General features: G+C 35.0%; 5 protein-coding genes across 6 annotated transcripts in view; 4 read left to right on the top strand and 1 right to left on the bottom strand.

The window, feature by feature from the left end:
- Nucleotides 1–23,350: 23,350 nt before the first annotated feature.
- On the top strand, nt 23,351–36,059 carry LOC125655907 (uncharacterized). The gene is made up of 3 exons (XM_048886439.2): nt 23,351–23,668; nt 35,112–35,162; nt 35,429–36,059. The coding sequence occupies exons 2-3, from the start codon at nt 35,114–35,116 to the stop codon at nt 35,848–35,850; spliced, it is 471 nt and encodes a 156-aa protein (XP_048742396.1). The 5' UTR covers nt 23,351–23,668; nt 35,112–35,113; the 3' UTR covers nt 35,851–36,059.
- Nucleotides 36,060–36,182: 123 nt separating this feature from the next.
- On the bottom strand, nt 36,183–40,652 carry LOC125656869 (uncharacterized). Its single transcript, XM_048887492.2, has 6 exons — nt 40,433–40,652; nt 38,104–38,171; nt 37,069–37,240; nt 36,824–36,870; nt 36,362–36,432; nt 36,183–36,251 (listed from the first exon to the last, which is right to left on the bottom strand). Exons 2-5 carry the CDS (start codon nt 38,155–38,157, stop codon nt 36,364–36,366), a joined length of 342 nt encoding a protein of 113 aa, XP_048743449.2. The 5' UTR covers nt 38,158–38,171; nt 40,433–40,652; the 3' UTR covers nt 36,183–36,251; nt 36,362–36,363.
- Nucleotides 40,653–42,105: 1,453 nt separating this feature from the next.
- Nucleotides 42,106–50,242, top strand: LOC125655019 (uncharacterized). 2 transcript variants are annotated; one of them, XM_056144178.1, is made up of 8 exons: nt 42,106–42,193; nt 42,665–42,903; nt 43,061–43,107; nt 43,631–43,741; nt 46,007–46,190; nt 46,574–46,620; nt 49,006–49,058; nt 50,186–50,242. In XM_056144178.1, the coding sequence occupies exons 2-8, from the start codon at nt 42,672–42,674 to the stop codon at nt 50,187–50,189; spliced, it is 678 nt and encodes a 225-aa protein (XP_056000153.1). In that variant the 5' UTR covers nt 42,106–42,193; nt 42,665–42,671; the 3' UTR covers nt 50,190–50,242. The 2 variants fall into 2 exon arrangements, with proteins under 2 accessions (XP_056000153.1, XP_056000154.1); XM_056144179.1 differs by lacking the exons at nt 49,006–49,058; nt 50,186–50,242 and adding an exon at nt 48,154–48,198.
- Nucleotides 50,243–60,731: 10,489 nt separating this feature from the next.
- LOC125655200 (trichohyalin-like) lies at nt 60,732–65,084 on the top strand. The gene is made up of 4 exons (XM_048885395.2): nt 60,732–61,081; nt 61,829–61,860; nt 63,336–64,306; nt 64,600–65,084. The coding sequence occupies exons 1-4, from the start codon at nt 60,769–60,771 to the stop codon at nt 64,619–64,621; spliced, it is 1,338 nt and encodes a 445-aa protein (XP_048741352.1). The 5' UTR covers nt 60,732–60,768; the 3' UTR covers nt 64,622–65,084.
- Nucleotides 65,085–69,079: 3,995 nt separating this feature from the next.
- The window catches only part of LOC125654617 (solute carrier family 35 member E3-like), a 14,571-nt gene continuing 11,561 nt past the window's right edge, over nt 69,080–72,089 (top strand). The window contains exon 1 of the mRNA XM_048884610.2: nt 69,080–69,587. Within this exon, the coding sequence (XP_048740567.1) occupies nt 69,198–69,587 (390 nt within the window). The 5' untranslated portion in view covers nt 69,080–69,197. The remainder of the gene's footprint in view (nt 69,588–72,089) is intronic.

The raw sequence follows: 72,089 nt of genomic DNA, 5'->3' as shown, positions 1-72,089 counted from the left end.
AAATTTTATGACAGGCAGACGGACAGACGGATGAAACGTACAAAAACAATGTCTCCCCCTAATAGAGGGGAGACATAATCATTGATATCTTCAATTACTTTCAGATATTTTAACCTATTTGAGTTTATGTTGATTTGGCGCACCATAACTTCTCAGTATGTTTCATATTCATTGGATTTCGTGTTTTCTATATCCCTCTAAAGACTTTTGCAATTGTATAGTGGACATTGATACTCGACATCATTATGTCCATATTACACATGAATATCTAATTTCGTTAGTTGTACGTATAATTAATCCATAGCTTTGTATAAATCAAATTTAGATTTTTATGTCTACAATTGTATATAGAAGACTCTGCCAGGATTCTTAGCAGTTCATTTGAGCCTGGTGACGCCTCGGTTTCAATGGATTTCCAATGTATGGACGTTGTAAACTAAGTCCGTTGATTTGTGTACTCCAATCGGATGGAGACGCGTCTTCAACTACCGCACAATTGATTACTGTGGAATCAATTTAAATTCGTGGAGGCCATTGTTCGTGGGTAAGCAAAATTTGCTGGTTGGTGGGGACGTAATTTTGTGGGTAAGCGATACGATGTCACTAGGAGAGAAAACTCGACTTAGTTTGAAAATGTTCGAGGACACGTAAATTCGTGAGTAAGAGTGGACCACGAAATCCACGAACTTCAATCCCCCACGAACAATGATGTTTCCACAGTACCTTATACTCCAGTAGCAGACCCAACTGTCTGTCGTGTATCTGTGAAACAGATTGATGATGGGGTTTAAAAGTCCCATATTATCGTATTTGTAAGTCTTGGGTATTGTAAGATGGAATTGTGAAGATAACGAACAGTTATCAATGTCATAACTCCTATAAGGGATACAAAATTAAGAGTAGGGCAAACACGGACCTCTGGATATACTAAAGGTAGGATCATGTGCCGAGGTGGAGTAAACATCTCCTGTCGACCGGTCACACCCCCTGTGAGCCCACACCTCGATTAAGCAAACGGAACAATCAGTAGTTAAAATCAATGTGTAAATGACGGCCTAACAATTGTTTTGAATCACGTCAGATAGCGTTTCACTCATTGACAGGTGATACTGGCAAACTGGATCCTTATAATGACTATAATAGAATTTACGAAATGTTGATTTTAAACGAGACTGTTGAAACCTTTGTGACATTAACTTGATCATCATAGCGACCACAGAATTTGCTCAATGTTAACTTTAAATGATGTCTGGTATGCCCAGGGGTCCGTATTTGTCCAACGTTTTATTTTGTATTCCTTATATGAGTTATGAGATTGATCACTGTTCGTTATCATTACCTTTCATGAGACTTTGGAAACCCTTGTAACATCAGCTTCCTTGTCAGTTGTATGTCACGGTCTAAAATTGATCATACACAGATTAAGGTCTCCAATATGAATATTAGTTGAAAGACACACATTACATTGGGGTGATGATGGAATATTACAACAGTACCATATGGAATTCACGATGGAAATGTTTATGCCATCCTGATAGATGGATAAGAATGTGAAGAAAACCAACATTGGTATATTTAAAGGATACAGAATAACAAGAAGGGAAAACACGGACGCCTGGAAACACAGCAGTTGGATAAGATGCCTAGGACGAGTAAGCATCTCTTGATGACCAGTGAAAAAAACCGCTAAGTTGCAGATATCAGAATGTCAATAATTGACAAGTATGATAATGTCTGTGCTAAACTGTGGGTATTTGGATTGGCTAGGCACCTAAATACTGATGGCACTTGCTCTCTAGTTATATTTTATGTACTATGAATAGTGTGTTAGACTATTTAGATTGATCAAACAATGTGCTTAGGTTAGATATAAATGGTTGATGTGTGTCATTTTACTCAGATATATATTTCAGTTTGTCTTCACAGGATTCTTAGAAAGGTATGGAAACTGAATTCCAATCAAGCAAAGAAATTTAACGAGGATTCGAGACAAATACTGCAAACATCACACTGCGCATATTCTTTGTTTTTAATTTCACAAAAATATACACATGTCGTCATCGGATCGTTCCATAAGTCATGCATTTGGTATCTTCTCAAGGTTTTGTCATAGTTTATCTATTTGTTAACATCATGATTTCAGTTTCATTAATAAAAGTGACGTCACCAATTTACACAGTTGTTTCACATTGTAATTATTCCGCAAATATAAAAGCGAACCTTAAACTTTGTTTAATAATAATTTAGCATATCCCTTGTATCAGATAACATGAAACTATCATTGAGGTGATAGACGCATGACTATTCGCATTCAAATAGCTGGTGATATTGACAACAAAACGTATGGCGCTATATACAGTGTCTAAAGATCGTAGTTCAATGAGAATTGAATACCCCTTTCTTTCCTAATGTGATTACGTCACCGGATTGTAGTTATCAAATTTGTCTCGGATTGATATGGGAAGGACATGCAATGGGAATGTGCTAGCAATTTTTACATAATACGACAGATAACCTTGACAATATTCTGAAGAGGAAGCTATCTACTCCAATTTCAGGGAATGTTTACTCCTCCTAGGTATCTGATCCCACCGCCGATGTTTCCAGGAGCATGTGCTTGTCATAATCTTACTTTTGTATTATTATAGGATTATAAAGTTGATCACAATTTGTTATCTTCACTTTATTGTAGAAGCATTGAGGAGATATATTTTGATGGCGGAGGATTAATGCGTAACTATACGATATGCGATACAAATTTAGCTAAATTCTTTGAACTTTCTTCCAGCTAAATCTTTTTCTGACCAAATAGGTTTATAACCATATTCCAAACTACTCCTACAAGAAATTGAAAAAAAAAAAATACGTCTGACTGCAGTGTAAACAATTTAGTCTACCCCCTCTTCCATTACGTTTTCCAGATACAAAGACCTTTCGAATAGGTGTTGATAACCGCTACCGCAAACATTAAGATCCTCGGGATCATTTCAATCTGAAGGTCTCGACGAGAACTCAAAAGCAGCACTTGCTAAAAACAACGATATTGATAAGAAAAACAAAGTAAAATATGGTGTACAAAGGTTGAAGTTACTTTGCGCTAATGGTATCGTTGTATCTAATGGAATTATGAGTATTATTGTGTACTGGACAAGATTTACAATGTTCTTACAATTATGTTTTCTAAGTTTTCGGAGGAGATAATCAACATCATTTTAGCCGATTATAGTGCCCTGTAAATCAGTAGGGTTTACTTTGCTACGATAATGCAATCAAAACTAATGAGCACAGAGAGGTAATACTGACATGCACTACTATATCCAAGCGCAATCCATAGATATGGACCATCATAACCAAATAAGACATATAAACAATTCCCTTTTTAAGCACCACCGCGCCATTGGTATAAATCCCCTTTTAAGCATCACCGCTATGTCAGTATTCGCTGGTATGATTTAAGTTGCTATTACAGTGATTATTTCTAACATTGTGATATGCGAAAAGTTTTATACATCAAGTGGATTTCATCACAATAATTTTGGTTCACAAGAAAACATTATAGAAGCACTTGGTATGTGGAATACAAAGCTATTAACCGATAGACTAAGAATGTCAGTCACGGACGAGAATTGACTGAAATATTCAACACCAGAGATGATATTTACTTTATTCCACGCGGTTCATATCAGAATTTCCGCCATGCCGTTAATATTGCTATTAATCTACGGCTTAAAGTTTCAAGAAGCATGAAAGGTAAAGATAACGAACAGTAATTAATCTCATAACTACTATAAGCAATACAAAATAGATACAAACACGGACCCCTGGACACTCCAGAGGTGGGATCAGGTGCCTAGCAAGAGTAAGCATCCCCTGTTGACCGGTGAAACCCGCCGTGAAACCTATATCCTGATCAGGTAAACAGAGTTAGCCGTGGTCAGTGTGTCAAGAACAGCCAAACAATCGGTATGAAACACGTCAGACAGCATTTGACCTAATGATAGGTTGTATTTGCAAACTAGATCGTTATAACGACCATAGAATTTGCAAAATGCTGGCTTTAATCGGGACTTTTGATAACACACAAGCCCAACATTTGCTTTTAGTGTAGTGATCCACGAAATATTTTTAAAACTAAAACGTGATATTGACGAATTTCGTCTATTGAAGAGGAATTTCTAGTATAAGTTGCTTCCCCAAATGTGAAATTAAATCACATTTCTTCAAAGATAAAGTAAAATACTGTGGATTCCTAGATATACGCCAGGAATTTGTTATCGCGTATTTTTGCGAGAGGAATCACTCTCGAAATGAAATCACTCGCTTTTAATAGCTTGCTGCTAAAATACATGTAAGAACTCTAAATAGACAGACGACACGCGAATTCATGTTCACGCGATTTAACGTATATACGGGTCATTTCGTCATATCAAGTACTTGCGTAAAGTAAGGAATGTACATAAATTATGCGCTTTACAAGCCAAGTTTTATCATTGACAAAAAGTTGTATCATTTGAAACCAGCACACATTTCTCATGTAGCCCATTTATGTCTTTCATCGCTTTTGGTTTACTAAACACAAAAAGATAGATTGTACACATTTTGGTTTAATGTTTTCACGTGTCTAAAATGGATTGTACTTTCAAATGAAAATACAATTTTTTAACACTTGCAGTAAAGGCAGAAAGGTTTGGACAGACGTAGGTTTAATAACGTGATTATCGACAATGTAAAACTTATAAGGTACCAATTTTGATGCACCAGATGCGCATTTCGACAAATAATGTCTCTTTACAATACAATTTAATTTGCATAGATCCAAAAAATAGACAGTTTTTTCTTCGATGAAAATGGAACACGTAAATATTCATATCTTGTGATCAGTCATTAAAAAAAAATACTTTCTTAAACGCCATTTTGATTCTATATGCTATTAATCTAAAGTTGATATTATAATTTAAAAAGAGATGCTGGTGTTCTTCATTGACAATAGCTGCATATTTTATGGTGATCAAGTCTTCCAACATTTTATTGGAATTCATGGGCAAGAATTATGGTCCTTTGCAACTGTGACAAAATTTATTCAAAAGCTACAAGATAAGAAATTATTTTGCTGCGGCCTTCAATTCGTCATTTAGATATAGACGAATTTTAATTCATTTTCATACATATTTCCATATCCATATATCTCAATGAACTCGTAATAAAAAACATCAAAATCTTCCATAGCTGCTTCATATTTGAATGTTTTATGGAACGCATATGTTGAAGACAAAGTCTTCAGCTTCTTTATTGTCACCTTTCCATATTGATGCAACAATATTGCTTTATTACCTGCATATGGTGCTAATGTATCTCAACGGATTCAAAAGCATATTCTCCTTATGATCAGTTTTTCAAATCAAGCTACTGGCAAATCATTTCATGCCTAAGGGGTTTCAAAAGTCTCGTTTAAAGTCAACATGTTTTATTATCCTTCTAATAAATCAATAATAAATGCAACCTGTCATTAACTGGAGTGCTGTCTGACGGATTTCATACCAATTGTAAGGCCACTCTTTCCACATTAATTTTGAATACACATTGATCAAGAGATAGGGACTGACGGTGGGTGTGAACCGTCATTATGGGATGTCTACTCCTCATAGACACTTGCGCACACTCCTGGTGTGTACACACTGCCTAACTCTTAATGTTGTAGTTATGAAATTGATCACCGTTTGATATCTTCCCTTTTTCATGCTAGCCTAAAGGTAAGCCCGATTATTCACTCCCTATACTGAAAATTTATCTTAGACAAATTACAGGATCTTTAAAGCATTCAATTTTCAGAAATCCAAATTAGGTCATATTGTAAGTGAAAGGTGAAGATAACGAACAATTATCAATCTCATAACTCATACAAGCAATACAAAATAGATAGTTGGGCAAACACCGACCCCTGGACACACCAGAGGTGGGATCAGGTGCCTAGGAGGAGTAAGGATCCCCTTTTGCATTATCAAATTTGCATAAAGTAATCGTTTTGATGTAATTTTTCGTTAAAAATTCACAATTTTGAAAGACGCGTGTATACAAAGGTGAAGATAACGAACAGTGATCAATCTTAAAACTCCTATAATGATATACAAAAATAAGTGGGGTAAACACGGACCTCTGAATATACCAGAAATGGGATCAGGTGTCTAGAAGGAGTAAACATTCCCTGTCGACAGGTCACACCCGTCGTGTATGTCAGAGGGTATGCCATATTGTATTATAATTGCTTGTCATAAATTTCCTGCAACATCCTGGAATTATCCTGCTTCCTATATCATATTCGTGTGAGACAATCTTAAACAACCTGTAGTGAAATATAGCATTCCTAAGAATTTTGTGAAACTCTTTAGGGCTTTCTAATTCTCCTATGGCAAAATATAGTTAATTGTCACAATAGCTATTTGTGATGAAATCGTATCGTGTTTAATTGTAACTCTGACATTTTTTTATGATTTGAACATGACGCGAAATATCAAAAATTTACTTGAGATTACAGCCCATTGGAAGAAATTGTAAATCTAGACAGTATCTTTGTGAAATGATTGCAATCAACAATTGATGTGGAGCACCATGAACTGCAGATACAGATAGAATAATAACAATCCATTCCATGTTTCTATGGGAATAGGAAAATACTTTAGTGTTACAAGGGTTTCAATAATCTTATTTAAAGTTAGCTTTTCGAAGATTTTATGACCGTTTGAATTCCTTTATTTGCAATTAAAGCTTATCGTTAAGTCGAATGCTATGTGACGTGTATTTTACTAATTACAATAATTATTTTTCGTTATGAAATTCATCACTGTTCGTTGTCCTTGCGTTTTCCTTTACCACCAATCTGTTATCGATAACCATTTTTCACATGTGCATGTAAGTTCCTTCCTCCTAGGTATCTTACTCCATCGCTAAGATTTCAATAAATCTTTGTTCATTTTAACATAATTTTTTTTATTTACTGTCTGTTTAATGTCTACACATCGCAAATTGTATAGTCGTTGTAGTACTTATTTAACAGTCATTAGATTATTGTTAGACCATTCCTAAGACACTGTCATTTACTGCAGATTGCTCAGATCATGGCGGATGTGACCGGTCAGCACGAGATGCTTATTCTTCCTAGGCACATGCAGCTGATCCTACCTCTGGCATATCCAAGTTTTCCCTACTCCCAATTTTGTATTCTTTATAGAATTTATGAGACTGATCTCTCTTCGGTATCTTCGCTTTTTATTGAAGAATGTTTGTCTTATTTCATTCCAAGTTTTATACCCTCATTTGCCTACTAATTTTGACGAACGATCATTCCATTTACCCGATCACGATATAGGAATCATGATGAACATGAAATTCTCATTCCTCCTAGGCACCTGAACCCACCTCTGACGTCACCAGGGGTCTGTGTTTGCCTTACTCTCAATTTTGAATTTCTTGATATGATTTACTAGCTTAATTATTTTTACTTTCCCCTATTTATAGGATTTATTAAGTTACTCATTGTTTATTATTTTCACCTTTTTTATCAATATAGAAATTTTAATATATCTTTATTTGATAGACCTTTGAAAATTCTAATCAAAGACAAAATGTCAAGGCACACCAAGGAGGTATTAGATTCTTCATAAATGTGTGACATTTTGCACATCAGGAATTCTAAACCACACACATCATAAGTCTTTTGAATCTAAAGACCGTCGCAGCTATTCTACGCCAGCATGAATCAAATCGTGTTTGATGATTTTATGAGATATTGGCGCTTGCCATACGTCACTTGGTATTGTCTGGGGACAATTACAGCAGACTTAGTTTCCGTGCAGGAGGACGATTTTATGTTCATGCTTGTTTTAAATCTAGTATGATTTTCATTAGTGAGAAAACCCAAATTTATGTCCACTGTTACAATTCCAAACAAACAAGAAATGTTCTTTGCAAATTAAAGCAACATATTCTTAGCTACCTGTAGAGAGCCTTTAAGGAATAGCTTTATGGTTTGTGCGGGACAGTTATCTGTTATTCTATCATATATAACAACAAGTACCTAAATTATTTTCTCCCATTATTAGTTGTTGTTTCTGGGGATCAATTTTAACCTTCTCTCCATCTTATATTTTTATAGGATTTGCGTTATCTTCACATTTTCATATGACGCCAGAAAATGCATAATGTAACATGGTTTTCCTTATGTGCGATTAAGGTTTCTTCCAAAACAAATCTAGTAAACATTCAATGAAAAGGTGACGATACCGAATAGCGATCCATTTCACAATCTTATAAAGAATATGAAATTAAATGAAGGGCGAAACGGACCTCCTGAACATAGTGGATTCAAATGCCTAGGAGGAGTAAGCATCTCTTGTTCACCGTTCTCACCCATCATTGGCTCTATATCTTGATCAGGTAAACGGGGTAATCTTTAGTCAAACCATTTTGTAAAGAACGATGATTTGTATAAAACACATCACACAGCACACCATCTAATGACAATTTTATTCGCAAATTAGATTGCTATAGTAAACATAGAATTTTGTAGTGTTGACTTTCAACAAGACTGTTGAAACACCTGTAACATCAACACCATTTCCAGGTGATAATGAAAATGTGCTATATGTAAATATATATATATATATATATATATATATATAGAGAGAGAGAGAGAGAGAGAGAGAGAGAGAGAGAGGGAGAGAGTTGACGATAGAGTAGAACCTTATGTCGTCGTGTTTGTCATTTGTTCAATTGTTAATTTGCTTGGAGTATCTATTTTCAACATGAAAGAGGTATCAAAGTCTATGGTGCATGTTTTTCGATTTCATCACGGTATATCAAATCGCTAAATAAATGAAAATAAGTATTATAAATGCAAAAAAAACAAAAAAAAAACAAAACAAAACACGAGAAATAAATACAAGTCAAGCAAATAAAAGTGGAATATGTAATGAAAAGTATATAACTGTTTTAGACGCGTATGTTTTCTTTGGTATCTAAAAGTATATCAGGTAACATGTAGAGAGCTGTAAAATGCAGAGTTTTCAAACCTAACTGATCTATAAAATCAAAACCGAGCTGGAATGTATTCATCCAAAATATAGATAGACTCTACAGCCCAGTAGCGAAGTACTTCGTTACTAGCTTGAATTTACGGATGTATATTTACAATTGTCGTGATAAAATTTAGGAATTCATTTCAAAATTAAGCTTAGACGAATTTGACTTCACGTTTTGGCATTCTGTTTTCCCTTAAATAGCTCTAGCAAATTCATCGTTATTTCGGATTTCAAACATTTCAGCAATACAAAATAAAGTGTTGGGCAAACACGGACCCGTGGATATACCAGAGGTAGGATCAGGTCCCGAGAAGGAGTAAGCATCACTTGTTGACTGGTCACATCCGCCTTGAGCGTTATATCTTGATCAGGTAAACGGAGTAGCATTTGAACCAATGATAGGTTGTATTGGCAAACTAGATCGTTATAACGACCATAAATGTGTGAAATACTAACTTTAAATGAAACTATTGGAACTCCTGCACCATTAACGTGTTTGTCAGTAGCCTGCTTTGATTTAAAAACTGTAGACCAAGCAGAACAAGCTCTTGTGTATCGAATCAGTTGAGAAGTATAAACACCATATGTATGTGATAATGGAATATTGCCAGATAAATAGTTTAAGTTGAAAGTAAAAAAAAATTGAAAATGAAAATCAACGGGTTTCGATTTCACTTATCGTAACAGGGCTATATATACAGTAAAACTTGATTTCTGGTCAAATCTGTCTTTAGTAGATGTTTGAAGATATGTCTCGACACGAATATTGAGGGAAATTATATTTTAAGTATTTTGAACTCAGAGGGTTTTGGGCGGCTACTAAAACACACATATATATAAGGTCTCTATTGTCCAAGGAAAGTTGTGATGACAATCGGAATTTATTCAAAGGGATAGTCCTGCAGTTCTATAGTTATCAAAATAATCTTAGAATAAATGCAGTTCTGCAGGTATGATAATCAGTACAGTATGAAATCCGATATTTACTGGAAGGTGAGATATCTTTACTGGTGCAATATCAGCTAATACTTTTTCCCAGAAATTAAGTCTAAAGCCCATAAAATCACCTTTGGTATGAAAGATGAAGAGAACGAACAGTAACCAATCTCATAACTCCTACATATCTAGGCTGGGTTATTACTAAAAAAAAAAAACAAGTTGAGACAATTTTAAAATAATCACAAAATGATTCATCATCCAGAAATAACGAGATATAATGACATATCTCACAAGATATATCATTTATATGTAGAGCTGAAGAGTATTATACTCCCAAATTCCCTTTAAAGACACACTTCTTAACAAGCGCGTTTCTATCTTAAACTTATCTAATACTTCAGTATTACCGTTCCTATAGTGGATTTCAAAACTTAACAAAAATCTTTACAAAGAAAGATACATTGTATAATCCAGTACATGTTTTACCCAGCTCTTATATCAATAGCTATGATTCTCCACACGGATACTGTGAATGTGATTCTAAAGAGACATAGTTTCTAATTGACAATATCTACAGTCTTTGGAGATCATTTCTTCCAAATAGGAATTACTTTCCTTTATAATATGCCCTATTTTTGTATTCTTTTGTGGCAGAATTTATTCAGTTCATCGTATATATAAATGATTGGAAGAGGAATATATCTTGATGTGACCTTCAATTCGACATAAAAATACAGCGATGATGCATTATTTATTAATACAATTCACTTTCATTCATATATCTATACAGTGAACTAGATTTCAAGACACAACAGAGTCTTCCAGATCTACCTCTTATTTTGATATTTTATTGCTCATATATGTACCTTTATGACAAACAGGATCCATCATCCACTTCTCATACTACTGTAGCAATATAGTGTTTATAACTCACCTGATTCGATACGCGAAAGCATATTCTGCAGATGATCAAATGTTCAGACAAAACAGGCTACTGACAAGAAAGACTTACGTTTCAGGGATTTCAACAGTATTGTGTAAAGTCAGTATTTTGCAAATTATATGGTAGTTATAATGAGATCTCATTTGCAATAAAACCTACTATCTTTAACCGAATGACGTATTTGATCAGAAATTGTAGGCCTTTCTTTACATACCATTCTTAACTACGTATCACTCCCTTTACCCAAGCAAGATATAGGGTTTACGGCGGGTGTGGCGGGTGAACAAGGAATGAATACTTGTCCTAAGCACCTGATCTCACCTCTGAAATTTCCAGGGGTCTGTGTTTGCCCCACTTTTATTTTGTATTCTTAAAAGGATTCATGAGATTTATAACTATTCGTAATTGTCACTTATCGTAATAGGTGTCTAGTCGTTTTCTCTTCCATCTTTCAATCCATATCTCCATTTTTGCATATATGCATATTTGCATCGGCAACATTACAAGCTATTTCTATTCTAAGTATGGTGTACATGTGCACTATATATTGTTTATTGACAGATGTGACCTAGATAGCATTTGGAACGGTGTATGGGAACGTATATTAAGAAAGCGTTCTAGAAACGAAACATGTGAGAATTATAATTTATCATAGACTATAACGTTTGTAGTCGACAGGATTCGGCAAAATTACATTCGCTATTGCATAACTGGGGGCTGAACTTAACAGCCGATTTCGACAAAACTAGGAACAGGTTTATTTTCGTGAGCGTAATTTCAGTTCAGGGGTGTACAAACAACGTACAATGCTCTATGAGATTTAATTACTGTAAGTTAGAATTTCGTTATTGATAAATTCTGCTGTAAATGAATTGTTAAATCTTCGAAATGTATTGTTTAACAAAATTACAATCCGCAAGGTAACATGAAACTGTAAAATACATGAATCATAACGATTGCAATTTTACAAGGATGGGCATACACTTGCATACGACATCTGCCCGAACAAGAATTAAGTTATAATTGCTTTGGAAGAGAAAAATACCCATTTGTTATTACTTTAAAATCAGCTGTTTTCAGCATTTTTATTTCAGAGTTATATATTTTTCAACCACGGAGTGTTCAGTTTCCTGATGCTTGATTGAGTTTGGGTAAAAATTCTGGAGCTTGTAGAAATTAATACATGTAACTGCAGGCTCGACATTATTTAATCGGGTTTCTTCTACTTCCAAATCAAGAATATCTTCAATAAATCATTCTAAAAAGGAATGACGATGATTCCGGATAACATGACATTGAAATCAAACTCGTGTACCAATTACAGTTGGTCGAGATTGATTATGGTGGTATCGTATAGGAAGCATCCTACTAAATGACATTGATAAAAATTGATATAATAAAGAAACAACACCCACTACGTTTGCCACTTAGTCCATGGTCCTCTCTCATGTTCCCGTGTTAGGAAATTAATTATTTAAAAAATAGGCTTGACGAACCTCGTGCTGTGTGTAGAGTCATTCAACATTTACACTTCGATTTACATATCTACAAGTGATATTTAGCACAGTGTCAGTTGTAACAGTCACAAATAGCCATGTATGTTTTCTCCAACGTTCAATTCAATGGGTTATGATCACATTTATTGTATAGTATGATAGTACCATATCATCTTATGTTGCTTTCATATCAAGGTAAAACTTTTACGGTACCAACTTTGATGCACCAGATTTCGACAAATAATGTCTCTTCAGTGATGCTCAAACGAAATGTTTGAAATACATTCCAGTTATTTTAAGTTTTCATATCAAAAGTATTTTTTGAACTTGTTTGCATGTTCTTTACATCATATTCAAGTGGAGATGTCGCCATCTTCAGGTGAAGCGTCACAAATTTTGCTTTCAGTCGCAGTAGTAAAACCTATCGCTACTCGGAATTTAAGATCATATCCGAAAGATTTGTACGATTCACTTGAAATGTTGATACTGATACAATCGGAAACGGAATATTCACTACGTTAAACATCTTACTTGTGACGCGGCGCTGAGATGAACAATTCAGCCCAGACCCCCTGGTTGCCTGGTTAGCTTCCTAACCATTAGACCACCGCGACAGGTACTGGAATGCTAATTTTACTTTTTACAGATAATTATATTAAGATGCTAATTTGCAGAAACAAAACTAATCACAAAATCAGAAGTGTTTTGTAATTTATACACGGTCGTTTATAAAATTCATTTTAACCAGTGGCATTCAAATTGATATTCTGCACCTAGCAGATAATGCACCTACATTGGTTAATTTCCCACTAAAGACCTTTGTCGTGTCTCTGAAACATTTCAACCATATGATGCCACATCGCAGCAATTAGATACCGTATAGTGGTGGGTTTTTTTCTTCCGCGGAGTAATATATTTGGCTTATTTTAGCGGTTAGATAGCTCCCGCCAAAATTTCACTCGCCAAATATGCACCCAAATGTGACTTCAGTGTTTGCAAGCGAGATAAATCTTCCTTGTCAGTCAATATGTATTCCATTGAACTTATTAGCATACCATGAGCTAGCAAATCGCCAAAATTTATACCCGCGGAAAATAACACGCTTTACGGTATAGCAATATTGGTTGAATTTATCGTTCGATAATTTGTTGCTGTTTTTCATTTATAATGAGGTGAAAAAAGAACTTTGATCTCACCAGGACCAACTTTTTCTATGAAATCGACCATATCATTTGCAAAATGCTGACTTTAAACGAGACTGTTGAAATCCCTGCACCATCAACTTGTTTGTCAGTAGCCTACCTTGATTTAAAAACTGACGATACGCAGAACAAACTCTTGCGTATCGAATCAGTTGTAAGACATAAACACTATAATGAATAAGATAAACCTGAAATTAAAAAAAATATGTTGGAGATCCTAATTGACAATATCGTCGTAGTCTTTGGGGGTCAGGTCATCCAACAGTTTGTCGGAATTCCCATGGGCATGAATTGTTCTTCTTTGTTTGCTGACCTGTTTTTATACTCCTAGGAAGCAGAATTTACTAAAAAAAAACACACACAAAAAAAACTTCTACGTGAGAAGAAAAAATCTCTTGTTGTCTTTAATTCGACATTTAGATATATTGACGATGTATCATCTTTTAACAATAATAATTTTCATTCATATGTCGATTCAATATATCCCCGTGAACTCGAAATAAAAGACACCACAGAGTAGTCCACTTCTGTTTCATACTTAGATATTTTATTGAAAGTAGATAATACTAGATATCAACAGCAAACTAAAAACTTTATGACAAACGGAATGATTTCAACTTCTCAGTCGTCAACTTCCCATATTTATGTAGCAATAGTCCATTATCACCTGCATATGGTGTTTATATCTTTCGACTGATTCGATATGCAAGAACTTGCCTGCGTATGAGAAGTTTTTAAATCGCCGAGTGTGACCGGTCGACAGGGGAAGCTTACTCCTCCTAGGCATCAGATCCCATCTCTGCTATATCCGGGGATCCGTGTTTGCCCAACTATCAATTTAAAATTGTTGATAGGAGATTGAAGACTATTCGTTATCTTCGCCTTTCATACACATGTGCGTTATGTAAAAATAAAACCTTCTTCCGGGTCATTTCACCAGTAATCAAATTTCGCAATAATCGAAACTGTAATTAGAATTACACGAAGAACTAAAATGCCTGTAGGTATATATATATTGCTAAATGAGTAAGATATACATAATCGATTGTAAGTAATATATGAATCCATGATACATGACATTACATAGACCTGGGTATCACGCATTTCGTTTTCCAAAATTGACCCATAACCATTTCTTCCAGAGGCTTTAGGAAGTTCGATTTCCATGCCCTGATTAAATCGGAGCATGCAGTCTTGATGTTAGTTTTGATCGACTTTTGTTTCTTTGTTTCATGTTCTTTTCAGATTTGAGACGTGGCCAGAAGCATGTGAAGTCCTACACATTCTAGACTAATGCTTAGCACGCGGCGCCTTGACCGTGAAGTGTTTTGAACGTGCCAACGTCTGCAGAGACACGAGACGTTGATTATGCAAGCTCTTATTTAAAATATCTGCGATTTATGCAGAAAATTGTGAGAATGAGCTATCATTACCTACAATATAAAACGTTTTAGATTTGACCTGACCGTGACACAGATCGGGTTTCAACTCGCGACTTTTCGATCTTCAAGGGAACACTGGAACCCCTGAGCTACAACGATCGGTCTTATTGATGTATGCGAGCCATAATTCATTGCTAACAATGGAAAAGAGTATATAAAGTCATTCAATGCTGTAAAATATCACCCCGCCAGTCTCGCAAAACATCAAACGGTACACCATTTGGTGCTATGTTAAATCTTTATAAAGATATCGATATTACGGTATTTCATAAACAAACTGAAGTAGACAATATATTCAATATATATAAAACCTCCGCTCGAAGAAATATAAGTAAGAGATACAAGACGAAGATTGTCTATTTTGCAATATATCATAACCATAGTAAATCACTGTTCGTTATCTTCGCCTTTCGCCATCTGAGTTTTGCATCCCTTACTTAATGGTTTTTTTTAAAAGAATAAACCAAGGAATATCTATTGTCATAAGACGGTACTGACCAAGGCGGCCATATTGACAAATTCAGGTTGATGGGGTGCATTAAGGTATGACATTGTTTTGAAATAAGTATTCATAATTTTTGGAATGAAAAATCCATTATTGAACCCTAGCAATATTGTACTTATCGTTGCAGTTTTTTACACATTGATTTTGACTTTGTGTTACTCCGTTGACCTGATCATGATATAGGACTCGCGGCGGCTCTGATCGGTCAACAGGAAATGCTTACTCCTCCTAGGCACATGGTCCCATTCTCTGGTTTATCCAGTTGTCCGTGTTTGCCCAACTCTAAATTTTGTATTACTTATGTGAGTTATGAGATTGATCATGGTTCGTTATATTCATATGTTTTAATGTACATGAAGGTTTATTAATTTTAAAAAAAAGCTAAATTTTCCAAATTCATTGAAGTTTGAAAAAAAGTGTCGATTCTTTTCATTATGTATCATTAATAACTTATTGTGTAAGGTAAAAGGAATCACTGGACCACATCGATGTCATGCCAAATTGTAAACGAAAAACAATCATGACCTTACATTGTAGTGGAATTAGATCCAGAATTATTTAACCATTATTACAGAATTAAATAATGAAAACTAGCCGTTATTTCTATTGACCATATTATAAAATTGAATCATGAAAACTTTTCCTTGACTAACTTCAGCATGTGTGCGTGTATAGGTGTTTAACGAAAATGCTGTCAAGTGTTTTACAATCGTGAATTAAGTCGTATCAGGATGAATGTTACACTTTCAACTTTATTACTACAGCAAATCAAATTAGTTAGAATTCTCTTTTCAAGCGCTTGCTGAAATTTATAGATTACCAAAGAACTATACTTATTCATGGTAGAAATGTTTATTTATTAAAGTAATCAAAACTTTTTTATCAGCATTTCGCAAATTCTGTGGTCGTTATACTCATAGTCCAGTTTACCAAAACACCCTATCATTGGATCGAATGCTGTTTGACGTGTTTCATGTCAATTGCTAGGCCGTTCTTTGCACACTGAATTGACTACGAATAATTCTGTTTACCTGATCAAGATATAGGAGTCACGGAAAGTGTGACTGATCGTCATGGGATTCTTACTCCTCCTAGACACCTGATCCCACCTCATATACATCCAGGAGTGTGTGTGTGTCTAAATCTGTATTTTGGATATTTAATATATTTCAACTGATAAAACTTTCGAAGTAAAATTTTATTTTTCGGACTTGGGTGATCTTCAAGTTGTGGTTTTTACTTCTTCAGTAAATAAGATGATTGAAGTAAAACTATATAAATCGTGTATATTTGTTATTCTATGAACAGTGTTCATGAATACTATTACGTCTTTCTGTATTGTTTAAAAGTCCCATCACGTTCACGGACTGAAATACACTGTACTTAAATATTTACTACACTTTAAATATCGTTGTTACACCGGTAATTTGCGTCCAGGATCGGGGCGATCACGTTTAATACAAAACGTTACAATGCATGGAAAAATTCATCACTAATCCGGAGTATCCGGACAACATTTTTTGGAAGGTCAATCTCGAACAATTTTAGCGAGGTGTAAATTGTGAAGAAAACATAAACCACACTGTCTGATTAATTGTGTCCTGTCACCATCTTATGTTTATGTGATTACCTATCTATGTGATGATACGTCTGCTCAACAGCACGAGCTGATCCAAACATTGCCATTTTTGCACTAGTGTTTGCAATGCGTGTATTGTTATATTGTAAAGAGATTTGTGGCATATACTTTAATCTACAGGTTATTAATAGATTGAAGATTGCACCCTATACGTGAATACAATTTTATTGAGTTGCTATAAATATCACTCTTTAATCGCTTTAATCTACAGGTCAGTAATAGATTGAACACCATATACATGAAAATATTTTTATTGAATTGCTATACATATCACACTTACTCGATCGTGAGTTAATATCGGTTTGTTCAAATGAAATAAAAAGTATGTAACTGAGAAGCATTGTAGAGTGTGTAACTGAGAAGCATTGTAGAGTGTGTAACTGAGAAGCATTGTAGAGTGTGTAACTGAGAAGCATTGTAGAGTGTGTAACTGAGAAGCATTGTAGAGTAGTTCCGAAAATGAAAATGTGGATTCTGGTTTATACTATTGATTGAAATTAAGAGTGACGGACCTAATTCGTTTCTACAATAGAAATTTTATTCAAATCTTGATATAAGGTAAACCATGCATTAATGAGTTAAAATCAATGGGGAAAAAACAAATGAAAATCGTATTTGATTTTCAGCAGGGGGCGTTTCAAAAGTTGGCTATGAAGTGGTCGTAATTTCAAAGGAAATATAGGGAAATAAATTTCCACTGTGCAATATAAAAGTAAAAAATTTAAAAAAAAAAATCTACAAAAGAGTTTTAATCCAATTTAAAGAATTATTTTAAAAAGACAATAATCTTACGAATTGTAAGAAAAAAAAGTATGGTCATTGGCAATTTATTTATGGCGAGCATCACAAAGGACGATTTTTGGCCAGTTTTCAAGGAAAATGTCATTAAATAAGAAAATGGATAGGGTTTCTACTTGTAGTTTCATACTTTTCCTTTATACTAAATAATTATATGGTTTAGGAAAAAGTTCACCAATTATACATGTATGTAAATACTGAGTCATTGCATAATATTCCAGGGGTGCTGTCAAAATGTGTAATGTATGAACTGTCCCCAATTCAATAAATCCGATAGAGGCCTAGAGCTCAGTGTGCAGCTTAAGACAACGGATTTATATATATGTAATGTGCACATATAGTTTTCATTTTCATAATCTTTAACCTTTCTAAATAATTTTTTTTTAAAATTAAATGTTTCAATTAAAGCATACATATTTTATATTGATAAGAGCCCAAGTACATGACTTATCGGACAGTTTCAAGATAGGATCTAACATATATTTCAAGTGCCATCATCATTTAAAAGATTTTTCTAATGAACACTCTCAGAAACAAAATGGACCTTTATTTCCTAAAACAGTTTTATGAGTTAAGCTTAAAAGTACCATAAATTTACTTTAATGAAGGAATTCTGACACTTCTTGTACTTGTATTGAATGTAAATGCATATATTCATGTGTATGTAATGCGTGGTAACGGTGGATTGACAATTGCAATCTAAGACAATATAAATAAAGCATTAGCCTACCTCAGTCTATTTTTCTCGATATCAAAAGATGACGATAAGCCAATTATTTTCGCGAAAATACAAGTGCCTCTGCCGTGTGATCGGTTCTATGCAAGGTGAAGATAACGAACAGTGATCTCATAACTCCTACAAGCAATACAAAATAGATAGTTGGGCAAACACGGACGTTAGGATCTGCGCTAGGTTGATAGTCTTCAAACTATTGAAAGGTAGCATCGATTTTCCGCCCAATTCGGTATTGTGACGTCAAATACAAAGCCCAGCAGCGTATTCAACGTCACAACTATAGCAGCTATTCCCAACATTATGACGGAACGATTTGCTTGTTGTGAAAGAGGAATTATTCTGCGTTGGTATAGTAATAAAATATCTATCCAATGGGTAGGGGCGATAGCGTGTTTATTGTCAGCCGAGATAGAAACTATCCCCCGGCCCCGAATCTGTTCTTCGGTTATTGTTGATTGATACGGGTTTTAGTCATTTTTCCGTGTCGTTTTGATGAATGATCGAAAGATTTCAAAATATAATTCTACCCTCTTTTCCTCGGTTGGTTGTAAACAGACATTATTGTCGGTTTTTGAGTAATACGCTTCTGGTGGATGCCGTAAATCGTTAGTTGTTTATAGAGTAATACAGAAATTACTATTAATAAGAATATCCATGATATAAACTATATTCAGAAGTAAAAGATCAATAACAAAATAATCTAGATTGTTTTTTACTTCGTTGTGCATACCTATGACAGTTTGATTCATGGCATATGCTCGGGAAGTTGTCAAACACGGACAATTACGGAATCCCAGAAATTACACAAAAACACAGAAGAATCACGGACATATCTTTTTTTAAGTCACGGATTCATAGATACAAAAGTTACAGAAATTCTATAAATTGACTTCATTGAAGAATTTATATGAAATATGGATTAAATATGACTTGTATAATGAAAGAAATATACAGTCTCAAGTTCAGTCCGTAAATTTCGCATGTTCATAATGTAATGGAACAATTGCAGTGACGTCACAATGTACGGAAACTGTAAATAGCGATGTACGCGGCTTTCTGCGCAGAAGTGCAAAATTTCGAATTGGATCTGTCGTCCTTAGACATATTTAGTAAGTTTTCACATCAGTTATTTTCATGCAAGGTGAAGATAACGAACAGTGATCAATCTCATAATTAATAAGTACGACATATTGTGAATGCAGACACCCGTAATTTGAATGTCGCTTACCGTTCTGTTTAGTCATTAGCAGATCAAAATGATAACGGTGTGTGACCAGATAAAAGCGTTGCTATTTTGTGATAACAAGCTAGGATGGTCTTCTTCCCGGATATTGACTTGGATGATTATAGAATACAAAATATAAACATTTAACTTTTTTTCAAATATATGTAGAGTTTGGCTGCCTGCTGTCATTACGTACGGTGTGTATTTTTTTTAGTGGTCCTGACTTTTTTAATTGAATATTTTTAGATAGCCCTAATTAAATGTATACAAATTGTATATGTAATATTTAAAGAACTGGATATTTCATTTTAGTGCTTTGAGATGCATTCAAATGAAAAAGGTAACGAACCTCGATAAATGTCAGAGAGCAGGAAAAACACGGAACCCTGGACACACCAGAGGTACGATCAGTTGCTTATCAGAAATAAGCATCATCTGTTGATCGCACCCGCCTTGTTCTTAAACCTTGATCAACTAAACTCCGTAGTTAAAATCAGTGTGCAAATAACGATCTAACAATTGGTATGAAACATGCAGACAATATTCGACGCAATGAAAGGTTATATTTGCAAATGAGAACATTGTAACGACCATATAATTTGCGAAATGCTGAATTTCAACGACACTTAAGAGACCCTTGCTACAACAATGTATTTGTTATTGCCCTGTCGGAATTTGTTAACTTCATCATACATAGAGCAAGTTTTTGTGTATAAATCAGCTGAGAGACAATAACACCAAATGCATGTGATAATGGAATATTGCTACATATATATGATAAGTTGACGATCGAAAAGCTGAAATCATTCCGTTTGTCGTAATGTTGAGTTGTAAGTTTAACTTCAGCTTCTTTGTTCTGTAAAATATCCAAATATGAAGGGAATCAGGGGTACACGGTAATCTCTTTTATTTCGAGTTCATTGAGATACAATGAATCGAAATATGAATGAAATGGAATATGGTTAACAAATAAAATGCTGTCAATATATCTAAATATCGAGTTGTAGGTCACAACAAGCGTTCCTTTTAATGTAAAAGCTTTAGAAAAAATCTGCTTTAAAAAAAATTACAAATATAGGTCATGTATTAAAGGAGCACAATTCGTGCCCATGGAAATTCAAAAAGACTGTTGGAAGACCTGATCACCAACGACTAAGAAGATATTGTCAAAGAAGAACTCTAGCATCTTTCAATATCAACTGTAGAGTATTTGTGCGAAGAATCAGATTAGTGTTTACCTAAGTTATATTTTGGATGACGGATCGCAAGATATGAATATTTCCTTTTTATCAAATAAGCAGTTTTCTTTGATGTTAAAACCGCGTAGTCTTTGATTTATCGTTAGATGGTAAATAGTACAAAATGTTAACATTATTATGACTTATCTAATAAAATAAATCGCTATTCTTTATTCCTTATCATGCATGAAAAAGTTAATATGACGAACAGTAATCAATATCATATCTTAGAAGGAATACAAAATTATGAGTTGGGCAAACACAGACCCATGGATATATCAGAGGTAGATCAGGTGCCTAGGAGGAGTTAGCATCCCCTGTCGACCGGTCACACCCACCGTGAGCAATATATATTGATCATGTAAACGAAGTCATCCGTAGTCAAATTCAGTGTGCCATGAACGACCTAACAATGGGTATGAAACACGACAAATAGCATTAAACCCAATGGTAGATTGTATTGGCAAAGTAGATCGTTATAACGACCATAGAATTGGCGAAATGTTAACTTTCGACAAGACTGTTGAAACCCCTGCACCATCAACCTGGTAATAGTCTGCCTCGATTTAAAAACTGATAATACGCAGAACAAAATCTTGTGTATTGAATCAATTGAGATTTATAAATAGCATATGCTGGTAATAATGGAATATTGATACATAAATATAGGAAGTTGACAATAGAAAGAGCTGAAATCATCGCTTTTATCAGATTTGAGTTGTTAGTTTGCCGTTAAAATATATTTTCAATAAAATATCTAAGTATGAAGCGGAAATGGACGACTCTGTTGTGTCTTTTATTTCGAGTTCACAGGGGTATATCAAATCGACATATGAATGAAAATTATAATCAATTATCAGGATAAATAGGGAATGTTCATAGAAAAATCAGGGGAATCTTGTACATTTCTATATATAGTATTACTGCAAAAAATCATGAAAGAGTGAAAAAGTCTTTATCTTCACCTTTCATAGACTACATCATGATCAAAATCCCTTCCCACTTAAAGCTCCCGTCTATACCTATTCGTACATGCACCCTCTCAGGTAGTGTTATACCAAAACATCCTATCCAATTTGGTTAAATGATGCATATCAATGTAATATATGTGCAGATGACTGTGACGATTCATATATTACATTTAACAATGTTGAAAGCATAGCTTCAAAAAAGTCATTAAGATAGTTCTAATGCAAGGTGAAGATAACGAACAGTGATCAATCTCATAACTCCTACAAGCAATACAAAATAGATAGTTGGGCAAACACGGACCCCTGGACACACCAGAGGTGGGATCAGATGCCTAGGAGGAGTAAGCATCCCCTGTTGACCGGTCACACCCGCCGTGAGCCCCATATCCTGATCAGGTAAACGGAGTTATCTGCAGTCAAAATCAGTGTCCCAAGAACGGCTTAACAATCAGTATGAAACACGTCAGACAGCATTTGACCCAATGCGAGGTTGTATTGACGAACTAGATCGTTATAACGACCATAGAATTTGCGAAATGCTGACTTTAATCGAGACTGTTGAAATCCCTGTACCATCAACCTGTTTGTCAGCAGCTTATCCCGATTTAAAAACTGACTATTGAGTCAGTTCTATTGATCCCTTTATAATAATAATAATAAATAATGATACCATATTTATATAGCACCCTTTTCATACACTATGTACGCTCAAAGGTGCTTTACAATGCATATATACCTTACAACAGAATGTTATACACATAATACATAGAAAATAAATAAAACATTAAAAGCTGTACCTGTCCTCATTGTACATATAAAACATGAAAACACAAGATACCATAAATATGCTAGATAAGAATAAACGTCACTTTCAGGGCGTATTAAAATAATAATCATAATGAAATACACACAGCTCACACAGCATATAATGTCTCAGGTATAATCCATTGAAACATAGAATTATGTCAATTAGAAGAATAAAGATAACATTATTTGTTTATATTAAATAGATAATTGGAATAATTACAAGCATTATTGAATGTTTATAATGATGCAAAAAATAAGTTAATATTTCTGTTAGAAACTGGACCTAATGTTCATCAGTCGTTAACAGAATGTCCAGTGTATCATATAAATCATTTACTTGAAAGCATTGACTAATAATGAAAATGACTACAAATTAATTACACTTAGGATTAGATCCCAGTCGCGGTTCGACCCTCGTCAGACTCTCGTACGTGCCGTGTAATATAATGCTATGGAGTGCACCTTAGATGTAAGCCTATCTGCTCCATTAGTTTAGACTTATCAATGCTCTGCTGTTTTCCCTAATGTATACACCCACAGTCTGACTGGAATATGTGTACATGTATAAAAGTCGACAAGAAATCCGTTGCCGATGATTCCCATCAATTCATTCAAAACATTTAACGTGAGAGACGGACGTAAATAAATAAAAGGTGAGTATTGGTGAAAATATAATGATTTGTTTTATTTATTTACAGATGTCTTGCAACGCAAGCATAATGGTTTTGATATCAAAATTACCTGCAATACAACATTTTAATGTTTCAAACTGGTTGGGTAGTATTGCACAGTAATACACTATATTCAATTTATCGATGGATACAGGGATTTGATTACATTCGTCGTTGCTTTCTAATGAATGTTTTAAGAACTTTGTTTCGACCATCAATTGTGTTTACTTGTTTGAGTATTTTTAAAAAAGTTTATTATCATTATTATTTGCATAAACCGGATCGTCATTGAAAAAAGTTTCGAAAAGAGTGAGACATTCCAGATGTTGTGAAATATACTACACCAATATTTATCAATTTACTAAATATTAAAAACCAAATCATGTGCTCACAATACTGATTTTGAAAATAAAAATATTCTTACCAGAGAATTTCTGCATTTAATTTCATCTATTGAAATTTTGCAACGAACAAAGGTGATTTTTTAAATTAAAAAAAATATATAGTAATCTCACTGGTTCCGTTTTATGAAAATATTATACGGAATTAGAAAACCTACAACCATCAGATTATTTGCACTTATTCGATTGTATGTCAGTAAAAGACGAAATCTGAAATAAATGTTACAAAATGATTATAGGGCATTGTTCACCATGGTCTCGGGCTGTAAGTGGACATTGTGTTATCATAAGAACAGGTGCAAACGTAAAACTAGAGGGAGTGCTTCAAATATGTTGTTATACATAAAATGTCCTTGGCAAATGAGTTGATCAAAACCAGAAATTTAGCTCTAAAACTTCATAGTTATTTCGGATTTCAAACATTTTGGTTGAGCATCACTGAAGAGACATTATTTGTCGAAATGCGCATCTGGTGCATCAAAATTGGTACTGTATAAGTTTTACATGGTGAACTCTTACGATTGGAATCTGTTGTACGTCTGATGACATGCCAATTACAGATGTTTACTGCTGCGAAAATGAAATTCCCCAACAAAAAGTATTTCGCGAAATGACACATTTGATGATCAAGTGAAGATAACGAACAGTGATCTCATAACTCCTATAAAGAATACAAAATTAAGAAATGGTCAAACACCGATCCCTGGAGTAGTAAGCATCCTCTCTTGACCGGTCACACCTGCTGCAAGTCCTACATCTTGATCAGATAAACGGAGTAATCCGTAGCCAAAATCAGTATGTAAAGAAAGGTCTAGCAGTTGGTATAAAACAGGTCAGACAGCATTCGATCTTAATTCATATCAAAAGAAGAGAGAAATGTGTCTTCTCTCGTACTCCGTTGCATATAGATATCGGTATAAAATGATAAGTATTCTGTGTGGCATTGGACTCCATTTGCTATTCTTTCCTAGCAAAGCTCAATAAAAAGTACAAGATTATTGGATACGCAAACATATGTTTATATGTTCTGTATAGCGTCTTAACATTTCTAGGTATATCAATGCCTCGGCTGAATGCAAGTCTCGTTTTACAAATTATATCCTTCATGCATGATTTTCTTATTATGCGAGTACTTTGCTCTTATAAATTTCAATGTAATTCCATGATGAATCAACAGAACTTTCATCTGATCAGCCTGATAACTGATGTGTCCGGTCAACTGATTTTGACTACGGATCACTCCGTTTACCTGATCAAGATATAGGGCTCACGGCGAGTGTGACCGGTCAACAGGGAATGCTAATTCCTCCAAGGCACCTGATCTCACGTGGGGTCTTCTGTATCTTGTGTTTCGAGGGACCCGTGCGTGTCATGAAAGACGAAGATAACGAACAGTGATCAATCTCATAACTCCCACAAGCAATACAAAATAGAGAGTTGGGCAAACACGAACGGACACACCAGGTGTGGGATCAAGTGCCTAGGAGGAGTAAGCATCACCTTTTGACCAATCACACCCACCGTGAGCCCTATATCCTGATCAGGTAAACGGAGTTATCCGTAGTCAAAATCATGCCATGTGTGTCCTACTCTTAGTTGTGTATTGATGCGATTAATCGTTGCTCATTACCTTCACGGTTTTCATAGATACTTTAATCATTCAATTTCTACGTAAAATGTACAATAAATTGAATGAAATAGCATCCATAAATGAACAGGCAAAACTACAATCATTTTGGTTGAAAACTGCTACATTTTGGAGAATTATTATATCACTTGCATCACAACTCACGCTTTGTTTTAACACACCTGCTAATTTCAAATATATCAATAACAATATTTTAGAGTATCATATTTTGGATGCTTACTCCTCCTAGGCACTGATCCCACCTCTGGTGTATCATGTGATCCATGTTTGCACTACTCTTTACGGTAATCTTTGAGATTGATCAATGTTCGTTATCCTCACTCTTTCATATATGGATTTTCATTTCATCGTCATACTTAACAGATCAACAAGAGCTGTGCATGACAGAGAAGTTGAATTCATTTTTAACCATCTTGTCAATTTGTGCATATATTCGGGGAGTGAGAGATATGGAATGAGAGAAGGAGAATTATTTTCAATAATTATACCAGTATGTATAGATATCTGCATCGCTGAAAAGAATATGTAACTCTGTTTTTTCCTTATTTTACCCCATCGATCTTTTTTTGTTGTTGTAAATATCATCTTTAAAACTGAACACTTAATCTTGCCATTTATAATTATAAGACTTTTGTTTTGTTTTGCTATGAACATATTCTATTGATCATATCAAAAGGATCGGGAACAAGTTCTAACGATGCACAAGTCCCTCTCATAAAATATTCCAATAGGTCATACAAGAATATAATTAACAGGTAAAATGTGCAATAATTAGACGAATCTACAAGTTCCATCTACGCATTGATGAAAAGCTGAATAAATATTTATTTTGGTTTGAAGAGTCAAATTAACATAACTGCATATTAACAATTTTATATATCAGAGTTTTGTTACCCTTCTAATATGCAAACCAAAAGTGGGTAGAAATATATTTCCAGTTGAGCAAACCTAGACCCTCAATTTAATTTTCCTATGTCATATATAATCATTTAACGCGGTAATATAATTGATTTGAACAGCTAGATATTTTAAAAATGACAACATTCCATTATCACCAGTATATGGTGTTTCTATTCCTCAACTGATGGAATACGCAATATTGAGCTTGTTCTGCGTATTATCAGGGTTTTTTTTAAATCGAGGCAGGATACTCACAAGCAAGTTAATATAACAGGGGTTTCAACAGTCGCATTCAAAGTCAGTATATAGCAAATTCTATTATCGTTATAACGATCTAGTTTGCCAGTACAACCTATCATTGGGTCAAATGCTTTCTGGTGCGTTTCATAATAATTGTTAGGCTGCTTTTGGCAAACTGATTTTGACTCCGGATTACTCCTTTTACCTGATCAAGATATAAGGCTCACAGTGGAATGTGACTGGTCGACAGGGGATGCTTACTCCTCCTAGGCACCTTATCCCACATCTGGTATATTCAGGGTCCGTGTTTGCCCAACTTTTTATTTTGTATTGCTTTTTGGGAGTTTTCAGATTGGTCACTGTTCGTTATCTTCATCTTTCATTTTTGTAACCCAACTTATAATCAGACTTCCCTTTCAAAATACGAATTTCATCGAAATCATACTCTCAATAAATTAGAGTAATCGTACCTATGTTGCATTCCAAAGATTCACAACGATCCTTACACACCAGGACACATTGCATAATCCAGTACAGATTCTACCAAACTTCTGTCTTCACTTCTTGAAAATATTATTGGCTGTGGAGGAGGCATTTCCGATTTTTGTGCTAAGATATGCGGGAAATGGTGCAATCAAATGTGGAATCTCAAAACCTCTAATTTGTTTAATAAATTTGAAAAATTCCCAAAATCAACAGCATGAAAACGTATTACTTTTCAGGACTTTATACCACCATTCCTCGAGGCTAACTAAGCTATGCTTTTTCGACAAAGAAACCGCTACTATTAGCTTCATTTGAGCGGTAGTACAATATAGATTGTGGATTCTTTCTGTGGAATTCTGAGAAACTATTAAAACATTTTGAATTAAAATGAGTCATTATGATAAAAGAAAATATGATGATTCATTTTTGGAAGGAAAAAATAACAAACAGATCAATCTCATAACTCCTATAATAAATACAAAATAAGAGATTTGGGCAAACACGGACCCCTGGATATACGAGAGGTTCGATCAGGTGCCTAGGAGGAATAAGCATCCTCTGTTGACCAGTCAGATCCGCTGTGAGACCTATGTAATGATCAGGTAAACGGAGTCATACGTAGTCAAAAAAGTGTGTCAAGAAGAGCCTAACAATCGGTGTGCAACATATCAGACAGCATTTGACCCAATGCTAGGTTGTATTGGCAGACTAGACCATTATAACCACCACAGAATGTGCAAAATGCTGACTTTAAACTAGATGTTGAAACCTGTAAAAATCTTAAAAGCAATACTGATTTTTCTTTCAAGCTGAATATTTACCTCTCATAATTTCGAAATCTAACCTTTTGTTAAAACGTTGTACTTTGAAATGAAAGTTTCCATTACAACTTCAAATGAAAAGAAAAGATATATTCCCTGATGATTTTAGTTTTATAAAGTATTCATTGCTACTTTGTTTTTCAAAAAGAAACTTTGCGTGAATTCTTCAGAATTTAAAATATTTGACATTTCTAAAATATTCATGGCTTGTTTTTAAATTAATGTTGGGCGTTGATTAGCAATTTTTAATAAGTACTTCCATACACCTAAGCCACCTACTTTGGATGACTTTATTGCGCAATACGTAATTACAAAAATTGAGCTGTTCTGTGATGGAGAAGTGTGATTAGCAAGAAATAGGATATGTACCTGGATATCGTGAGAAACAATTCCATAACGTGTTTGTATCTTCAAACACAAGCGATTCAAAAAAAAATATTGGGAAACGTATGATTTTTTCGCTTCAACCTTCTATCACATTAAGCTAAACGAAATTAAAGAATATATAAATGATCGCGTAACACGAGTTGAGTATATCGTAAAAACGAGAAAGGGATTTAGCTATTCTGTACTAAAATTCCATTTTAGCAACAAAGTGTCTCGTTTCAATGACTTGATTATCTCCTTTTAACGAGTCATTAACACACAATAACGACTTGGTTATCTCGTTATTACGAGTTATCATCACATAAAACACAATAACTGCTCTGTTATCCCGTTATGATATACAAACGATTTAATCTTTCGAGTAACAACTAAATTATCTTTAATCTCAAGACGCTGTGCCGGTCATAAAGGTGTACACTGTATCAACTCATTAAAACAACATCGCAGTATAGCGATTTAGTGTTTTCTTGTATAGATTAGTGTTTCCTTATAGCGATTTAGTGTTTCCTTATAGCGAGTTAGTGTTACCTTATAGCGAGTTGGTTTTTCCTTATAGCCATTTAGTGTTTCCTTATAGCGATTAGTGTTTCCTTATAGCGATTTAGTGTTTCCTTATAGCGAATTAGTGTTTCCTTATAGCGAATTAGTGTTTCCTTATAGCAAGTTGGTGTTTCCTTAGAATGAGCTAGTATTTCCTTATAAAGAATTAGTATTTCGTTATAGCGATTTAGTGTTTTTTTATAATGAGATAGTATTTCCTTATAACGAGTTAGTATTTCGTTATAGCGATTTAGTATTTCCTTATAGCGAGTTAGTGTTTCCGTATAGCGATTTAGTACTTCCTTATAGCGAGTCGGTGTTTCCTTATAATGAGCTAGTATTTCCTTATAGCGAGTTAGTATTTCCTTATAACGGTTAGTGTTTTCTGAGAATTAGTTAGTGTTTTCTGAGAACGACTTAGTGTTTTCTGATTATGAGTTAGCGTTTCTTTATAACGAGTTAGTATTTCTTTATAACGAGTAAGTGTTTTTTTAACGAGTTAGTGTGTCATTATAAAAAGTTAGTATTTTCTGATAAACAAGTTAGTGTTTCTTTATAACAAGTTAGTGTTTCTTTATATCGAGTTAATGTTTCTTTTATAACAAGTTAGTGTTTCTTTTATAGCGAGTTAATGTGTCTTGATATCGAGTTAGTGTTTCCTTAGAACGAGTTAGCGTTTCTTTATAACGAGTTAGTGTTTTCTGAGAACGAGCTAGTGTTTTTTTTATAACGAGTTAGTGTTTCTTTACAACAAATTAGCGTTTCTTTATAACGAGTTAGTGTTTCTTTATAACGAGTTAGTGTTTCTTTATATCGAGTTAGTATTTCCTGAGAATAAGTTAGTGTTTCCTGAGAACAAGTTAGTGTTTCTTTATAACGAGTTAGTGTTTCTTTTTAACGAGTTAATGTGTCTTGATATCGAGTTAGTGTTTCTTTTTATCGAGTTAGTGTGTCCTTATAAAGAATTAGTGTATTCTGATAAACAAGTTAGTTTCTTTATAACGAGTTAGTGTTTTCTTTCAACAAGTTCGTGTTTTCTGATTGTGAGTTAGTGTATTCGGGTACGACAGAGAAGCACTTATAACCTTATCAATCATTCTAGTTTCAACACGATTGCACAAATAAATAATGAACTGATTGTGTTCTGGATATTTGGGATTACTCCGTTTACCTGATCAAGATATTGTGTGACCGCTCGACAGGAGATACTTACTCATCCTTGGCACTTGATCCCACTCCTGGTGTATCGATGGGTCCATGTTTGCCAAACTCTCTATTTTGAATAGCTTACAGGAGTTATGAGATTGATCACTGTTCATTATCTCCACCTTTCATTTATAAATGATTAGGGTTAGCTCGCTGTAACGACATAATTTCTCGTTATAATGATATACTTACAGCGGTATCGAGTTACAACGAAATAACTAGTCGTTATAACAAAATCCTCAGTCATTTTGATGAAAAACCATGAGCCTGGTACTGGAAACGTGAGTATATCTGTGGGTTGTTAATTTCGTGTATTTCCCTAGCAATCTACACGCTTTGGGCTATGTCAGTATCATTAACGTGAGTATATCTGCGGTTTGTTAATTTCGTGTATTTCCCTAGCAATCTACACGCTTCGGGCTATGTCAGTATCATTAACGTGAGTATATCTGCGGTTTGTTAATTTCGTGCATGTCCCTAGCAATCTACACGCTTTAGGCTATGTCAGTATCATTAAGTAGATTACCTAAGTACGGGAACAGTTTGTGTACGTGTATGGGTAAGTTACACGAAAACCTTTTAATTCGCATTTAACGTAAATAACCCCACGCATAAATTTCCATATTTACAGTGTTACAAATTTAAATACGCAATTTTATTTCTTAACTGAAACTATGAATATTAATTCGTGAGTGATGCTTAAATAACGAGAATTTGGGAACCCCGGGGCATTTACCACAGAGAACTAAATGTGGTCAGCTACTGTGTATTTTGTCTGCTGAACGTCTGAGCTAATCTACAATACAATGTAAGGCACTCCTTGTGACCTATAACGCAAACCAACAGGGACTACCATATGGTTCTTAATCCACTTCATTACTCACACTATCATTGCGATGACAATTGGAGGATTTTGCTGCCATTAAGGAATATTTGAAACATTGCGTTCATTTCGCCCTTTCCACTTAAGTTGCTTTTAAAAAATCTCTAAAGTATGTTATGTTTTGATGCTTTTAACAAACATTACTAGAATGAACTGCAGTGTATCAGAGAATTTTATTTTCTAATTACTATAGTAAATATGTTGATACTTTGAATAACGAAACTAGAAAATTATGACGAGGAACCTGAAATATGTTTACTTACTATAAAAGTATCAATCTGACCAATAAGATATATCGATAATTCCATTTACTATGTACTAAATAAACTATTGTAACACTTGAAATAAAAACGTGTACGATTTCATACTTAAGTTATCTATGAGGGAGGGGGGGGGGGGGGCTATGTTTGTCGCTTATAAATTATAATAATTCAATTGATGCCACCATTCAACTAGTTTTTTTTATAATTTTATTTGAACATATTTTATTGTATAAATATATAAAGGGATTGGTTACAAGTTCTAGCAACTTAGAAAACCTCTCCAACTGTATTACCAGAATCGGTATTTATTCACACTAAGTGACAATTATACAACAGAAATGTCACTTTAAACCTGTTTCAATTCATCAAAATATAAAACTAAATAAATGTAAATGTTTCACTAAAAGGTGAAATAATCATCTCGGGAACATCAGACAGAGTCGATGTTTTCTAAGGTAAGAATCATAAATTGGGTCTCATAGCAGAATCACGATTTCAATTTGTGTACAATTTCCTGTGCAAGCATATGGGAAATATAGAGCAATTCTGAAGCTTTATCAATATCTCTTTCCTACCCCTCGAGGTTTGGGACTTGTATCATTGTAATCTTGAGATGAATTATTTGATCAACAAATTCAGCATTAAATTCCAACATTGCAACGTAATTTCCGCTGATGAATCATCACGCAATCGTTCAATTTTCGCCATTTGGCAATCATATATTGCGAAATGTAGTCTTTACGCATATCGGTTGATAATAGTAATTGATTATCGCATTAATACTTGAACGGGGATACAAAAAATAGGCTGCCAATGTGTTCAATTAGTTTCATATCATGATGTTAGACTTATTCTGTAAATGATCGAGTGAAGATAACGAACAGTGATCAATCTCATAAATCCCTTAAAGAATACGACATAAAGAGTTTGGCAAAGATGGACCCCTAGACATACCAGAGGTGGAATCGGGCGCCCCATGTTGACCGGTCACACCCGCCGTGAGCCATACATCTGAGTGCCTGATGTGTGTTTCAACATACCAGTGTACTCTTTATCCTTTTGTGTGGATTATCGGGATGGGCTACAATGTTTGCGATAACTGACAGTGAAGAAATAAATACATTCATCAGATTGCTTGAGATCGTATCATTTTGATGTCAAATCTATCTATCTATCAAGACTTGCGACGCTGTCGAAAACTGTTTTGTAAACCGGGCCCCTTATCCCACCTCTGGTATGTCCAGATATCCGTGTTTGTCCTTCTCTTAATTGTATTTTCTTCATGGGATTGGTGAGATTGATCTTTGTTTGTTATCTTCACTTTTCATAAAGAATACATAATTGATAGCAAGGCAAACACGGACCCCCAGAAATACCACAGGTGATATCAGCAGGCATGATTTCGAAAGTGTCTAAAGAAAATTTGACATAAGAAAACTCTTAGAACGATACTGGGAATGGACAAACCTTAAGGTTGATATAAAGGCTCTCTTGAGGTTACCCTTACTACGATAGACTTGGAAGATTCTTAAGATAGTTTTTTTTTTAAGAATTAAAATAAATCATAGTCTATAATTATATAATCATATAGCAAGTAATCGATATCACAAATTTAATTGTTTCATGAATTTCAATCAATGATGCACCCTTATCTTAAAAAGTATAACAAATAAAATGAAATATTATGCATATTGGAAAAGTTTAGCGTGTATATGACACCCCAAGGTTAGATAGATAAACATCGGGTTCGATACATAGATTTTATATACGTATGTAATATATAGCAAATGCTTATTTCTTTTACCTAGAGAGTATGAAAATCTAGCGCTGTTTACCTTTCTTATTTTCATTTATTCTTTGAATGTAATTGAATTAGGATAATTATAACACTGACATATTCAAGTATAAACAGAATTAATTACCTTCTAAGTTCATCTTAAAGACGGGTCTTGACATGTCTTAACTTTAGGAGAAATCCTAAGATAACAACTAATTAGCAACTTAATGTTATGACAAACGGGATGACTGCAGCTTCTCCATCGTCAACTTTCAACATTTATGTAGCATCATCACCTGTGCGTGGTGTTGATGTCTCTCAACTGATTCGATACGCAAGAGCTTGTTCTATATATGATCACTTTTTATACCGAGGAAGGCTACTGACAAACAGGCTGTGGTTATGGTGGTTTCAACAGTCACGTTCAGAGTCAGAATGTAATTGTATTGTCGTTTTAAGGCTTTAGTTTGCCAATACAACCTGCAATTGGGTCAAATGTTATCTGACGTGTTTGGTATCAATTGTTGGGCCGTTCCTCACACACTGATTTGACTACAGATTACTCCGTGTACCTGATCAAGATGTAGGGCTCGTGGCGGATGTGATCGGTCGACAGGGGCTATTTACTCCTCCGATGCACCTGATCCCACCTCTGATATGTCCAGGGGTCAGTGTTTACCCAACACTCAATTTTGATTTCCTTTGATAAGAGTTATGAGATTGATCACTTTACGTTATCTTCGCCTATTCATCTTAAGTTATGACAGATTCGATGAATTCACTATTAAAGAGGATGAACTCTCTTTAGTTAATGGTAAGATATGTCTTAGTCTTGAATTCGGTTTCGATAGCATGTCTGCTGGTGTCTTTCCTTTTCACTGGTAACGCCCATCGTGATCCTTCTATACTGATACAAACCAAAACGGGCTCTCGTTTTACTTATTAGGCTATCTAATGAATACAAGTGTCATGAATCCAGATCAATGATATGCTATAAGACATAGACTACTCATTAATATGTAATATGCAGACTATTCAGTATAGTAACTAATTGAACGGCAATAAATGTGTTTTTTACTAGATGTAAGTTATAAATTTCAGTGTTACCGTTGAGATGAAGCGATGATTTAAATAGGGTTGGTGGAAATAGAAAAGATCTTACGATGCAAGCTGTCATATAAGAGCCCCCCCCCTTCCCCCGAAGATAGCATTTCTATAAAATCATCTATTTTCGTACGTGGGAGTGTCACAAACTAAGACATGGATTCACATCTCCCTTTAACACCCTCGCCAATAATCCTAGATCCATCCCAGCATTGAGTATCGTGTTGTCAATCATGAGAACTATCGTGAAAATTTCATGAAATACAGTTTTATTTTCCATTATCGTGTTAAATTCGAACAAACGATGATCACATACTACGGATAACTAAAAGATCTTTACAGTAATTTATTTAGTGCTGCTGAATTTTGCAATTCATTCTAATTGATATTCGTAAGTTAGAAATAGGACAAACAACCTTCAGTTTGATTGACTCTTGTCGTGATACAAGAATTGACCTTATGTTTTCAAATCCCCAAGAGAGTGTTTCCACCGGGTGCCTCACCCAACTTAATAAAAAACATTGGATTCAAATGTCACTTGTTAAATTACCATTCTCAGTATAGATTTTTTTCTCCAATTCCGAAAATGCAGATACTACGTTTTAATTTGATTCTTATTATCTAGATATCTATAAATATGATTAATTTTTTCGTTTAAATAATGGCTGTTTGAGATATTGAAATAAAGGTGTGGACTTTTCTTGCATAATTTGATTTTCCGAACATGTACACTTCATCGTTTTGCTATAATCTATTGAAATGATTTCAGGAATGGTCTGGTTTCTGAAGTTAGTATCTGTGATGCTGCTCTCCATCTTCGGTAAGTATTAGAATGAACAGTTGTATGAAAATGAATTTAAAGCAGTGGCGTATATTTATTGTTACACTGTGGGTGTTAACGGAAACTGCTACAAAATATTTATCACAGTTGTACTGCACCTTCATCTAAAATGTAGATGCCTGGTATGTTCTACGACAAACTTTGTCTCAAATAAACACGAAACACGTTTAGCCTTAAAATTCAATTTACAAATTTTTATCATCTGATGCATAGAGAAAATATTAAATTAAATTTTACACTAACAGCGACCTGTTCTCCACTAAAACAAAAAGAAGCCAATAAAGACGAGGAGGGACACAATCATCGAAATTTAGTGTTAACAATACAACACGGGAAGAATGACCCTTCGGGTTCTGCGAATACCCTGGTGCCTTATGAGGAATATGCAAGACAAACACAGAAAGGATTGCCCAGCGATGTAACCAAGACCTTTCGAGACTCCCTACCTAACTTTTTGTTACGCAAGACTCTAAACAGCCCATGGAATGCACACAATAGTGAGGAGGGCAATGAAAAAGAACCACTACTAGCTTTGATCCCAATGCGTGGGAGGAGAACTTGGAGGCGACGAAACTTCCAGATTTACAATACCGTTCCGGATGCAGGGTATAGATTTAACACGGTGGCGATTGATCCGATGTTTTATTTTCTTGGAATTGGGAAGTAAGTGTATTTGTGCGGTCTCGTGAGATAAAGCAGTGGAAATATACAAGTTGAAGTAACGTTTGATATCAAAGACTCCGGCACAAAATTCAGTGACATTTGTTTGGTTGTTACACAACACTAATGCAGTAAAAATGTTCAACTTGACAAACGTTCATATTATATTCTTCTGTATGTTATATACTTTCATAAGAATAAACGAGTAAAAATAAAGCTATGTTAACGTTGCAATCATGGTCGATGAATATCACTTTTAAATTAGCTTTCATTAGAGATAATCGGCATATAGGTGAACTTCATATTTGAAAGTCTCAATCAATTCAGAACAAACCTCTACAATATTGAATTTTTAATTTACATGTTGCATCCATAAACTAAGTATAACAATTTTGATTGCTTGGCGATCTGGAATATAGAAAATAAATGTCATGTTACGGGTGTATCATTGTAAACAGAGAGAGAATGAGAGAAAACATTTGAGAGAGAGAGAGAGAGAGAGAGAGAGAGAGACGTACGTTCATTTTCCGTGTCCTGTAGCGACACCATGATGTGCATTTATTGGACCCTGTGCCTCTAATGTTAATCGCTGAAACCAGTGTAATATAATTAGTATATTCTAGACAAATAACTGTAGAATCTGTGTCGACAAAATGTGAAGGATGAAAGTGTAAGGGATACGACAAATTGTATATTTATTTCTTTTTTCTGGTCAAAAGAAATAGCATAGTGGTATGTACTTGTGTAATCCCACAATCAAAAGAAATATCCCAATGTTTAGTATGTATGTGATCCCATAATCAATATCACAATGTTATGTGTCTAATCCCATAGTCAATATCACAGTGTTATGTGTTTAATCCCATAATTAATATACAATGTTATGTGTGTAATCCCATAATCAATATCACAAAGTTTAGTATGTATGTGATCCCATAATCACAATAATTATCTGAATCAAAGGTGATCTGAGAACTTACCTGTATAATATAATTCTTGAAGATTCTTTCATCGTCAGCACTTAGGGCTGTAAATGTGATTTTGATAAAACGGACATAAAACATGTCTACAACGGATCACGCTTAATACATGTACATCTGGGATCTAAATTAACGAAAAGACTGAGAAATCATTTTCTTTTAAGACATTGATGATGATAACGATAGTTTTCAATGTTATGATATAGAAAGCACCTGCCTGGATACATTGTGAAAACATTACCCACCGATAAAGATTTCTAGTATCCTGGAATACCCGATCGTGTTTGTGAAGTCCGTCAGAGTTCCGGCGTCTGCCTGGGCTACTATGTCAATCAATAAGAGCTGTTGGTCTGTTGTCAAAGTGGTCATGAAGTTGGTGAGATGAAGTTGTTTCAAAGCGTCTAGAGTATCGCGTTCCTAAAAAGAAGCTTGTGTTTGTCCCAATCACGTGGGACATATCACCCCCTGGATAAACTATGACTTTTACAAGCACATGGTATATCACATTCGTAACGTAAACTGAGGGAAACATCTCGATTTAAAGCAATTAATACAAAATAAACATATCTTCCTAAATTGCTTGATTTTACATTTGCTTCATAAAACTTATAAACTATTACGTAGACATAAATATCCTAAGTAACATAAAGCACAGATATACATGTATCTTAAAAAAGAAATGGATGCCCACTTTTGCCCTTACCCGGGGTTGAACTCACGACCTACGGAAACAAATCTCCTGACATACAAGAAATAGATAATAAAACCAGAGACAATCTAACATAAAACTAAAGTACAAAGGCCAGGAAAAACGGGCGTTTTCATACAGAAATCATAACGGTTTTAAAACTTGTATCAATCATTATTCATTCATTAACAGAATTACAAAATATTTCATCGACAAGAAAAAAAGATACATGTATTCCACATCAAGTAAAAATGAATTAGAAAGAAATTAAGTACAGATTGATAAAAGCAACATCATACTTAGTGAAAGGGTAGAAATGATGGAGACGAAGAAGGGGTGATTGTGTTTTCCTTGTTGATAGAGTTTTTACGAGGGGAAATATTCCGTCACGATTATATATGGAAAAAGATTATCAACAAGTTCCTGTGAATTTTTTTCCTCACTAGGTTTTGATAAATAAGAACATAAAGAAATGTTTTATTAAATTTGTTTCTGTCGACATTCTGGGAAAACATAAATAATTTACCAATTTTGCTTAACCTATGTTGAGCCGTCTTGATAATACCACTTTGGAGAAAATAGAAACACTCACCACGAGACCAGCAAAGCAGACACCCACCAGCATTGACAGAATTAGGGTCTTCATCCCGAGAATGTGTTCTACGAAAATCAGGAAGTATTGCAATTTTAGTACTCCTTTGGATATTAGCGATGAAACAATGTCATTAACAGAAATCTTGTCACTGTTGTTTTCATTATGCTTTGTAATCAACATCAAAAGATACTTTTGAAATTCTTACACTTGTTTTGTTAATTTCACGATAAATCGATATCTAATACGTCAAACAAGAAACGAAAACTACTTAATTTTGTAAATATATTGCCATTGTAACACAGAAGTCGGTTAGATGTACTCTAAAGGAAACTCGTGATCTGAAATTCGAATTAATATAATCGAGGCGGTCTACTGACAAATAAGTCCGCTTAAAGTCAACATTTCGCAAATTCTATGGTCATTATAACGATATAATTTTACACATACAGCCTGCCATTAGGTCGAATGCAGTCTGACATGTTTCATACCAATTGTTAGGCCGTTCTTTACATACTAAATTGACAACGTATTCTCCTTTCACCTGATAAAGGTATAGAGCTAACGGCGGGTGTGACCGGTCAACAGGGGATACTTAATCCCCCTAGACACTTTATCCCACCTCTGTCCATGGAGTCCGTGATTGTCCTACTCTTAATTTTGTAAATTCTGAGATTCTCATATATTTCCTTAACTTTGGCAAGAAAATTTTCAATTCAAATTACAATTACATAGCAATCTATCTCGGGGTTTTGAAATATCACCTAGAAGAATTTTGTAAATACATTAAAAATATTAACCTGTACCAAATTTCCAGTAAGATGCAAATTTCCTTAATTAGTCAATTTATTAAGATCATAAGAATATGAAAAACAATCAAAGGTTAAACACAAGTTAAGTGTTACACGATGTATGCACTACACGTACCGCTGGTGTGACCAGGGGTTCGTGTTTGCCCTAATCTCTATTTTGTATTCCTTATAGAAGTTATGCGATTGTCAGTGTACGTTATCTTCGCCTTTCATTGATCAATTTTCACCGTTTCATGTATTTCATTATCATTTCAAAAAAGGTTCATCTTCAATCATAATTCATTCTTACAGACACGTGTTCAGTGTTTGATTCCAGGAGAATAGTATTCAATGTTTCGGTGAAGCTATAGCCGTACAGCGCAAGGCTACATCAGACGCAAAATGCAAAACTAATTCACAATACTATATTACAATACCTCCTCCTTAAAAGAATAGACGCCTTTTCAACCTTTATACATTGTTGTGACTTTAAAAATAATTAGTAGAAAATTTGAATACCAAATAAAAAAAACCACCCATACGAAGCGATTCCGATTTATTATCAAAAGACAAAAATAGAACTTAATCGATGTTTGAATACTTAGAGCGATCGCTTCTCAACTGGAGGGGGTGGGGGTTTATTATCGATCTCAGTGCCGCGTCGAACAATACGTTAAATATTACAAAACAACCACTGTTCTCTCGTTAAGAGCTTGTGTTGCATAGGATATCAAAGAATGGAATATCTTGCCCATCTCAACTGTGCTGGCGCCAAATCCTGATTCCTTCAAGACTCAGTTACTGTGACAAAACCATTAAGTAAATCTCAGACTGTTCTTTCTAACTGTAGATTACTAATTTTAATGTTTTAAATTCCAAATTGTAACGCGCACACCCTAACGCGGCAAAATAGTCAACCTGATGACGGAGGTCACTGACTGGATGAGGTAGAAGAATAGTTATTTTTTAACTCTTCCCTTGGAAAATTGGCTGTATAGTAGTTTCCCCAACTCGAGGGAGCTACTATATCGTAAAATCCCCCATAGGTTTTTTACCCTCGGGACCGCTCTTTTGTATGGATTTTACAAAACTAATACATGTATGTTATGGAAAGCTGATCGGCCATTAAAATAACTCATGTTTTGTACAACGAAAGCCGTAAGTCACATATACATGTACACATCTGTTTTTAATTTCGACATGCACTTTGGTTACTTAGAAATTAACAATTTACGATTCTAAATTGTAAAAAAAATACAATAGATGTTACACTGCGTGATATGATAATACTAAAGCATGCATGCCCGAGCTCTTTGCATTTGATCGACTGATTAGTAAATGACGACTTTCTTTTTGATTATTTATACATTGTATTGATTATTATTAAATCTTGAGGGACTGATATACACTGTTATGCATTTGTACATATAATAATGCAATTCATTCAAATTCATAAATTTATGCAGGTTTGCTCATAACTTTCTCTACCATACCTTTACTTCAATCTTTTAAATATCAGAAATCCAAAGAGTACTTACCCTCGTGTCGATTCTGAGGCTTTAACTGATAGTGACCGGGGACTGTGACCCTCAGAGACCGCTAATCTGATAAAAACAGGACAGTCTTTGAGAAAAGGACCAGTTGATCTGAAGAGGATTGCGCTCAAACCAAAACTCGGTACATGTACATGTACGTCCAGATGAAATTGGTCATAAAGACCTCGGTTACCTACTTATTTACTATATGACGTTGTCTGTTAAGAATTCGCACTGAAGTTGTGAACAGGTTACAGTGTAGTAAATCACGTGATGTTAGGTGTCATCCGGTGAGAAATTGTATAAACAATAGTAGAGGTGGACAGGTATGCGGAATTCGAACTAATGACAACGTATACTCAATAGCCAACACCTAGTAAGACGATTTATAACATGCAATGAAATACATAAAAATATCAGAAGGAAATTAGCATTACCATGCCTAGTCCTGTACTCTTAAAAGTTTATTGTTATTTCGGATTTCAAAACTTTCGGTTGAGCATCACTGAAGAGACATTATTTGTCGAAATGCGCATCTGGTGCATTAAAATTGGTACCGTATACGTTTTACATGTATCTACAGTTTGCTTCCACAAATGATTCAGAATACAATAGCTTATATTGGTTAGTGGGTGGGTTGTGTATTGTTTTAACATCCCTCTCGAAAAAAATTCACTCATACGGAGACGTCTTGATTGTCGGCGAGGGGCTGCAAAATATACGCCCATGCTCGGCGCTCACGGCCTTTGAGCAGGGAGGGATCTTTATCGTGCCACACCTGCTGTGACATGGGGCCTCGGTTTTTGCGGTCCCATCCTAAGCACAGCCCCATTTAGCCGCCTCTTGCGACAAGCAAGGGGGTACTGCGGACCTATTCTAACCCGGATCTCCTCGGGACCAATAGCGTATATTGTAAATCGTTGTACATATTTCATTTGGAAAAGGATTAGCCTAATGGAGGTTTTCATCATGAAGATTATTATCATCATTATCATCATCCGTGATATATTATATTTTAAAGTCAGCAATTTGCAAATTCTATGGTCGTTGTAAAGATCTTATTTGAAAAAGCAGTCTGTCATTAGGTTGAATGCTGTCTGACGTGTTTCATATCAATTGTTCAGCCGTTCTTTACACATTGATTTTGACTACAGATCACTCCGCTTATCTGATCAAGATATAGGGCTAGCAAATGATGTAACCGGTCAACATGAGATATTTACTCTTCCAGTGCACCTGATCTCACTTTTGGTGTGTCCAGAGGTCCTTTGTTGCCCTTCTCTAAAATTGTGTATTCTTTATAGAATGTATAACATAGGTCGCTGTTCGTTATCGTCAATTTCTTTCATGAACATTTAATGAATACAAGATGTTAAGTTGTTGGCAAGATTATTCATCTTCAAAATAATGTTTGTCCTATATGATAGTGTTAAAACAAGTGGGTGAGAAGTCGGGAGAAGAGAAGCTTAACAATAAAAATCTATAGTGGTCCAATGCTCCCTCATTTGACAAATGTAATTTTCTGCAATAACATGATTACCTGAAATAAACAAGCAATTGTGGCTCAATATAAAACGTAAAGAAAAGGAGCAAATAATAAATTTGCTGATATCTAGATTGGCCTACTCTACATGTCTTCATGGTCGTCATGTACCGATACTCACATGATGTCATGATCATGACTTATCACATGATAAGATTGTAGTGCACCTTTACCTTATCTCAGACCGTGCCAGTATTTCAACAGAGCTTGGGCACCAACAGGTATGTGTCCTCTATATATATTTATATACGAGTAGACATAGTATGGAGAAGTTTATTGACATTTCAATATTTACGGCTACCTGGTTTTCGTATATCATCTACGTGACATAGTCATTGTGTTTTCAAACTTTTCTTTTCTGAACAATCACAAATTTGAATTGTAAGTCTAAAACTTAGTGATAACAAAACATGCACTTCCAGGGGTACCATAAAAGCATGTTGATAACAGTTTCAAAGTTGCCGAAACTTCTAAACGACGTTGGAGTTTGCAGTGAATCATGATCCAATCCGACTCCCTTGTTTCACTGCATTCTCCGATCCCATATTTACTATAAATTATATTTCATGAACTTCAAGCTTTACAATCTGGCAACCTGTTTAATCCGATACGATATCACTACTAGTCTCCCACTGCATTTCAGATTGGAAAATGTTCACTTTATAAATACATGTACATTTGCTTTTACGTAGGAACAAAATGAAGACAGTTGGGTATATTTTCATCTTATCGCTGTCTGTGGCATTGTGTGATAACAACAAGCGCGACTTACTGGAAATACTGGGACTTATTCACAAGGACCCAGGTTTTCATACCCTGCCAGCTGATACCCAGCTCACCATTGTGGAGTTGGTGGCAGCAGCTGAAAATGGTGTCCTTGTTCGTTATGTCGACGATAAAGGATTTTTAAAAGTACTTCTGGCTTTAAGTGGTCAGGTTCTTTTTTATATCATTCAATTCTGTCTGAAATTGATTGGCAAAGTTTATTATCCATTTTAAGGCTGGCATTTCATATAAGAAATAAATTTAGTCGCTACACTGATCTTTCGTATTAATGTATTTGACTATTTACTCTTCGTTTAATGCAGTTGGAACATCCATACAACAGAAAAGCCTGGAGTCCTATCTACTCATGGTAAGATGTACATGTATCAACATATTTGGTATTAGATGTAAGCTGTCGTTGGAAAAGGTTGTACATGAAAATACGGTGATTTGATCAGCTTCCGTTGAATACTACTTCTCGTAGTTTCGTGGTGGTCCTATACCAAGTGAGCAGTAGCTTAGTTCGTGCGCTCGCTTTGCAACTGGAAGAATCTCATTCTGGGTGTCTTGCAAACCTAACACGTTTGACATAGGCAGTGACTATTCCTCTGCCAATCATGTGGTATTTGAAGTCAGTTACGGTTCTTTCGGATATGAGATTAAATAAGGTGGTAGGTGTTGGCATGATGAAAACAAATTTTACTGTTACGGCAATAAGCGCCATCAATAGGCCAAGCGTTTTGGCAATTTACCTAAAGATGGTAACGTCTATCCGTGATTGAAATAAACATCTCGAATGGGGTGTTTACAAAACACACAAATAAACAATAACAAGACATTAATTTGCAATTCTACAGTATTTTAATCGATACATAAATTATTTCTGTGATTAGCACATGGAGATGGAATACAGCAAAACAACAACAACCTCAACAACGACGACAACGACGACGACAACAACGACAACCACAACTCCCAAACCACAAGTTGTGGCAGTAGGCACTGTAAGTATTCAATAAACCACCAGTTGTGGCGGTAGGCACTGTAAGTATTCAATTAACCACAGGTTGTGGCAGTAGGTACTGTAAGTATTCAATTAACCACAAGATGTGGCAGTAGACACTGTAATTATTCAATTAACCACAAGTTGTGGCAGTAGGCAATGTAAGTATTCAATAAACCACCAGTTGTGGCGGTAGGCACTGTAAGTATTCAATTAACCACAGGTTGTGGCAGTAGGTACTGTAAGTATTCAATTAACCACAAGATGTGGCAGTAGACACTGTAATTATTCAATTAACCACAAGTTGTGGCAGTAGGCAATGTAAGTATTCAATTAACCACAAGTTGTGGCGGTAGGCACTGTAACTATTCAATTAACCACAAGTTGTGGCTGGAGGCACTGTAAGTATTCAATTAACCACAAGTTGTGGCGGTAGGCACTGTAAGTATTCAATTAACCACAAGTTGTGGCGGTAGACACTGTAAGTATTCAATTAACCACAGGTTGTGGCGGTAGGCACTGTAAGTATTCAATTAACCACAAGTTGTGGCAGTAGGCAATGTAAGTATTCAATAAACCACAAGTTGTGGCTGTAGGCACTGTAAGTATTCAATTAACCACAAGTTGTGGCAGTAGTCACTGTAAGTATTCAATAAACCACAAGTTGTGGCAGTAGGCAATGTAAGTATTCAATAAACCACAAGTTGTGGCTGTAGGCACTGTAAGTATTCAATTAACCACAAGTTGTGGCAGTAGTCACTGTAAGTATTCAATAAACCACAAGTTGTGGCAGTAGTCACTGTAAGTATTCAATAAACCACAAGTTGTGGCGGTAGGCACTGTAAGTATTCAATAAACCACAAGTTGTGGCGGTAGGCACTGTAAGTATTCAATTAACCACAAGTTGTGGCGGTAGGCACTGTAAGTATTCAATAAACCACAAGTTGTAGTGGTAGGCACTGTAAGTATTTGATAAATCACAAGTTGTGGCGGTAGGCACTGTAAGTATTCAATTAACCACCAGTTGTGACGGGAGACACTGTAAGTATTCAATTAACCACAAGTTGTGGCAGTAGGCAATGTAAGTATTCAATAAACCACAAGTTGTGGCGGTAGGCACTGTAAGTATTCAATTAACCACAAGTTGTGGCAGTAGGCAATGTAAGTATTCAATTAACCACAAGTTGTGGCGGTAGGCACTGTAAGTATTCAATTAACCACAAGTTGTGGCGGTAGACACTGTAAGTATTCAATTAACCACAGGTTGTGACGGTAGGCACAGTGACTGTGAGTATTTGATAAACCACAAGTTGTGGCGGTAGGCACAGTGACTGTGAGTATTTGATAAACCACAAGTTGTGGCGGTAGGCACAGTGACTGTGAGTATTTGATAAACCACAAGTTGTGGCGGTAGGCACAGTGACTGTGAGTATTTGATAAACCACAGGTTGTGGCGGTAGGCAGTGAATGTGAGTATTTGATAAACCAGAAGTTGTGGCGGTAGGCACTGTGGGTATCTTGACAACGAGTGGTGGAAATGAACGGTAGGTGGTCGAGATAAACAATTGTCAATACCCAGTCACCGTATTCACACTAGATAAAACCCCTAAATCACAAGTACGTGTCTATTACACATCGCGGGACCTAACACCACAGATTATGATGGTATGAACTCAGAGTGTTGAACAGAAGGGGACAATTCCCCCACCTAACCATCACTCAAGCAATACATACTACTAAGTTTCCCGCACGTTTTTTTTTATGTTTCAAGATCGTGAACAGCTATCTACTTAATGACTTTGGCATGTGCCTATATTTACAAGAGTAAACAATGGGGTATTTACAGAACACACGTCCTTGATTTAGAGCAGTGATAATTTAATCTCTGCTGTACCACACTGTTTGAATGATTGATTGGAATGATCGCCATCCGTAAAACATATTTATGTGCGTGTGTGTCTTCTCCGCAATGTATAAAGCCGTAATCGTACAACACGTTGCATCTTCACTGATTGTTATCTTCATCCTTATCGGATATTTTGTAACAAACACATTGATAACGAACAGTGGTCAATCTCGTAATTCCGACAAAAAATACAAAATCAAGAGTACGACAAACACGAACACACCAGAAGTGGGATCAGGTGTCTTTGCCTTTGTCCATTACGGGATTATGATTTTTAATAAATCGTAAGACTCACGAGATTGATCACTGTTAACTTCAACTTTTAACAGTTATATTTTAAATATTATTGATCCCTTTCAGGGTCCACTCGGTAAAAGGGACAATGACAATTTCCTTCAGCATTCTATATTGAGTAGTCCAGCCTTTCAACAGCTGTCAGAGGACAAGAAAGAGATAATCCGCAGAGTGTTGGGTGCTGTTCAAAGTCACAGCCTCACACACACCATATTCCAGCAACAGGGAATAGGCTTCATTCAAAGTCTAAGTAGGATATAAGCATTATGTAGCCATTCATAGTCTAATCAGGATATATACATTGTAGTCGTTTTTCAAATAAGTAGTTTCTAGTTTTGTACTAATTTCTATTGTATCTAAATACTTATGTTAGAATTGATAACTATTAACTCTAATCCATTGTTGGACTGAAATATTGCTAAAATCTTGATTCTATAGATTTGATATTCTTTTTAAATGTACAGTGAACCCTTCCTATCCCGACACTGGTACAATCCATTTAAACTTTAATTGTGTTTTATTCATGAATGTGTAAAACTATGCAAAACTGGCAACCTATCTAACCTGAAGCAAAACTTGTTTCCTAATGAATGTGGGAATAAAGAGGTTTCACTGTAATCTCATTATTTTCAGGACTCCCCGCTGACCTTGCTCATAAACTCACGTTACTCATTATGCACGTAAGTAAAACAACACCAAAACTCACATTATTTATTATGCGCATAAGGAAAACAAAACTTGAACACAAATTATTCATTATGCACATCAGAAAACATCAAATTTCTCATGATGTGCGTAAGTAAAACTCATAATCTTCATTCTGCACGTAAGTAAAATACCACTTAAACTCAAACTACCCATTCTACGAAGAATTTTGGCATTATTAGTGAGAGTGTTAAGATCGCTAAAATCAAATATGGCTAACAAATAATTCCATATTGGAGGTAGCAGGTCTCTTGAAACTTTAAAGTCGCTAAAAATAGCTCTCGCTAAATATCTATACCCATTTTATGGAAAAATCGCCAAATTTGTGTCTCGCTAAAAATTCCACTTATACCATGTACATGAATAAAGACAGCGCATTAGCTGCAAAATCAACGTACAGTGCCGTGAAACAGCCAAATCAGAGAAATTATGAGGAAAGAAGCAATAATTATTCTACTGATAAACAATACGCCGGTTTCGAGATACGTCCGAGTTATTTCCCTTTGGAGAACTCTCGTACATAGTAAGGCGCGAAAGAATTTGTTTACACGCGGGAGTGGGACTGATATATTCATCACAGCGTAAGTGAATGTACTCAGAAAGTTTCTCATACGTTGTTTGATAACCCGAATTCGACTGATACACAAACTAAGTAAGTGATAAGTATTTAGGGAGTAATAAAATACATAGAATTTTTATCCTATCACATTATTTCGCTGGTCATAAGTACCATATACAAGATATTTCTTGCAAATATGACATTGTTTGTATGTTTCCACTTCGGTAAAACATTTACATATTTAAAGAGAAGCCGCTTTTAATACATTTCATCGTTTTCCTCGTTGGCTGTATATCCACTCTGCCCCACCTAGGCATTCAAAGTTCCACTAAATGCACCTCCTATACAGAAGAGTTCGTATCTCGAAACAGGCGTATTGGATAATACATATTGTAAATAGTTGGTATGATCGTCTTCATTTCGTTGTTTACAGGAATTGATATTTGAGGGACACATTGGAAAATGATTATCATTAATGCTTCATTTCGTTGTTTACAGGAGGGCTTGAGGGACATATTAGATAATGATTATTATTAATGCCTCATTTCGTTGTTTACAGGAATTAATGCTTGAGAGACATATTGGATAATGATTATTATTAATGCTTCATTTCGTCGTTTACATGAATTAATGATTGAGGGACACATTGGATGATGATTATTATTAATGCCTCATTTCGTTGTTTACAGGAATTAATGCTTGAGAGACATATTGGATAATGATTATTATTAATGCTTCATTTCGTTGTTTACAGGAATTGATCCTTGGGGGACATATTGGATAATGATTATTATTAATGCCTCATTTCGTTGTTTACAGGAATTGATGTTTGAGAGGCATATTGGGTGATGATTATTATTAATGCCTCATTTCGTTGTTTACAGGAATTAATGCTTGAGGGACATATTGTATAATGATCATTATTAATGCCTCATTTCGTTGTTTACAGGAATTAATGCTTGAGGGACACATTGGATAATGATTATTATTAATGCTTCATTTCGTTGTTCGTTGTTTACAGGAATTAATGATTGAGGGACACATTGGATAATGATTATTATTAATGCTTCATTTCGTCGTTTACATGAATTAATGATTGAGGGACATATTGGATGATGATTATTATTAATGCTTCATTTCGTTGTTTACAGGAATTGATGCTTGAGGGACACATTGGATGATGATTATTATTAATGCCTCATTTCGTTGTTTACAGGAATTAATGATTGAGGGACATATTGGATAATGATTATTATTAATGCTTCATTTCGTCGTTTACATGAATTAATGCTTGAGGGACACATTGGATGATGATTATTATTAATGCTTCATTTCGTTGTTTACAGGAATTAATGCTTGAGGGACACATTGGATAATGATTATTATTAATGCTTCATTTCGTTGTTTACAGGAATTAATGCTTGAGGGACACATTGGATGATGATTATTATTAATGCCTCATTTCGTTGTTTACAGGAATTAATGCTTGAGGGACACATTGGATAATGATTATTATTAATGCTTCATTTCGTTGTTTACAGGAATTAATGCTTGAGGGACATATTGGATAATGATTATTATTAATGCTTCATTTCGTTCTTTACAGGAATTAATGTTTGAGGGGCATATTGGATGATGATTATTATTAATGCTTCATTTCGTTGTTTACAGGAATTAATGCTTGAGGGACACATTGGATAATGATTATTATTAATGCTTCATTTCGTTGTTTACAGGAATTAATGCTTGAGGGACATTTTGGATAATGATCATTATTAATGCTTCATTTCGTTGTTTACAGGAATTAATGCTTGAGGGACACATCGGGAAATTCGAACAGAAACACGACGATAAGTATGGAAAAGTTATTTTTACTTTGTAGCTGTGATCAAATTGATAATTTTATACATGCATCATATACTAGCAACGTAAACATGTAATATTATATCGGACATCGACTAACCGATAGAGAGTGTAGATATTCTGCTGCTCTGCATGTCCTTTTCACTGGGGGGGGAGGGGGGGGTAAAGAAATTTTGTGTATTTTGAAAAACACACTCTTTCTCATGATAGATAAGCGCTGAAAAACTTTCATTCGGACAACTATTGACGCGAAATTCCTTTTCTAATAACCCATGTTTAATTTACAGTGTGTAATAGCCATTTAGGGCCATGTTGTGAAATAACATGAACTCAGAAAAACAAAAATACATAAGGGTACTTGACGTTTCACACCTGAATACTTCATGAAGCGTATTAGAATTTTATGCAAATTATTCTGGCGTGAAGCGTTACAGCTCATACCCTATTTGATTTTCAAAACATAAAAAACATTCCTTTATTTACATTCTACTTTTATTTCTATTGATATTCCCAGGTATCAAAATAAACGTACTATATTCATCAAGATTCATACGCGCATAGTTCACAATTACTTCACATTCATGAGAAATTAGATATGGTTAAAATTTATAGATATATCAAAGGCAAAAACATTGGAAATGTAAATACGTAAAAGATAAATTTCATATTCGAAAATACATGACGGCATAAACAGCTAGCGACACTATTTGCCAAAATACTTCATGAGGCGCATTAGAGTGAGGCGTCACGGTTCATACACTCATGTATTTTCAAAAAATTCATAATATTTACATTCTATTTTCATTTTTGTTGGAATTCCTAGCCATTGAAAAAGACGTACTACTTGTATGCTTACAATATTCATACGCGCATTGAAATAGACGTACTACTTGTATACTTACAATATTCATACGTGCATTGCTCACAACTGCATAGCATTGATGAGGAAATGGCTATCATTAAAATTGGTAACGATATCGAAGGCAAAAACTTTGGAAAAGTAAAATATTGCATTTTAACATTGAGATAGAAATCGGCGTGTACAGGGCATACCGCTTGTTGTAGTTAACTATGTACCCTTGACTGATAATAATAATATTTTTCTTTCATCTTTTCAGGTAATGAATACGCTGTGTATATCTTCACTTATTCTTATTAAAACTATGGGGAATCAATTCGGAATATTCTGTCTTATATTCTACAACTTAATGGAACCTTACTTTACGTAAGGGTTAATGTACGAGTATCCCTCCATTCCTTAAAAGTAATGGACCGAGGCCCCGAAGGGGCCGAGGTCCATTGATTTTAAGGAATGGAGTGATACGAGTACATTGACCCACTTAAAATCCACTGTAAACATTAATAAAAACTAACTTTTAATTTAATTTTAATCATGTCTTACGTTTTTCATTCTTTTGTTGCATGCATTTATATCTACTTGTATAAAGGTTGACCTACTTTCAGAACTCTCCATTCCTGAAAAATAATGGAGTGTTCGAACAAAAGAATGACGTCATAGGTGGATTTTAATAGACGTTATAGTGTAACGTATTTACATTAAATTCTGGGATTGTACCTGGTCAATACCAGGTTTTGGGGTATTCAACAATAACTAATTTAAACTAATTGGTATGATTTTGGTGGACTGCCAAAATATACAAATATATTCTAACCTTATCTAGGTTAATTATAATCAAACAGAGAATCACTATATCAATCAGAGGCAAGCAACGATAAACTGGTACTACTAACTTAACAAAATGTAGAGCCCAGTCGCCCTTGGATTACCCTATATACTGTAGGGCACCTTATTCAGGACGGACAGTATATGTGGTAGCCTTTCAACCACTACACTCACTATAGTATGCCTTATTCAGGACGGACAATGAGTATAGCGACCTAGACGACGGTCTGTTCAGCCAATGCGGACGACACCAAAAACACCTTTTACTGGAGCCAACCTTTTCGTGTCAGGCCAGACTTCTGATGGCCTTCCACATTCACTCTCTAACTGTAAGAACAGGCGAGGAATTGTTTACCATGAATACTTTATCAGTACACATAATCTCGTCCTCTCTACTTGGCTGAGTCTTCTATCAGAATGACACAGACGACTGCGGAGTCTTGGTATTTATACACAAATGAGATCACGTAATATCAATAGTGACTAATTGAGAACTCCGAATGGTCGTACCCCAAATATCCGGAATCATTACAATAGTGACCGAGGTAACCCGGAGTCATCTCGTCGAATCGTACATGTATAGTATGGATTCATAAACTCAAAGCAATAGAAAATGCTTTTTGTCGCAGTGAAAGTTGAATAAAATGAGTCGAAGATAGGGATTTCAATGCTCTGAATCGTTTAACCGCCACCTGTGCGCTGACTTCGAAATCAATTTCATATGTCTGCGATATCCCGATGCGATTGGGGACAAGTCGGGAGTAATGTCCTACATGTACAGCCATTTCTGTGCACGATTTAGTGTTGACAAAAAAGTGAAATTTTATAACTCCCATAAAGAATACACAGTTAAGAATAGGGCAAACACGGATCCGGGACACACCAGAGGTGTAGGAGGAGTAAGCATCCTCTGTCAGCCGGTCACACCCGCCGTAAACCTTATGTCTTGAGCAGGTAAACAGTGTAATCCATTGTCAAAACGAATGTGTAAATAACGGCCTTAATTGGTATTAAACATGCCAGACAGCATTTTACCCAATGGTGGGTTGCATCGGTAAATCAAATACTTATTTTAAAGTCCATTACGATTTGCGAAATGCTTGCTTTAAACGAGACATCCTTGCAACATTAACTTATTCTACAGTAGCTTGCCTACATTTAAATAAAAATAACATAGGCAGAACAAGCTTTTGCGTATTGAATCAGATGAGAGACAAAAACACCATATGCAGGTGATAATCGAATATTGCTACATAAATATGGGAAGTTGACGATGGAGAGATTGAAGTCATCCCGTTTGTCATAAAGCTGAGCTTTCAATTTGTTGTGAGCATCAATGTTCACTAAAATAGGTAAGTATGAAACATAGGTGGAAGATTATTTGCTGACTTTTATTTCGAGTCCACTGGGATACATCGAATCGACATTTGAATGAAAATGATGATTGTTAATAGATAAAACGTCTTCGATATATCTAAATGTTGAGTTGAAGGCCACGGCAAGAGATTTTTTTCTTCTCAATTCGGATCCATGCATGGGAATTCCAACAGACTGTTGGAAGACTTAATCACCAAAGACTATGAAGATATTGTCAATGAGGAACTCCAGCATATTTCTTATTTCAACTTTAAAATACTTAACGTGAAAAATCAGAATAATGCTTAACAAAGTTATAAGATATATGAGATAAATTAAAAAGTTTATGAAATATCTTATAAAACATATAAGATATCTTATATGTTGTATAAGATATCTTTTAAAGAAAAAAAGTATAAGATATATCATATCTTTTATAAGATATCTTATAAAGGATATAAGATATTTCTTAAACTTTAGAAGATATCTTATAACTTTTATTAGACATCTTATAAAAGGGAGATATCTTTAAAGAGAAATAAATGTGAAAAAGGCGTCCCCTAGACACTCCCCAACTTTCACTAACATAGTTATCTAGAAGACCCAAGGATTCATTTCTGAGACTATAGAGACACAAATCATGGGAGAGACAGTTGAACGCCTTGGAGGGATCCGTAAGGATGGTAGCTACATACTTATTCCCATCCGAAGGCCTCTTCCAGTCTTCCATGATCCAAGCAAAGTGGAATGGTATATATATGCATGTGTATACCCAGTTCTGAAAGCTGTAAGGAATGGATGAAAAATTAATTTAAAGTATTTAGATATATATGTGGATGGCACGTACTCTTGTGCATGCGCAAACTGACCCCACCCCCTCCCCCTCCAAAGCATCCGGTTGGAATTCGCTTATACATTTTCTGTGTGAATTTCACACGCTTATCGCTATTCAATTCCAATTATTTTGATTCAAAACGTTAAATAAACTATGTTCAGCTTGATTTAAAAATGATTACCTATCTAAAGATTTTAAAATGTTTTCCGCTTTTTTCCCCATAAATTACCCTGTACTGTATGTGTAATTGAACTATGTCACTGCTGTGGTCAGGAGCTAAATTTGATTGGGTATATGTAATTACTTCATGAAATATGTTACAGATTTGATATAACATTAAATAGAAAGAAAGCTTAAATTTTTCATGTAAGAATGAGTATCATAGATTATTTAACGTCCGATTCGAAAATGTTCCACAAAGAGTAAGTGAAGTTTGATACATTTGACCTACTCATTGCGCTCAAGCCGGAAGGTTCTTTATTCCGTTTTTAATATCATTTGAAAGACCCGTCATTTTCACTTTTAATGCTGGGCGCTTTTAGAGGGAAAAAAACCCGGTACCTCCAAATTACAGAGGAAACACTCTAACCAGCCAGTCCGCCATTTGAGACCAAAAATAATCTGAATTACGAAAAGAAAAAAAAAACCTCGAACCAGCTTGTCCGCCGTGATAGGTTAATACGGGTACCTGTAAGTAAACATGTCTGAAATATCTGTTAAAATCTAGATATTTCGTTCACACTCTCTTGTGGGGTGGATTCTCAACTCTCGAACACACCGCAGATGCGTTACTTTTGCCCTTGGCGAGCTCCAGGACTTCTACACAGACTCAAGATTACAATACATGCACGTACGTCGTGCAAAAACACTGACCAGATATCTCAGTTTAATGGACACGAGAAAAAAGGGAAACACGCTAGACAACTTAAGGTAGGGTTATTATTTTCATTCTAAACTGTGTGACCTGATTTCCAAGAAAGCTGACGACATTCAGACATTAATGAATAATTGTGTTCTATCAGAGACCTCCTTAAAACTGGATCACATGCATCTCGTGGGACAATATCGAGGACAAAGCCCCTTAAAACTCGCATTTTGATTGTTGTATGATGCAAACATTATCACAGAGTTGTGTAATCCAAGGTCTTTAGAGAAAAGTATGGATAATGGGTAAGGAGTTTCAACGGCCGTGTAAAGATTGGAGATTATAAAAAAAAATATTCAAACACCGAAGTACGTCGTTAATAAAACTTGAATTAGAAAAAGCGACATTAGATGTCTTTCTAAAATTAATTCAAAGCATAGGGAGTTCCAAAACGGTCAATGTGTGTATGTAAACACACACACACACACACACACACACACACACACACACACACACACACACACGATAAATCATGTACACGAAAAATATAAATTTCATGAAAAACTATAGAAAGAATGTTTTGGAACGTTTCCAATTCATGCCATTACCCTCAATTCTATATGCCTGTTTTAAAAATTGTGATAATAGTTATTTAAACATTGAATAACATGCTTTCTTTGTTGTTTCATCGGGTGCTGAAGGTAGCAAGGCTAGCATTGGAGAAAAAATACATAATCTGCGTAATTAAGCGGGTTATGCAATTTTTTTATGCAATGATTGCTACCTTCATCGCCCAATGAAACAACAAAGAAAGACATTTTATTGTTTATATTTTTATGCATCTTTTAAAAATAAAAACTAGAATTAAGCTCTAGAATATATGGTTAACCCATTTGTTACGTTAACAGCCAATACACCCTTTGACCTTGATGATGATCTATATTTGGTAATGATTATGCAGACAGGTGGTACTAGAAAACCGGATCGAACTAGTTTGCAAAAAACATGCATTCAATGTATGATGAAAGCAATGTAATTTCAAAAGAAATGTAAGAGAAAAGATTCAGTGAATGTAACTATTTCCTCATGAACGCGTTGCAGTTGTAAACAGTGCGCGTATGAATACATATGTAGGGCTGCTTGATAAAATACATTCTCTACCCAGAGTTCCGTGCGCTACTTGCACTACATTTCTGTCGAATTCGTTATAAAGAAATCTTGTAAAAGTTTCTAATATCCAACATTTATGTTTTGGACTAAATATTTAGTCATATTATAAAATGCTTTTGGTGCAATTAAAATATGATACTTACGCCCTCTGGTGAGAGAATGGATGAAATATAGTGCGTCTATTTTAACGGCTGAGAATTATCGCGGAAATGAAAGTAAAAGTTCATGTAAATAACACGCTTCATGGAATATGCCAGGATAAAGCGTCGCAGTGTATTTTCAAACAGATCCTGATAAGTTATCAATGAATAATTCATTGTAATTTGTAAAACACAGTTTGATTGATTCATTTGATTTTTCAAAAATCATTCTTTACATCGCATAGAATAGCCGTTATGCTTATTTATCGAATTATATACCAAATCAAATTATCAGAAATGAAAGTCATTTCTACTCATTTCGTACGATACAGGAATATAAGAGGTTGGGACAGCTTATGCTCAGCATTCTAATGCGTAAATTGTTGAACTCGATCGTATGAAATGAGTAGAAATTAATGTCATTCCTTAAAAAGATAATTTATGTTGGTGAGTGTATAGGCATTGCTAACACTTTCTCTACTTTTGTCTAAGTGCTATCATTAATTAACAGATTCCTGAAATAGTACAAAAAATGAAAATGATAATAATAAAAAAAAAGCTATTGTGTCTAAAATATCGATCAATTTCCCCCCATATTTTATTTAACACCTCGTCCGTTAAAAAGATTAGCACGATCCAAAGAATTTGTCCTTGAACAATTTAAAAGGTTTTCAAACTTTGTCGCCAAATGTAAATTAAATAAACCCTATAATTAAGTAAAACAAAATAAAACGCACGACAAAAATTAGTTACAGAATAAGGAAGAAATGCAGGTGCGCGGGTGAGAAAGTATGTCAGCTCATCATATCATAGTGTTGACACTTTATATATTTAGTTAACACGGCTTTCTTCCTAAACAATAGATAGGTAAAAATAACAGTATCCCCAATTGTTTAAAATAGATTAGCCCGTTTAAGTAGGTGTCACTTCATTAGTCAGACAGAAAAGAATAACTTTACCTTCACAAATTAGTTATGTTCCTCATGAGTTCTTATACCACGCATTTTCGCAACAATATACCCTTTTAAATATTTAATTTCAAAATATTGGTAATGCCATCATTCTGTAAAGCATCGACCAGATGCACTTTTGGTCACAGAAGCATGCGGTACCGATTAATGAAGTTATAACATTTAGTAGCATAATTGTATAGATCTCAAGACTCTTATCAATGTAGATAATTCTATCTATCTCAGGGATCTTATCAATGTAGTCAACAGACATTTTGCTCATTCCTTGGATATATATGTTCACAAATGAAAATGCGGTTCTATCAAATTGCACGTGTGTGTACATGTGTGTGCACGTGTGTGTGTTTATGTGTGTGCACGTGTGTGTGTTTATGTGTGTGCACGTGTGTGTGTTTATGTGTGTGCACGTGTGTGTGTTTATGTGTGTGTATGCAGGTATATGTGTGCACATTCACATAGGTCTGACTGTTTATATAATTTTCCTTCAGCAGTTAAATCTAATATACGTCTATGTACATGTAAGTGCTAGGAGCATTTCATAATGTGTAAATATGCCTACTTTCCATAATGTGTGATATATGTGTACAATTCCATAATGTGTGATATATGTGTACATTTTAAAATGTGTGATATATGTGTACATTTTAAAATGTGTGATATATGTGTACATTTTATAATGTGTGATATTTGTCTACATTTCATAATGTGTGATATACGTTTACATTTTATAATGTATGATATATGTCTACATATAGTAAAAAAACTTCATAATGTGTTATATACATTTTATGCTTCTAAGTGATTGTAACCAGATGACCCTTGGGATCTCATCGCATCTATATCATAGTGTAATCATATATTAAGCATTTGAATGTATTTTGATGATTGTACTAAATGTGTACTTAACTTATACGAGTGATGCAGAGTAGTTGATCATACTAGCCTTAATTGGTTATGACGGCTTGAAATTAAACTGATGCACTAACATGTAAATTCATCATGCTTCAGAACCAGTTCAACGAAGGTCACCGTGTCTTGTATGACTTCTCGTGAGTAAAACTCGTAATGCTACCATATCAATGAGTAATGGTACACACCCGCACATGGTTGACGGTTTTGTCAATTTTGTTACTAGATACGATCACTGAAACACCTGCAAAAACGTCGACGCAGAAGTGTCACCCAAAACTGGTAAAACCTACCAATCACCATGTTGTATGTACATGTATACGATTGCCAATTTATTACTATCAGATTAGATTGAGATTGGAATTTGATTAGAGACGAGGTTAGATTTTGAATGTTAGCGAGTGAGTTTTTGTCGGTGTAAAACTCGGGAAATAAAGACGCCAAGAAAACACAATGCAGGCTGAAGAATTCTTTATACGAGTCTTGCAAATAAACTACTGTAAGGGTATTATATGGGGTTTTTCTTTTGGTACCTGCGACCAGGATAGAGAATAAGCAAAAAGAGGGGATCAAAGAACGAGGAAACGAAGAAGAGAATTAAACTAAGGTAGAAACGATTCCCCTTTTAAACGCTGCCTTATGACCTCAGAAAGCATCTTGATATCCCTGTTAGAGGATTTATATAGGGCATTAGAGGAATTCACAGAGAGATTTGGGGGAACCAAAATAAGACAAAATAATGAAATGGAAGATACCCAACAGTCAGATTCAAGTTCCCAGACTTTAAGGAAAGGGTCTGATAAACGACCAAGTTTTAACACGGAAGCCAATGAGGCACCAAGTTAGGCGTCAAAATGATGATGATGATGATGATGATGGAGAATTCTTTATTAATCCAATTAAAGCCATGACTACCATTATCAGCAGTCGCATCACCGTTTGATGGGGACTCCAGGAAATTTAAGCAATACGTCACAGAAGTAGAGAAATATACTCCCATGTCGGGAAAACAAAATCAGGAAACCGGAGCTCCCGCGTGTATGACTTGCAAAGTGTCAGTAGTAGATTTTATAAAGATACATGGAAGATGAAGATAATGAACAGTGATCAATCTCATAACTCCTATAAGCAATACAAAATAGATAGTTGGGAACACACGGACCCCTGGACACACCAGAGGTGGGAGCAGATGCCTAGGAGGAGTAAGCATCCCCTATCGACCGGTCATACCCGCCGTGAGCCCTACATCCTGATCAGGAAAACGGAGTTATCCGTAGTCAAAATCAGTGTGCCAAGAACGGTCTAACATTCGGTATGAAACACGTCAGACAGCATTTGACCCAAAGATTCAGACAGCATTTGACCCAAAGATAAATAAGACAGAGACACTCGAAACTATTCCGAGTTAGAACGACTTAAAGAAACTCCTTAATAACAGATTTTCTTATATCAAAGACGCAGAGTATGCAATCTCAATGATGCTCAAGATTCGACAGAGCGATATCGAGAGTGTACAGTTGTTCATGGAGCATGTGCTACAAATTGCAGAAGATGCATATGATCCCAATAGAATAATGGACCCGCTAATTCTACAGCAATTCGTAGATATCTTCTGCGATGGTCTAACATACGATAATCTTAGAATGAAAATCTTGTTAGTAAATCTCAGAACACTATGATAGGCAGTAGATCTAGCAATGAAGGAACAGAATTTAAGAAAGACATTATCCTTAATAAACGTAGGTACCATTAAGGTGTTCGAAAATTTGCACAAAACGCGCTTTGACACAACTCTTCATTTTCTCACTCAAAATTTTAGTCAAACACAAATTGCTCATCGATGCAAGGAACCCATGGAGGTAGATTATTACAGAAATATGCGCTGCTATACATGTAGAAACAAGGGTCATAGATCGCATGCATGTCCTACAAACAGACCCACAAAGCCTAAAACAAACCTCCTACCAAAACTGTCAAAAACTGTTCATGCCTTGACTACAGATATTGGTCTGGGGAATATCCAATGTTAACGTTGCCACAAGTTTGCAAGCCAGATGGCAGGAGAGGATTGGTCGAAGTCGCTGGCAAAATGACAAAACGTATCAAACGAGCTCATCGGTGATCTGAACCAAATAAATCCGAGCCCGAACAAAACTTCGGAGATCCAATCAGGAAAACTAGGACACTCCTCCTATAAGAAGCCGTTAGGAGAACGTAAGAATAGACCTACTTATGAGATAAATTTGATAAATAATCCTATATAGTTCTTGCATTTGCATTTTAAAAACAGAGAAAAAATCGTTTCAGGGATTTGATATACCAGACCACGGTATCCTTCATTAGTAAGAAGACGTTTGATAGTGTCCCATTTCTCCCCCAAATACATAGAAAGGACATTCCTTTTCTGCAAGTTGCAAATGAAAACTCATTAACCTCCATAGGTTCCATAGAAATGACTTGTAGAATAAGCGGACTCGACATGAGACAGAAATTTTATGTGACAGACGGACTCCATAGAAACATGATACCTGGACGTGACTGGATGTCCAGACAGAATGTGACCCTGACCTGTATATACATGTAAATAATGCGTATATCAAGTGGAGGTCTACAACATAGATAACACAAATGTCTTGTGGATGACCCGATCGGAACATCTCGACCTTTACTGTTGCTTCGTATGTAGTAAAGGGCGAGGGGTTCCGATTGATGGGTGACCATGTCGTATATATATCAAAGATTCAATTTGCGCCATGAGATAGTCTAGACATATTCCGATTATCATAGTGAACCAATCAAACAAGCGTTAGAAGATTCCCCCAGGTGACTAAGTATAAGGGTGACCACAGTAAAAACCACAAAGATCTGTGAGATCCAGAACGACAGAACGTAGCTTGAAGACTTCTTCGTACAAGTCTTACAAATAAACTAGTGTAGAGCAGAACATGATAACAATTCAGACCTGTCATCATTTCTATTCGATAATATTCTTTTCTATTCAACTGTTTTGAAATCTACATTTTTGGTTAGTTAAAAGGCGGTGATTGCCTCCATTACTGTGATTCTTCGGAGATGCACCACATCATGTGCTGTAAAAATTGAACCATCACTATAATCATAAAGCATTTTACAAAGTAATGGCAATCTGAAAAATAAAAATAATATAAATTCAACAGAAAAAAATAAGATAAGATAATAATTAGGTACTATAACCAGATCAACAGTGATAACCTATTACTTTGTTAATCATAATATATTTATAAAATGCACTGGTTTTACATGAAGGTCAGTCAACCACCTATGATTTCGAAGGAAGTGTCACTTTAACCCCTTTTCTATTCTAAATAACAAAAGTACTTTGTTTGCCTCCAAAGACATTTGGAACTCTGCCATACTGACTTTGTATATTTTGAACGGTTCATTTCAAATTTCAAATAATATTTGGGTATGTCTTTTTCAGTCTGTAAGTATATTTTTGAAATTCTAAAAAAAAATAATAATTAAGTTGTACTTGTATGTTGTGATGCACTGAAAATTGGTTTCTGGGAGAAGTTGTAATGTACCTTGCATTGTGTACACATGAGGTAAATGCTGAAATGAATTTCATTTATCTTTTGAAGATTTAAGTATTTTACATGCAACTTGTTGAAAATAATCTTATTGAGAAGTTTCGAACTTGTTAAAAACATGGATAAGCTACATAAAATTATCATTGAAATGCCTCTTTAAATATAAAAATTCGCAAATCATTTCATTTCATTTTAAGTGGTCATGGATAAAAACCGGAAAATAATCATTAACAATAACAAAGATGAGGTGAGAATTGTCTCTAACTGGGGTCACGTTAAACGTAACGTCAAGCTGTCGGAGGTCGTTGATCCTCTCATTGAGAAAGGCATCATTACCCCGGACCAATGGATGGACATAAAAAATCGACCAATCAGCGAGCCGGAAAAGATGGAGGAATTTTTGTACATACTTTTAAAGCAGAAATCAGGAGCTTTGGGGATTTTTATGAAAGCTTTGAGAAATTCTGGGTTCCAACATGTAGCTGATGACTTGGAGGGGATTTCTGGCATTGTCGGTTTGTATATGAGTGTGATGTTCATTCCGGGTATTATTCTGCTATATATATTCTGCTGTATATATTCTGCCGGGTATTATTCTGCTATATATTTTCTGCTGTATATATTCTGCCGGGTATTATTCTGCTATATATATTCTGCTGTATATATTCTGCCGGGTATTATTCTGCTATATATATTCTGCTGTATATATTCTGCCGGGTATTATTCTGCTATATATATTCTGCTGTATATATTCTGCCGGGTATTATTCTGCTATATATATTCTGCTGTATATATTCTGCTGTATATATTCTGCCGGGTATTATTCTGCTATATATATTCTGCTGTATATATTCTGCCGGGTATTATTCTGCTATATATATTCTGCTGTATTGTTACAGTGCTTCCAAAATTGACGATGATCCTGAATTTCATCAATTTATCAAAAAATAATCCTTTCTCATTTTTCCCCAAAATATATACTGTACATACCACACTAATACCCCAAAAGATTAAACTTTGTCCCCAGTAAACCCATATTTTAAATGTTGTCCAAAATTGCATTTGAAAAGGTTTTAACGCACGTGAACTATTTCTCTAACCATAAAAACATTTTTCAACGGGACAATACGGACAAAAGAACCAAGTGAAACTATCTGAGTTAGTCACGGAAGTGTGTAGAACGCTGTTACCTACATTGTGTTTGATCAATGATTAATTTATGTCTATGACTAACGTGATTCTTTATTCTGTGTTTATTAAAGGGTGCACCACTCACACAAGGACACAGATACTAGTAAGTATTTCAGATACTGGTAATCCCATATACATGTATTCACATTATCACAAAATCGTATATATATCAAACACGTTTTGAACGTTTCAGTTTCATGGACAAACTGCCTGGAGAGCCGTAAGGCTAAAGTACTAGCTGGAACTGATCGATCATTATTATGTGATCATTTTGGATTTTTGGATTTTATTCTTTTAAATTATTTAACAACTGTGCCGATTACCACGGAAGCCGATAGGTGCCAGGGTATAGAATAAATATTTATTTAACTGGCAGCCGCCACTTAATTTATGTGGCGGCCACCACTTAATTTAACTGGCGGCCGCCACTTATTATCTGGCGGCCGCCACATAAATTAAGTGGCGGCAGTCAGATAAATTATAACTGACGGCCGCCACTTAATTTATATGGCGGCCGCCACTCAATTTAAATAATTTATATGGCTATCGCCAGTTATTCAACTCCTCTCTCTTTTTCTATCTCTCTCTCAAAATGATAGGGTGCAATCCCTCCCCAATGCTTATTAATATGTATGTGATATATATACAATTAAGAGCATTTATTGTTTTTCGATTGTACTGTTAAATACGTAGAACCACGGGGCTGACCCTCCATTTTTTTGACAACGTTCTAATTCTGTTATTTTCACATGCAAACGTTTTTAACATGTGAAATAAGATTAATTGGCGGATTGGCCCCCACCCAACTCTTTTGATGGTAGTAATGAATGGTAAAAATGTAATATTGAATTCACTGATCAATTGAAGGATGAACGGAGCCCCCTCCCTCCAATTTAGGACTACGAAGTTTGGGCAAAAGAGACATTTAGGTTCCTTTTCTGCTTGTCAACAATTGTAGAAGACAATTTCTCTTCCGACTGTCCCTACACTTTGAAAAACGATGTTGCGTGTTTGCGTACTATTCTAAATCTTTCCAAAATAATCACTCAGCGATACGAATTACATTGTTTTGCAATTGACAGCCGCCTTATATAAATTAAGTGGTGACGATGTAAAATTATGTAGGTAACTGGTCAACAAAAGGTTGCCCAACTTTCCATTTTGTATTCTTTATAAGATTCAAGAGATTAATGATTGTTCGCTATCTTCACTTTTTCATAATTATGACATTTCATAACAAAAAAGTTTGAATTAAATTATTCCCATGAAGTACATACCTATTGGGTATAAAGCTCTAACGCAAATGGTACAGTATTTTTATCTAATTTCATTGCGACATAAAAAGTCGCACCACTATCAATTACCTATATATCAGTATATCCAGGGGTCCGTGTTTGCCCATTTCTTTATTTTGCATTGCTTAAAGGAGTTATGGGATTGATCAATGTTCGTTATCTTTGCCGTCCATCTAATACTCTGACTTCTATAGAAATGGTTTTCGTGTAAAAAATATTAACTTAATTCTTAATCCCTATTGTCTTTTTAAAAAAGAATACATAAGAAATATTCTTTGTATAGGGTTCCATCGATGACACATCAACGTCAAAAGAAAATGACAAAAGTGGAGGTCAGGGTTCAGCCTCGTCTTCGAAAAGCACCGACACAGTACGACAGGAGGATCTACACAAAATGAAAGAAGAAATCAAAGACGAATTGCGCAACATTCGAGAAAACTTAGAGTCTGAGAGAAAGCAAGACAGGGATCAACTCTTAACTCTCCAACAAGAACACAAACATTTAAAAAATGACTTTGAAAAACTTCGACGACAGAAGAGCGAGTTGTCTCAGCGTTTGGAGGATCTTTTGAAGTCTGTTGAAAATTTGAAGACCATGTTGGAGGAGAAGGAACGCGAATATCACGAATTGAAAAGAATAAATGATGGACTGAAAGAAGACGTGTTGAGACAAAGCAAGAGCAATAGCAGATCCATGCAAGCAAAGGAAAGAGAGAAAGTGATATTGGAAAAGAAATTAGAAAAGAAAGAGGATGAATACAAACTGTTGCAGGCCATGATGGAAACCCTTAAAACTGATCACGAGGAGAGATTGCGCAGGCTCAAGGTCGTGAACAAGGAGAAGGTCAGGCTGGAAACGGAGTACAAAAGCGTGCTGACTGAGAAGAAAGAAGTGGAGATGAAATATCAAGCCCTTAGCCAGCAAGCAAAAGAAGCCCAGGTAAAGCACACCAAAGAGGTGTCAGACCTCCGGGGGGACATCAAAGAACGCATGTCACAAATAGAGGGTTTAGAGAAGGACAAACACGTACTTGCTCAACAGCTGAGTGAGACTGAAAAAGAAAATGAGGAACTGAAAAAAGAAAACAAGATGTTGGAGGAAAATCTACGTCATGCTGAAGGGGATAAGGACATTCTCCAAACAAGGCTTCGTCAGCATGATCTTCAAAAGTATGCTGTGCCGTCATTTTCCTCGGTAGTGAGGCACCAAAATTATGCAACACCTGCCAGGCCGCCACCCAAACCACAATGGAGGTACCTCTCTCTCTCTCTCTCTCTCTCTCTCTCTCTCTCAATTGTCTTGAAAAAGATGCTGCTGATAATGCAAATTGACTAGTGATTGATTGTTTTGTTGCAGTCATGGTTTGCTACAGCTCTTGTAACAATTCCAATGTTACATGTAGATAGATAAATAGAATGTAGATAGATAGATAGATAGATAAATAAATATTAACTCCTGGTTATTGAGAACCTCTAAAGCAGTCAAATATAGCTATAATTCGTTGGTCTTGTAATCTTCATATAATGGACTGTTCTTTCTTTTGCAGATTGGGAGCCCGCGGTAAATAGCGCGAGAAATATCCGTCTTGTTGTCACACAGTGTTCGTCATTCTAGTTGTATATAATGACGAGGTCTATTTGACAATACCACATGTTAGGGGACAGCCCCTCCAAAAGGGACTGAGTGGGGGTCAAAACTATACTGTTAACATTTTCATTTTGTTGAATTTAATCAATTCTAAATAATCTGCATTAATTTGTTGTGTATATTTAATTGTTAATACTAGCTTTATCTTGGTTTATACAATTAATTGTAAATATATTTATGTGTGTCGTATTGTTGAATACAGTCAATTCTAAATGCCGTGTGTCATATTGTTTATAGATACTTGGCATGGACATTTGGAACACCAGTCTTATTTTCATCATTCATATCATGTTAAATATCATATGTCTGTCCAAATCTGATATCTACATCGATAGAATAGTAAAATATCGGTAAAATGATAAAGATATCACAACATATATCGATGAAGGGTAATACTTATGTTGACATTGTTCAACACGTCTTCAGCAAATCGACATCAATATCAAGCAAAAGAAATACTGATATCGACATCGACCCGGAGACACTGAATATCAAGCAAGAGAAATACTGATATCGACATCGACCCGGAGACACTGAATATCAAGCAAGAGAAATACTGATATCGACATCGACCCGGAGACACTGAATATCAAGCAAGAGAAATACTGATATCGACATCGACCCGGAGACACTGAATATCAAGCAAGAGAAATACTGATATCGACATCGACCCGGAGACACTGAATATCAAGCAAGAGAAATACTGATATCGACATCGACCCGGAGACACTGAATATCAAGCAAGAGAAATACTGATATCGACATCGACCCGGAGACACTGAATATCAAGCAAGAGAAATACTGATATCGACATCGACCAGGAGACACTGAATATCAAGCAAGAGAAATACTGATATCGACATCGACCCGGAGACACTGACAGAAAAATACCGATATCACAATAGTTATCCCGTTCTTCGACATCAGCGATAGAATTGTCTCTACTCCTCATATCGATATCCCTAACATCAGCGATAGAATTGTCTCTACTCCTCATATCGATATCCCTAACATCAGCGATAGAATTGTCTCTACTCCTCTTATCGATATCCCTAACATTGGAGCACGTACGTGTATGAATATCTTCATGTCTACACGAAAGTCGCGACAGGAACTATACTGATACTGAATGATCTTAAAGGAGCATGGACACGATTTGAACTGATTTCTTAAAAATTTTATTTTACCATTGTTAATGTTTACAATGCTTAACTAAGGTATTTCTCATGGTCAACAAAGATTTAAATGTCAGTTGTTGAGGTACAAGTGAGAAACAGTACTCGCAATTCTTTGTTATGTAAACAAGGCTCGTGTCCTATAAATTGCTTAATATAGAAAATATCATGTTTAAAACAAAATGAGATGTGACAAACACTAGAATATGTTTAATTGTGTTCAGAATTAACTTGCAATTGAAAAATCTGCTTTAAACGAAACTTTTGCTTGTATGTTTCACCCATATATGTACACAAACACATGTCAGGATACGGAGCCTTGTTTACATTAGAAAGAATTGTGAGCTCTGTGGTGCTCTCATAACTCGACAACTGACATTCAATATTTACTGACCATTAGAAATAACGTAGTTCCACCCTCCTGTGACGTCATAAGATTTCGCAAATTCAATGATTTAATAAGATTTCTGCATGACAGGAACATATATTTTGTTGGAGTCTATTTCAATAGTTAATGTAAAAAAAATCTTGTTAACCATGAAATATTTCAAAAGTCTTTTAAAGTTATATATGAATAATCAATTACATGTATATGTTTCAAAATATTGAATCCAAGGGCAATAACTGTTTTCATTATATTATTTATCAAGTCCATTATGTGATAGATTTCCTTTATTTTGCACAAACATTTTGTGTATCTTTTGAAAAAACAGTTTCATGAATTTTTTTTTATAAATACTATTATATCGTTTTAACTACTTTTTGGGAAATTTTGATAATGCTGTTTAAGGGAAATTGTAATTTTCTGACGTTGATAACAGATATATGTGTGCTAATTGATAAAAAAAAAAATATATTAATATCGCAACATACTTATTTTATCATTTTTATTTGTTACTAAGATATATCATTTGAAGAATCAGCAATCAAATATAAGATTGAACATATAATTCTAGAGGGTGGAATTACCTTATACATGTATAATGAGCTTGTCCTTGTATTTCCCGAATAACTTTGACCTTTGCGATCTAACCTTGATTAAATAAGCCTTGAGTTACATGTACTATAGGACTGAACCTGCCCTCAAAAGTTTTCTTTGTCATTCATCCGAAAAATGAAGACAAGGTGCAGCATTGCACATACCCGGTACATGTATATAGATACGGGTACTCTATTACATAGGACCGACGGGCGGAACACCAGGTACGTAATGACAATGTCTGCTTCATTTTTGAATTGTAACTGTTATATAGAAGAATGGGTCTTATCGTCAAACTAATCTAGGAAACTTGACACGTGTATAAAAGTAACAGTTGAGAAATAATAAACTCATCAAGAAGTGTATACGATCTCTCCTAAAAGTTTGATATTTACTGAATGAGAATGGTGCGTGCAGCTTAAAACCTGCATGCATGCAAATCCCAGTAATGAGTATACCAATGTATACAATTGCAAGTTGACATGGCAACTAAGTTGCTGAATGACCATAAAAACAGGTTAAATTACTGCTGGCTCCATTTCTAGAATGCTTATGTACCGCATACAGTAATGAACATTTAATTACGTTGTCTCAGGTGAATGTCGAAAACCTGTACTGAGAAAATGGACATTCCAGTACAAAAACTCTAATTCAGATTGTAACATCCTTTTCAAAATCCAGCTCAGCTTGTTTATAATGGCTGTGTCACCTATCTAAAACATTATTTTGATCCTCAATGGTACCCGTGTGTTTATTGTCTCTTTTCGTTTAGTTCCTATCTGTATGTATATAAATTGTAATATTTCCATGTTTTGTGATAAATGTTCTCGATATGTATATATGTTTGTTTTTGTTTTATATATATATATATATATATATATATATATATATATATATATATATATATATATATATTTATTTATTTATTTATTTATTTATTTTTGTGCACATACCGGTATATCAAATATACAATAATATTATATCCAGAGAAGAAGAAAAAAAAAGAAGAAAGAAACAAAGCATATGAGCTGAAGGTATGTGGGATTTGAGAGAGAGAGAGAAGAGAGAGAAGTTAAGTAAACAGAAGGTTCCATCGATTCCATTGGGCATCAAACTTTTCCTTTTTACCATTTTTTTACGAAATAAATTTTTGAGTTTCATAAAAAAAAATTCATTTGTGAAATTGCAGCACACACACCCAAGGACTTCTCAGTGCATCTTGCTGTGTTCACATAGTATTTAAGCCATAAGACAATAGTGTTTTGTATCAGACTATTATTTTCAATAAAACCAAGAATAAAAGATTTTTTGTTTGTAATAGCTATCTGTAAATCAATCTTATCTTCTAAAAAATGCTCAAATTCTGCTAGGAATAATTGTAAAAAATCACATTCTCACAGAATATGTTCTATTGTTTCCTCTTCAGAATGACAATGATTGCAGTACTTTGAGTCAATTTTTTGGATTTTGAATAAAAAAGAGTTTGTAGCTAAGATATGTATATATGTTATAGACAGGACCACAATGTAAACTAGTTTATACAACTAATTGTGCAATCCTGTATAAATAAAGGATATTATTATTATTATCATTATTATAATTTTTTTTTGATAATTTTAAAAATTAATGTGTAGGAAACAACGTGTACCGCTCAAAAATTTCACAAGTCGGGGTGAATGTCTTAAATAGGCCAAATATAATACACTCAAGAGTCAAAAGTATTTCTGCACTGATAATTTTCATTATATATCCACATCTGTAAATCATTGAATAAATCATTTTTTTAAAGCACCTATCATGAAAATATTTCTTCTGCAGAGAAAAATTTCACAAATTATGCATAGGATAGTCATGTTGTAAGAACTTTATTTGAACTTAATTTTACACATTTTAAAAAGTCTATGCCTAGTAATTCATAAATCGACCCACAAAAAATAACACTAAAAGTAGCATTTGTCACGAATCTTGAGTGAATTCTGTATATATTCGGAAAATTTCATAGTGATAACTTTAATTATCAAATTTTGTTGAGGTTTTAAAAATGAAAGTTGTACAATGAATATACAGTGAAAATTAGCACTGCAGAAATACTTTTGACCCTTGAAATAATTATTTTAGATTTTCATGCTCAATTCACGGATGGATAGGCAGGCAATAATCTTTCCGATCACAAAACATGTATCGGGATCACCGTTCCCCTTGATCCACTCCTAATGTTATAGACAATGATGTAAGGGGTCGAAACAGGAAGTCGTTCCCCAACATTCTGCGATGACATAAGCGACAACGGTACACAACCCAGCCTGCTACCTCTGTTACCCATATTCCCACCACAGTTCAACGATGCACTCTCCACCTTCAAATTCCTTTGTGACATTTGCAATTGTTTTAAACATCGTTGCCTCCATTTCAATCGTGCTGTTAAACAAATGGATTTACACGGTGCATGGATTCCCAAATGTCAGTTTAACGTGTCTTCATTTCATCGTAACAACAGTGGGACTTTTCGTCTGTCAAAAATTCAATATTTTTCAGCCTAAAAGTGTTCCCATTTTTAAGATGGTGCCGTTAGCTTTGACGTTTTGCGGTTTTGTGGTGTTTACTAATTTGTCCCTAGAGTCGAACACTGTCGGAACATACCAGCTTATCAAGATGCTGACGACTCCGTGCATCATGGTGATACAGACCATGTTTTACACTAAAACGTTTTCAACAAGTGTTAAATTAACAGTAGTAAGTAAAATGCTGCACTATTTACAAACATGTGATGGATTTGCTTTTGCTTTGCTGCAGAAATCATAGGGGCTCGGTTGTCAGATATTGAAGTTTTGTATTATTTGTTCCCAATTAATAAATTGAAGTTTTGTGATAATAAATTATATAAATAAAATTCACCACCAAAATCCGATTTTTTCGTCATTTTAATAAAGGTTTATGATATGTGCAATTGTACATTGAAAAAAGTATGTACACCTGATTTTGATGGTGGATTTTATTTATATGATTTATTATTCGGGAATAAATAACACAAAACTTCAATTTCATAATTGGGAACAAATAATGCAAAGCTTCAATATCTGACAACAGAGCCCCAGTGGCAGAAATGCCATGTTTTATGTACTGTATGTGTTAGGCCAGTGGTATATACATTCATACATGATTACCATAATATTATGCATATATTACTAAAATAGCTTGATTGAAAGAGTTTGATCTCGTTAATTTGACAGGTACAAATTATTTGATCAAACAAGATGCAAAGCGACGAGTTTATAATCTATGCCTTTCAAATCTACGTTTTTCAAATTTCAACTCTTTGGATCAAGTTATAAATACCCCCATAATTCAGGGTTTGAAATTAATAGTCGCCCACTCGCCATATGCGATTAAATTTCCGAGTGGGCGAATTAAAATTACAGTTCAAGTTGTCCACATGGTGATTAGAAAATTTACGAAATAAATATTTGCTTTTCGATTATGTCAGATCATTTCATTTTTTTTCTTTCTTTCTTTTCGTGATCTGCAAAGCGCTTCATAATTAACTTTTAGAATCACTCCTCTGCAAAGCATGTAAGTAATTTTGAATTACCGACAATAGGGCGATTTATAAATGGGGTCAGTGAACCTAAGAAACAAAAAATACAGACTTAAATGAGTATCAGGGTGATTACGATAAGACAAAAAGACAATGGAAGTTGTTGGAATCATGAAAGACTAACCGACTGTGGCTAGAAAATGCGGAAGCGAACGTCACTTATTTGTATTGTGAGTTAATACTTGATACCTCTTCTTCGGGAAAAAGGCTTGGAAATATGCTCGTCGCATACATGGGGTGTCGTGTTGTGGTCGGTTGGTCTTCCATGATTTCAAACTTCTGTTATCTTTTTGTCTTATCGTATTCACCATGATACTCTTTTCTGTAATGCCATCAAATGTCACAGGGTCCCGATTGTTTGTTGCCGGTTGCATGTCGTATAAACCAAACAGCATAACAAAACATATTATTATGAAAATACTTTTCAAATAAAAAGTGCTTTAGTCAGTGGACGACTACATTTTGATGTGGGCCCCTATAATTGCAAGATCCAGTAGCCCACATAAATACCAAAGTTTTCAAGTTAGTTTCAAACCCTGTAATTATGTATCTTTAAGTAAATGTTATACATGTATGATAATAATTAGCAAAGTGACAAACATACAGTGAATGTATGTGACACAGTCAATCACTTCTTCAAAAAAAATTGTTACATGAGTTTCAGGAAGTGATGATGTGGATTCAGAAAACCACAGTGTGGTGATGTACAGATTCAGAAAACCACAGTGTGGTGATGTACGGATTCAGAAAACCACAGTGTGATGTACGGATTCAGTAAATCCCAGTGTGGTGATGTACGGATTCAGAAAACCACAGTGTGGTGTACAGATTCAGAAAACCACAGTGTGGTGATGTATGGATTCAGAAAACCACAGTGTGGTGATGTATGGATTCAGAAAACCACAGTGTGGTGTACAGATTCAGAAAACCACAGTGTGGTGATGTATGGATTCAGAAAACCACAGTGTGGTGATGTATGGATTCAGAAAACCACAGTGTGGTGTACGGATTCAGTAAATCCCAGTGTGGTGATGTACGGATTCAGAAAACCACAGTGTGGTGTACAGATTCAGAAAACCACAGTGTGGTGATGTACGGATTCAGAAAACCACAGTGTGGTGATGTATGGATTCAGAAAACCACAGTGTGGTGATGTATGGATTCAGAAAACCACAGTGTGGTGTACAGATTCAGTAAATCCCAATGTGGTGATGTACGGATTCAGAAAACCACAGTGTGATGACCAGGATGTTGGGTCACACTCCTTGAAATCATCAATACTCATGCACAAAAACAATGTGAATACTATATATAATGACAAACAGGTGCTCTACCAACTGAGCTATATGATCACTAGCAATTAAATTAGTCAGCTTGCTCTGATGGAGATATGTGGCTGACATATCAGGATCGATTTGAACCAGTGAAATACTGAATTTGATGGCAGACAAAATAAGTCACATTAAGAACAGCTGACATGTCATTGTTTTGGGTCAACTGTGGTTATGTAACAATCTGCACCTGTCATTTAATAAGTAAACTGATAAGGAAAAATGTACATCAGTGATGGAATTAAATGATATGTTGATCATAATCTATTTAAATTATAACATTTTGTCTCAGTTATCAGATTCAGTGAG

This window comes from Ostrea edulis, chromosome 7, assembly GCF_947568905.1.
Source record: "Ostrea edulis chromosome 7, xbOstEdul1.1, whole genome shotgun sequence".
NCBI classification, from domain to species: Eukaryota; Metazoa; Mollusca; class Bivalvia; order Ostreida; family Ostreidae; genus Ostrea; species Ostrea edulis.
Note: the sequence above shows the minus strand (reverse complement) of the source record. Positions and strands in the feature narration are given on the sequence as shown.

Excerpts from the sequence above, each read along its gene's own strand:
- LOC125655907 (XM_048886439.2), top strand. The coding sequence starts at position 35,114 with ATGGTCTGGTTTCTGAAGTTAGTATCTGTGATGCTGCTCTCCATCTTC. Across the intron at positions 35,163-35,428 it reads GATGCTGCTCTCCATCTTCG|CGACCTGTTCTCCACTAAAA; the intron begins GTAAGTATTAGA and ends TTACACTAACAG.
- LOC125656869 (XM_048887492.2), bottom strand. The coding sequence starts at position 38,157 with ATGAAGACCCTAATTCTGTCAATGCTGGTGGGTGTCTGCTTTGCTGGT. Across the intron at positions 37,241-38,103 it reads TCTGCTTTGCTGGTCTCGTG|GAACGCGATACTCTAGACGC; the intron begins GTGAGTGTTTCT and ends GCTTCTTTTTAG. Across the intron at positions 36,871-37,068 it reads GATACTAGAAATCTTTATCG|CCCTAAGTGCTGACGATGAA; the intron begins GTGGGTAATGTT and ends TCACATTTACAG.
- LOC125655019 (XM_056144178.1), top strand. The coding sequence starts at position 42,672 with ATGAAGACAGTTGGGTATATTTTCATCTTATCGCTGTCTGTGGCATTG. Across the intron at positions 43,108-43,630 it reads TGGAGTCCTATCTACTCATG|CACATGGAGATGGAATACAG; the intron begins GTAAGATGTACA and ends TTCTGTGATTAG. Across the intron at positions 46,191-46,573 it reads AGGCTTCATTCAAAGTCTAA|GACTCCCCGCTGACCTTGCT; the intron begins GTAGGATATAAG and ends CATTATTTTCAG.
- LOC125655200 (XM_048885395.2), top strand. The coding sequence starts at position 60,769 with ATGGATAAAAACCGGAAAATAATCATTAACAATAACAAAGATGAGGTG. Across the intron at positions 61,861-63,335 it reads ACACAAGGACACAGATACTA|GGTTCCATCGATGACACATC; the intron begins GTAAGTATTTCA and ends TTCTTTGTATAG. Across the intron at positions 64,307-64,599 it reads CCACCCAAACCACAATGGAG|ATTGGGAGCCCGCGGTAAAT; the intron begins GTACCTCTCTCT and ends TTTCTTTTGCAG.